At 41.5% G+C, this 72,089-nt stretch overlaps 1 protein-coding gene across 5 annotated transcripts; it reads left to right on the top strand.

Annotated features, from left to right (window-relative positions):
• Positions 1-27,085: 27,085 nt before the first annotated feature.
• Positions 27,086-71,407, top strand: klhdc8a (kelch domain containing 8A). 5 transcript variants are annotated; one of them, XM_069718746.1, is made up of 10 exons: positions 27,086-27,418; positions 31,992-32,043; positions 34,393-34,438; positions 50,251-50,687; positions 51,542-51,752; positions 56,169-56,333; positions 56,437-56,655; positions 67,240-67,341; positions 68,278-68,426; positions 70,177-71,407. In XM_069718746.1, the coding sequence occupies exons 4-10, from the start codon at positions 50,523-50,525 to the stop codon at positions 70,228-70,230; spliced, it is 1,065 nt and encodes a 354-aa protein (XP_069574847.1). In that variant the 5' UTR covers positions 27,086-27,418; positions 31,992-32,043; positions 34,393-34,438; positions 50,251-50,522; the 3' UTR covers positions 70,231-71,407. The 5 variants fall into 5 exon arrangements, with proteins under 5 accessions (XP_069574847.1, XP_069574846.1, XP_069574848.1 ...); XM_069718745.1 differs by lacking the exons at positions 31,992-32,043; positions 34,393-34,438 and having other exon boundaries at positions 50,251-50,338; positions 50,491-50,687; XM_069718747.1 differs by lacking the exon at positions 31,992-32,043.
• The last annotated feature ends 682 nt before the right edge of the window (positions 71,408-72,089 follow it).

The following is a 72,089-nucleotide window of genomic DNA, read 5'->3' as shown; positions in this document are numbered from 1 at the left end:
ATATTTGCTTTCTCCAAATTTCCCAGAGACAGCTGATAATTTAATGGCCCACATGAATGTTTTTGACTAAAATGCACATGAATCTGCCACAAATTCCACTTAGGACTTGCACACTAGTGTGAGGATTCCTGCCTGATCCTAGTGTGTTTCCCTCTATTTTGTCCCCGATCACCTCTCCTCATCTGTGCTGTCATTTCCCTGTCTGTTTGTGATTGTTTGCCATGTGCTTGTGTTTTGTTTTGTGTTCCTCCACAGTACCCTCCTCCGAGCTCCGCCCCCTGACACGCCTCGCTCAGTCAGCACAGCTGTACCTCATCTCCATTGATCACCTCCAGCTGGATTAAATAACCTGGTCTTCAGTCAACTCGCCGTCAGTCCGTCCGTCCACCTACCCGACATCACGTCCCGTAAGTCTGTTCTGTCGCTGTTCTCGAGAAACTCCAGTTCTGACTCCGGTCTGTTTCCTGTTCCGTTTCCTGTTCCTGCCGTTCAGCGTCGAGCCTCGGGCATTCACCTGAATGAAGAAGATACCAGATCGTTCCACGGAGATCATCTGCTGCAATCTTGGCAATCCTGTGTCGAGCTTCGAGTGTCACACAGTCGACCCTGCCTTTCCGTTCAGGGTCGAGCCTCGGTTATCACCTGTACGAAGAAGCCTTCCAGTTTGTTCCTCGGAGATCAGCTGTCGAAGGTTTGGCCATCCTGTGTAGATCCTTGGGTGTCACACAGTTGATCCTGCCAATCGGCTGGCTGGTGGAGAACCTCGGGATTCCCACCAAGCCAGTAAGCCTGCTGTGGAGAAGCCTCGGGATTCCCCAGCGAAGCTCCGCCCACCCTGCTACGATCTGGCTCGGATCGGAGTAGCTCATAAATGCGCATTTGGACTTCAGAGACTGGTTGTGTTGGGGGTCACAGAAGTCCACATTGTGGATGAAGTTTCTCCTCTGTGCCAGAGAGGAGATCAGAGGAGGAGGAGTTTTCTTCCTCTCTATTTGACTCAGACTTTTGGTGTGTTTTCCTGTTTGCTCTCACTGCCTGGGAGAAATAAATACCTGGTTCCAAAGAGACTTTGCTGTGTGTCTGCATTTGGGTCCGTTTATCAACACGCCACATAACAACTAGGATGCTGGCTCATTAAAGAAACAAATTAAATCAGTGAGGTTCGTCCTATAAATTGCCTATAAGGTAACGTGAGGTTTGTAAATGAGGGGCACATAAACGATAATTAAATAAATATTTAATTTATTGACCCACAGTCCAATCATTTAGCTTCAAGGTGTTTATGGAACTTTGATTCACCATTTGCCTTGATTGGAACTTCAAAAATACAGAACAGCTGTTTTGGAAGAAACCGAATCACTGAGACTGCACCATATCACTCACTCATCTGATACTCATATTTTACCAGTGGTTTGATTTAATGATATCTTTGTACTTTTTTTTTTTTTTTTAGACTGTCCTGCTGCACTACAACAGGCTTGGACATTTGTTTAACCCTTTATAACCTTGGGGTCCCTGTACCAGGACCAGGTTATTAAAATGCCACCTGTCGCATTTCAAAGCTTATTGAACGGGGAATGTTCACCAAAGAGGCAGCCTAGTACCAGTTTCACAGTACACAAAATAATGCAGAATAACACCGCAAGGGTCAACTGACTCAACATCTGGAAAACATCTCATTACTTCACAGGATTCCATCCTTACACTATACATGCACTGTACTTTGGCAACATCATAAGATTAGATATGACTGGAATGGATGCAGTATTGCTTCACTTCTGTTTCATTAAAAATGTAGAGTTTGCATGTTCTTTACCATCAGTTTTTTACTGACTTCTTGTTATAAAACTGTTATTTATACTCTATTTTACAGTTTAATTGGTCTGAAGTAAAAAATGTCAGCTTTTCAGATGTCACTGGTGATGGAGACGAGGAGACTTATTGATTTTCAAAACTCTCCCACGTGTCTTTTATCCATGGAGCACTAAGTTTGCAGTTGTGGAGCTGTCACAGACTGAATTGTGTTTTTTTTTTCTCCGGTGGAAATTTTAGAAAATAGTAAAGGGTTTAAGGGATTAAATAATGACAACATATTTTGTCCTGACAGGCAACCTTGCGTAGTCTTGTTAACATTGACTGTCAAAGGTAAACGTTATGGGATGGGGGTTGGTTAAAGGGCATCACATCACATCAGGCTGTGGTCTGCATTTTGTGTTTGACCAAAAGTAGTGTTGTTTTCTTTAACTCACAAACCTCAATTAGTCATCTGGGGGCAGCAGAAACAAACCTTAGACACAATTTTAACATAATATTATCCCCTTATAATGTTGAAATTTATCACGTGTTAGTGAGCAACAGACCAACAGATATGGAGCACCATTATCATTCATTTGGACTCATGTTACTGTCCACCTGATAAATTCTGAAGGAAAAATCTGCCTAAATGCTGCACTATGTTCACTTGCTAATTGCAAACTTTGCCGAAATTCAAAGCATGAGCTGAGGGAATCTGCAGAGTTGGGTAATAGTACTCTGGTTTAAAGCTACATTAATCACCTTTCACTTGCATAAATCAAAGTTAGTTAAAGCTGCTATTATCAATATTTATATATATATCTGTATTAATAACCGACTAAATGAGTTATTTCATGTGCATGTGTTCAACGGAGCGAACGGTGCCACACATACAGAAGCCCACTGTTCAAAACTTTTGGCCAGTAAAACTAAATTGAAGAATGAGGTGGAAAACAATCAGATCCCTCCCTAATGGTGAAGCATGATGAATACGAATTTATAGTAATTAACATTTTTGCACCATACTACACACTTACAGAGGAGAGAAGAATAAATCCAACAGAGACCTGCTGGATTTAATTTGGAATTCCAGTTTATTCACCTGTTCTGCCAGTATACTGGGAGCAGATTGAAGAAAACCTCATCCACTGAGTCCACAGACATTTTTGATGTTATTGGTGAAGCAGGGACACCAAATGGTAGCTTGCAGTACTACAACTGCATCAGTCATCAGATCTTCACTTTGACATCGATGCAGTTGGGCTGATTTAAATTCTTGGTGGCTCAGGTCAGATAAATCAACCACAAACCAAACCTATCTGTCTTGACACAATCAACCAGCTTTGATCATTCTGATGAATTGTGTGCATGTGTATGTGTGTTAGACTGTTATCAGAAGTTTGATTCCTGCCCTGGCTGTCTCTGTTACCTACGGGCTGTAGGTAACAGAGACAGCCAGTTAACTGCTTTGGATTTTGAGCAGACAGTGTTGCTACGTAGATATCCAGACATCAGGGCAGAGGGTGTTCCCTTGACAGAAAAGGGAGCTAGATGGGGGACTATATCGCAGCATGGCACGGGGCCGGTTTCTAGCCGAGGATAAGGCGTCAGGCTGCAAATCGTTCTTCATTTGTGAAGGTGAAGGTCAAAAGCTAAATTTGTATAAACTCATGGAGAAAGATTTTATCAAAACGTGACTGACATGCACAAATTAAAACCGTTTGTGCTCACATTATCGCAGCCTTTTATTTAAAAAGACAAACACAAAGTCATGTTCATATACATTGTATCTTTTTAGAAACATATATTAATTCATTCATATAGTCAGCATACTAAACTCTTTTGGTGATTACTTTTGTTGAAGAATAACTTACATTACCTTTATGGAATTACATAATTGAATTACAAAATAAATAAATGGGAAATGGTTTGCACTTATATAGCACTTTATCACCTTAGCAGTCTCAAAGTGCTTTGCACTGTTTCCCATTCAACCACTAATGGAGCTGAGCTGCCATGCTTCAGGAATACATTCACACACCAATGGTAGGCCATCGGGAGCAACTTGGAGCTTAGCCTTGCCCATGGACATTTCGGAATATGGATACGAGGAGCAGGTGATTGAACCCCCAACCTTTCAATTAGTGGGCAATCCGCTCTACCATCTGAGCCGCAGCCCTGTACAACTGCTACAGTTACTGTGTAAAAATATGTAATTGAATTACAGTTACTATCCAAAAAGTTGGTGATACAAAGCACACCGAGGTGGTTGGCCATGTCATCAGAGAAGACAAAGACGTTTTTGAAAAGATTCATTCAGGAGCCAGGGTCAAAAACCTGAGAACAGTCCTGTAGATAGTTCTATCATCACTTAGCATGGGGTCAACGTGAATGTAGACCATAGACTGCATATAAAAATGAACATGGCTCTGAGCCCGATGCGGAAGTGCCTTAACCTGTAATTTCACCGGGTGCCGCTAGAGGTTGGCTCCAAAAAGCCTCCGGCTCCATAGACTGCCATTTAACTTCTTTCATAAATTCTCAGTCAATAATATTTCTCCACAAGTTTTCTGTATGTCATTCGCTAAATTCACTCTTCCAGATTATTGTTCTGGCACAGGTGCTAAACTGGCCTGCCTCCAGACCCATTTAAAGAATTTGGCACATCATGAAATAAAAAACAAGACAAAGGATACCCTGAACTGGGGAGCAGCTGAAATCCTTTATTAGGCAAGAAAGGGACATTTAACCCCTGAAACTCCAGCAACTGGTCTCCTCTGTCCTCAGACAGTCTTGTAAAATGAAGAGATGATGCAAAACAGTGGTAAAAAATGACCCTTTCCAAACTTTTTTGAGACATTTTGCTGGCATCAAATTAAAATAAGCACATATTTTTCATAAAACAATAATATTTTAAAAATGTTCCATTTTATATGTTGTCTTTTGTCTATTTGCAATTAATATATGGGTTTACAGGATTTGCAAATCATTGGATTCTGTTTTTATTTCAAATTTACACAGCGTCCCAACCTTTTTGGAAATGGGATTGTATTTAGTCTTTATCAAATTTCACAATTTTTGCTATGCTCATGCCATGTATGTTCCAGAAACGTAATATAAACTTTGATGCAAATCGACCACATGGTGGCACCTCAGCAAAGCTGTAAATATCCATGTTTGTTATTGCGCCAAAATGTATTTGTGTTTTTAATATATGTGTTTGAATAAAAAATGTTTCGTAAATATCAGAGGCCTTTAAACTTTTCAATTACTCAGGTGACCCAGGAGGGGGCACTATATTAAATACAAATGCATTTTGTAAAATAATTCATTAACCGTACACATTACTCTCTCTATACTATATATATATATATATATATGCAAGTGTTTGTTTTATTGAGCTACATTTGCTTATAAAGCCTGCGCCCACTTTCACTTGGGTTTTATCTGAAAAATTACAATATATGCTAAAACACCCTTTTTCAAAGTAGTCTGCGTTTTCTTTTTTTCTTCACTCAGAGTAACAAAATCAGTGTTCAAAAGATTCTCTGAAAAATGATAAGAGCATTTGCAGTGGTTAGCACTGTCGCTTCACCGTGACAGGTGTTCAATCCTGGGCCTGTTTGGGCCTTTCTGTGTGGAGTTTGCATGTTCTCCCTGCACCTGTGCCTATTCTCTCCGGCCATCCAAACACATGCTTGTCAGGTTAATTGGTGATTCTACAAATTGCCCTTAGGTGTGAATGAGAGCGTGAATTGTTTCTGTGTGTCTATATGTGTTGGCCCTGTGATGGACTGACGACCTGCCCAGGGTGTACCTCGCATTCGCCCAAATTGAGCTGGGATAGGCTCCAGCACCCCCTGTGACCCTGTTCAGCATAAAGCGGGTGTAGATAATGGATGGATTGAAGACTGTAGCCTCCCTAGACAATCCCCAATTTGCGTGAGATTTGAAACATCTTTCAAGTGGAGATGAAGTACATTTCTGAGTCAATAAACTATTTTTGGTGTGTATACACATCGAGGGAGTTCCCTAACGAGCTTTGGCTCCAGGTTTAGCTCACTGCGACAAGCATTGGGTTGCTACACAGATGACCTGAGTTCATATCTAGATTTTCCAAAGACAGAAGAATAAAATCTCAAAGTGTTCTTTCTAGATGCAGCCAATAATGTCACCGTGTAACAATCGACTGGTTAAAATCCTACTGGAAGATGCTCTTGACCTTTTTTTTTTTTTTTACTGTGTTTGGAGAAGTTGGAATTTAAAAAAAACAAAAACAGGTTGCTTCCCAAGGGGGTGGGGGTTAGTTTCAGGTCTTATTTACGTGAGGATGCTTGGCTTAGGTCAATGTGGCTTCTGGTCCAAGTTGCATGGGGGTGCTTGTTTTCAATTCAAGTTTATGTTTATAATTAAAAAAAAATTATTGAAAAGGTGTGTGACAACTGGAATTTATCCAAAGGCTGAATTAAAATGGAATGAGGTGTGAACTATATTTAAACATTTTGTATGTAAACTTTTTTATTGTTCTGTTTTGTAACCAGTGCGAAACATCAGATCCCCAGTGAGCCCTGAACTTCAGGACACAGCTGATTCTCTCAGCACAGTGACTTGCTAGATTTTTTTTTTAGGAATGTTTCACCACTCGTTGCACTGTGATTCACACTTCCAAGGACATAAAAAGACAGACTTTGTAGTCGCATATCCATCGTCTTACAACAAACAGACAAGCAAGAGATTTCACTATCTTTCCAATTCTGATGCAATGTCTTATTCATTACAAGTCTTCGTAAAGTTTATCATTTCTTTTAATTTCTTTGACCTTCAGGGAAAAGGACAGCAGATATCAACTGAAATTGGAATTATTATTAGGTTTTTTTTTTCACTTCTCGAGCTGTCCTGCATGTTGGTGTGCCGCCTTTCATGCCTTAAAACGGTAAAGCTCCCTATGGAAGAAGGCGTGCGCCATTAGAAATTCCCCAGTGTTTCCCTCATGCCTGGTGTTTGACTTTCTCTTGTTTTTCAGTCTTTCATCCTCCCTCTCTGGTACATGGTGTGTACCCTATTCTTCCAGCGTCATCTCTGTTTGTTCTGATAACGAGCATGAGGCGCACACGGCCTGCCCACAGAGAGAGCGACGGAGGCACAGAGAGTGGAATAGAGAGAGAGAGAGCACTCTGTTTTCATAGGAGACTCCTTGTGTTCCACTTTTACCATAATGGCCTATTTGTGTACGGCAATCACGCTCCAACACCTCGCCTCTGATGCCTGGTTTATTTTAAACAATGCAGCGTATGCTTCCCCAGATGAAATTATGTGTGTACGTGTGCATTTGTTTTCATGTGTGTGTATGCGTGCCTGCGTGTGTGTGTGTGTGTGTGTGTGTGTGTGTGTGTGTGTGTGTGTGTGTGTGTGTGTGTGTGTGTGTGTGTGTGTGTGTGTGTGTGTGTGTGTGTGTGTGTGTGTGTGTGTGTTTTTCCAACTATGTGGGAGGTTGACTACCGCACCTCTCATCTGTCGGCTCAGCAGGGTTGCTATGGGAACAACAGAGGGCCGACAGAAGTAATGGAGAGGCTTTGAATTGTTGCGAGGTGACCTTGAATAAGCCACAGCAGCCTTGTTTGCAGGTGAGACGCAGGAGATGCAAAACTGTTGATCATTCCAATTATTTAAAAAAGTTACTGCTCTGAGCCATCCATCCCACAATGCACTGCAGCAAATATGCCTCAAGCTTGTCAGCTCACCCAGTTTAGATCTTTGAACTGCTTTAAAACAAAAAATTAATGCTTTCCAAAAATTCTAAATCTGTCTTCCATCTCAATCCAAGAAACTATTTTACACATAGGAGCACGGCAGATAACCAGAGTGCTGCATTAACACTCAGCTTTTAATTAGAGGCTGATGAAATGGCATGGAAGCCAGGTGGAGGTTCTTTCTGGGAAATTAGTGTCATTAACTGATCAAGTAAAGTAGCCAAAATGCATGGCGGCAGCAGCTGTGCTCCCAAATGAAGAGAAACTGCTAATAGTGGTGTGTGTGTGTGTGTGTGTGTGTGTGTGTGTGTGTGTGTGTGTGTGTGTGTGTGTGTGTGTGTGTGTGTGTGTGTGTGTGTGTGTGTGTGTGTGTGTGTGTGTGTGTGTGTGTGTGTGTGTCTGTGTGTTCACATGGGAGAGTGTGTGTTAAACAGCGTGTATGTGTATTCAGGTCTGTGTTCATGTGTGTGTGCTGACAGGGGAAATGAGGAATTTAGGTCAGAGGAGGTGCAGACCTACTTTGAGAGATTCCCGTTTGTTAACGTTAGGCAACCACCATTTAACACTGATGACTCCTCATCATCATCTTGCTAAGCTTAACCTCTATGACCTTGAGACTGTGACTATGTGTGTGTGTGTGTGTGTGTGTGTGTGTGTGTGTGTGTGTGTTTGTGTGCATGTGTGTGTGTATGAATGATCTCGCTACTGCCACACCAATCAACCACAGCATTGTTATTGATTACACTACACTCTGCTTACCTTTCCTCTTGTATATTTCTTGTTTTACTAATTAGTCTGACCCCAAACACATTTTCAATGGAAATGGGTGGGGCGGAAATCACTCTGGAGCAGGATGGTCAGGAGAAATCTGAGTGAAAGAGAGGGGCGAGGAAAGGAGAAGGTGAATGAATGAGGAGCTGAGGGAAGGAGGCGTGAAATCCCATGATGGGTTTTGCTCAGCATCCTGAGGATTACAGCAGCATCCACATCCAGCAGTGCAGTGGAAGGCAGTGTTCGTGATGTACACACCAGCGGTTTTCAAAATGTAATATCCAGCACTGGAAAGAAAAGAAAAGCCTACTTTTATAAGATGATTATGGTATAAATGTAAACAAAGGTTATGGAGGTTTTATTTCACAGAAGGAATAAAAGAAAGCATGCAGGAGGGAAAATGGTACAAAACTGATAGAAAGAGGGTACTCAGTATAGATTTAGGAATACTGAGGAAACCTGGTTCTTTTTACCAATACATTTGGTACAGAAGCTATTTTGGGGAGCCCTGGTTCTGGAAGTAAAAATATAAAAATGTTTATCTCCCTCAACAAATGTTAGGTGACTCAGTGGGAGCTGTTATATGGCTGCATCAACAATTCTCCCAGTTCAATAATCAGTCCAAATAATAAACAGTTGTGTTGAAAAAGATCTGGTTCTTTGCTACAAGTTACAAGATACAAGTTAACTGAAACTCCCAAGGTGCAGGAAACATCCAATCACTGGACTTCAAATTCTGTCACATGAATGGCTTAAATCAGTTCACTTTTTTGAAGTTTGTGTCAGGTTTGGTAGAATGGAGGAACCAAACAATTCAATAATTCCCATGTAAATAAACTCCCTTTTAACAGAAAGGAACCGCCGACAGAAACAGGCTCAGAGGTGGGCAGCCATCTGCCTCTAAGAGGGGAAAGCAGAGAGAGAAAATGACAGCATAGAGATCCAAAACATGAGCTGCTGGTGGGGCCAACAATCACAGAGCAGAGACATGCAGCTCCATGGCCGGAGACATCTGCAAAAGAAATAGAAACTACACGAGCAGCAACAAAACAATAAGCAAAAAATTATGGGAAAGAAAAAGCATGAAGTTAATGAGATGTCATCATCAAAAAGGAAAGTTTTGAGTCTAATCTTAAAGCTAGAGAGGGTTTCTGCCCCTCAAACACAAACTGGGAGCTGGTTCCACAGGAGAGGAGCCTGAAAACTGAAGGCTCTGCCTCCCATTCTACTTCTGTAAACTCTAGGAACCACAAGCAGACCAGCGTACTGAGAGGGAAGAGCTCTGTCGGGATGATATGGTTCTATAAGATCTCTGATATAAGATGGAGCCTGGTCATGAAGCACTTTGTAAGTCAGCAGGAGAATTTTAAATTATATTCTTGATTTAACAGGAAGCCAATGAAGAGAAGCTAAAACAGGGGAAATATGATCTCTCTGGCTAAATCCCATCAGTGCTCTTGCTGCGGCTCTTGTTTTCTCTGTTTGTATTTCAACTTCAACTCCTGGGGGAAATATGTTGCTGTTTAGCTGCTAAATTGTCCATTATGGTCCCTAGTCATTTACTGAATTCATCTATTGTTTTATACTGGTCAGGTAGTGTACAATAGATAAACCTATTGTGCCTTTTTTTTTTTTTGCTGAAACAGCAGCCTGCTGTGGCTGAAAATATCGGAATAAGAGAAGTGAGACTGAACCAAAACAAATAAAATGCAGACCGCAAAAAACAAATTAATGACTTTGAACAATGCAAAAATGCTTAAAAAAAAAAGGACAACTGCACAGCAATCCTGTGTTGCAGCCCAATCCATTTTTCTATTGTTAAGATGAAAATATTATTAATGTAGCTTTAACGTATCTATATTTTTACAATGAAAATGTATCAAAATTTAGGTAGTAGGTGTGGATGGATCGATCTCTAACAATACAACTTGTTCTGTGGTTGGATTCTAGCATCAATAGGACTAAAATAGCCTATTAATAATGCATTTACCTAAACCATGGCATATTTCTCTCTCTGGCATGATAAATCATTAGCTGCTTTTAACAATCAAAAGCACGTTGGTGATCCTGGCCTTGTGAAAGTTGATATTTATTTACAACCAAATTGTGTGTTATTACCCATTTACTCTATGAAGCTTCATAGTGAATTTCAGGGCATCATTTAACCTTCTGGCCAACAACTTTACTTCTTAAGTGTGTTCTCCCTACTTATTATGTCACTTTTGGCAGATAAAGTTAGAGATTAGCTGGCGAACACAGTGGAGCATTTAGGAGTTAAAAAGACTGATATTTCCCTCCGGAGTTTGTAATAAGCTAAATGGGAGGGAATATTGCACTTAAATTCATCAGGTGGGCACAAAGGGGCAGCAGAAACAAAATTTTTAATTCATATTGTAAATTTGCTGGTTAATTTACAAATCCAGCAGACACTAAGCAATATTGTCATTCATTCAGTTGTGGCAGCTTAAAATCTGCAGTATGGAACTTTTGCCACCCTGTCTAAATAACAAAATCATTGTGGACATGAGTTTGCGTCATGGTTGGTGTTAGATTGGATCCACGGGAGGGATGCTCTGCCTGTGATTTGTTTTTACATTATTGGAGGGTTTGGTTGGGCATAGGGTTAGTGACCAGTTGACTGCAATGAAACAACCAACCAACAGTGTACACTTTACTACCAATCACAGCAGCATAGAGTTTCAATTATGCATCCCTCCAGCAGATCCAATTTAGCACCAACCTTATGGCACAGGCTCCATTATAGCCACAGGTGTGGCTGTAAAATGGTGGATAAATTGATTTGAGCATTGCAACTGCCGCAACATAATTGTTTCACCATTCAGTGCATTAACATTTTGAAAGGTTTTATCCCCATTTAACTTAGCATTGCGCTAAACTGGAAGTTAGCCAGTTTGACTGGTGAAAGTCTACCCATGGAGCATGCTCTGTATTCATTTTACCAGGTGTTGCGTACATACTTTGAAGTACCCTTCTCCAAGTGCCAGAACCACATGTCCTCCCCAGTTATCTCATTTGACCCTAGGATGGAGCCCTTTCCACTCAACCCCCACATCTTGATGGAAGATGTGAACTTTTGTTAAACTGCTTTGGCCCCTACCCTTTTACCTCATAAAAACCCAAACCTTCTGTCACAAGTGACGATGTCCAATATCCAATATTTTATTCCATGAATAAAACATGTCAATTGGAGACAACATCCTGCCATCCATGAACCCATTCGGAGACCACAAGATCCCCTTTGGTTGCAATACACACATTCCAAAGGTGAGACACTCCAGACCAAGATGGTCCCACACTCTTGACCATTTCAAGAACGATGTCCCCCTCCGGTGGTCATAGGTCACCCAAAAACTCACAAACAATACGATGAAAAGATGGACTTTGTGAGTTCTAATTATAGCCATTGCTATAATGTATTCTATGATATTATTTTGCTAACAGTGTGATATTGGTAGAAAGTGTTCTGTATCACAAACTATGTCCTTATGTTAAAAATGTGGACACTTTATACTCCTCTATGTCTCTCACCTCTCTTTCTCACTCTTTTCCACCCTCTTTCATCTCTCTGTCTGATTAATTAGGTATAATGACCTTATTGTTTAAAATGTGATCTGTGTTATGATGATCTATTTCATCTTACATTCTGTTCATGGTGGAGTGAAATAAGGGACTTCTTTTATATATAGTTCGAATCAAATCATGCCAAATGGGGGCCCTCATGACACCTCCTCTTAACCTGAGACTGCGGGTATCGATAGGTGTGAAAATCGACACCCGATCTGGCACATCCCTGAGTGTTAATGCAGTGTTTCCTGATGATATCTCCTAATGGAAGCATGTACAAAGTAAAAAGTATTGGGCCTAAAACTGAGCCTTGTGGAACTCCATAACTAACTCTTGTTTGTCTGGAAGACTCAATGTTTACATGAACAAACTGAAATATAGCTGATAAGTAGGATTTGAACCAGTCTAATGCAGTTCCTTTAATCCTCGTAACATCAAAAGCAGCACTGAGGTCCAGAAGAACGAGTACAGAGATGAGTCCATTATCTGAGGCAATTAGAAGATCTTTAGTAACTTTCATCAGTAGTATTTCTGTGCGATGATGTACTGTAAAGCCTGATTGAAAATGTTCAAACTGACCATTCCTTTAAAAATGATCGCAAAGTTGATTTGCAACAACTTTTTCAAGGATTTTAGAAATAAAAGTTAGGTTGGAAATGGGTCTGTAGTTTCCTAAAACAGCTGGATCAAGAGTAGGCTTTTTAAATAAAGGTTTAATTACAGCCACTTTAAAAGCCTGCGGTACATAGCCGGTTGGAATAGATAGGTTGATCTGATCTAATATGGAAGTACTATTAAAGGGAAGACTTCCTTGAGGAGTTTAGTTGGGATGGAATCCAGGAGACAGATAGATGATCCAGATGAGGATATAATTGTAGTTAGCTCCGACAGCTAAACAGGAGAGAAATGTTCAAAGTATAAATCTGGTCCCACGGTTGCTTTCGGGGCTGTTGTGCTTAACAACACAGCAGTAACAGTGGCAGGAAGGGTCTGCCTGATTCTCTCCCTAATAGTGAGAATTTTATTGGTGAAGAAGTTAATGAAGTCATTACTGCTGAGATCTGCAGGAATAGACAGCTCAACAGAGCTGTGACTCTTTGTCAGCCTGGCTACAGTGCTGAAAAGAAACCTGGGGCTGTTCTTGTTTTCCTCTATTAATGAAGAATAATATGTCGTCCTGGCCTTACAGGAGCTTTCTTATATGATATTAGACTATCCTTCCAGGCTAAGTGAAATTCTTCTAAATTAGTGGGACGCCACTTCCTTTCCAGCTTTCTAGTCGCCTGCTTAGCAGAGCGTAATTGTGAGTTCTACCATGGAGACAGCCTCCTTTGGTTCATTACTCTCTTCTTCAGAGGGGCGACATCATCTAGAGTTGTGCGCAGAGATGCTGCAGTGTTTTCTACCAGATGATCCACTTGTGTGGGACTAAAGTCAACGTAGCTGCCTTCCACTGCTTTAGCACATGGCATAGAAGAGGATAAACATGTAACTGCTTCCTTAAACTTGGACACAGCATTATCTGACAAGCATCTACTGTAATGGCATTTATTATTGTAACTTCAAATGTTCATAAAAAGTGGTCCGACAGAACAGGGTTTTGAGGAAATACAATTTAATTTTCAGTTTCCATGAAATACGACGGATCATGGTGGTAACTTTCTGAGTATATCAAAGGATGAGAATTCCGATACGAGAATTCATGTTTTAGATTATGATTGACTGATTTTACATTGATTTGAATTGATAATTTGTCCAATATTGGACTGGTGCCCCTTCTAATAACGAGAGCGAGATTTAATCCCTCACGAATTAAATTGACATCACGCTACACAGGCATCTTGAGAATGTCTCACCAGACACCAGATTTAAAAACTCTGTATATTGTGAAATACTGAGCGATTTAGCTAGTATCATTGTGTGAAGTCCCCTGTCAATGGGTTAAATGTAACAGATGTTCATTTCAAAGTCCCACACTAAAGGTTTTAAGTTTTTGAACCTATGGTTTGAATTATGTGTATATGTTTCTATAGATATGAAAAAAAGCCTCATAAAATATCGGAACTCTCCACATAAAATAGCTGAAATAAGTGTCAGCCCCTAAGCTGCTGTGTACATGAGGACATGGGATCCCAGCCTGCTGCTGAGTCTGTAAAGCCCCACAGGGGAGGCCAGCGCAATCTCAACTGTCAAATTACTGTCTTAAATGAGATATGAACAAAAGCTGTTTGACTCAAATTTGAAGGTCATAACTGAGCAATTTATTCGTTGTTTCATCTCTGCTTGGGCCAGAACAATTACTCCTGTATATTCTAATCTTGCCATGCATCCATGTACACTTCTGGCAAACTTCAAAGGGATTCTTCAACCTCCCCAACCCCTAACCCCCATAACAAATTACCATACAAAAGTCTCCCAGCACACGATGCCACACTACACTGAATTTCTTCACAGACAGAGCTCTGCTGGATGATTGAAGTTGAGCTCTCCTGAATTTCTTCAGCTGCTTCCATGATCAAAGTAGATTGAGGCAGGCAATTAGCATGATGGCCCCAGAAGTGTAGCTCTGCCTGGGGCTCATTCTGGTCTTTGTATGGAGAAATATTTCTCTGCCTTGCAGCCTCTTCTCTGTAGAATATGTATTGTCTTGTGTCGCTCACACAGGGCATGGCTTCATCTACTAACATTTCCTATTAGCAGTGCTGAGATCAGTTTATTAATATTTTAATACATAAAAATGGAACTAGTCTCAGAAAAGTCAAATTAAGCAGTACCGCTAAGAGCCACTAAGGGGTGGCTCCAATATAAATCCATGCTAAAAGTGTGAAATTTTGGCTCCAAAATAAGATGTAATTGGCCGAAATGCAAGATTCAAGGCTTCAAAACAGCAGTTCACAAACCAGTAGGTGACGTCAGGGTGGGATGCTGCTTGGTTAAAAGTCATTTGACACTAACCTTTGACATTTGACCACATTAGTGGTATAACCTTGTATCACCAGCAGGGTGTGCTGAAGCACCACTGCGTCACAAATCAATCAGGTGTGATGTTGTTGCCAGTTTAGCAACTGTGCCAACCTGAAAATCACTGGTTCCATTTAAAATAATAAGAGGCTGAGTGCGAGAGTCAGTTCATGGTGTGGATGAGCGAGACAGTATAGACTAGAGGATTGACCAATCACAGGAGGTCAGTAAAACAAAAATAGTACCAATATATTACGAATGAAAGTGGGAGCCGCCTCCCATCGACAATCTGAAACAACCAGTAAGAGAGCAGCCTCAGCTCTTCTGCTTACCAAATATTGAAGGACCTCCTATACATACAAGTATATGTATTAATACAAAAATTAACCAAATACAATCTGGCATTTAAATAATGCAGACATAGGTTTTAGGTGCACAGGACTAAAACATATGTTTCCCTAATTATTGTGCTATATGACTGATTTATGCCTAATATGCTTTAGCCTTTTTTTCTCTCAGGATAATTGCAAGTGGACTGGCATTATCAGGCCTCTACTGGTCCTTTGGCAATGTTTAGTGCCAATTTAGAGTCAGAAAGTGTGTGGTTGTTGGATTGGACATGCGTGGACCATGTCTGCACTTCATGTAACCCCTTACTGACTTGCAATTGATGTTTGCCATTTTATTTTACTGTGATGACACTTTTTCAGTAAACTTTGCCAAATGGAAGCTGCCATTTAATGATACAATGTAATATTGAAAAAACAGAAACATTGGCTTTGGAAAGACAAATAATTGATGTACATGATCAAGAATTTCCGTTAATCATCCAGTCTCACCTTTAATATCTGATTTTAATCATAGTTTCCATGTTAACTGGTGATTGTGCCTATCGTGTGTGTGGAAAGACCTGAACAACTTCCTCTTTGTGTGGGAAAGTGCTTTCAATCCTATAAATATCTGCTTGTGTGCACTGTGTACACTGTGGCCACGAGTTGGTCTAAATGTATTATTTACACAATTCTAAATGATCAGGCTAAACTGAGTCTGTATAAAAATACACTGTTCCAAAGACACATTCCTGCTTGATAAAATGGATTCTGTGCTGAACTGTACATCTCATCTTTTAACATGTACATTTAACAATAGGGAATCTGCTATAAAACACTTTTTAAAATATATTTATTTGCTCATGTTTTGCAGTCTTAAATACAGTGGGTACGGAAAGTATTCAGACCCCTTTAAATTTTCCACTCTTTGTTTCATTGAAGCCATTTGCTAAAATCAAAAAAGTTCATTTTATTTCTCATTAATGTACACTCAGCACCCCATCTTGACAGAAAAAAACAGAAATGTAGAAATTTATTAAAGAAGAAAAACTGAAATATCACATGGTCATGAGTATTCAGACCCTTTGCTCAGTATTGAGTAGAAGCACCCTTTTGAGCTAGTACAGCCATGAGTCTTCTTGGGAATGATGCAACAAGCTTTTCACACCTGGATTTGGGGATCCTCTCCAGTTCCGTCAGGTTGGATGGTGAACGTTGGTGGACAGCCATTTTCAGGTCTCTCCAGAGATGCTCAATTGGGTTTAGGTCAGGGCTCTGGCTGGGCCAGTCAAGAATGGTCACAGAGTTGTTCCGAAGCCACTCCTTTGTTATTTTAGCTGTGTGCTTAGGGTCAATGTCTTGTTGGAAGGTGAACCTTCGGCCCAGTCTGAGGTCCAGAGCACTCTGGAAGAGGTTTTCTTCCAGGATATCTCTGTACTTGGCTGCATTCATCTTTCCTTCAATTGCAACCAGTCGTCCTGTCCCTGCAGCTGAAAAACACCCCCATAGCATGATGCTGCCACCACCATGTTTCACTGTTGGGATTGTATTGGGCAGGTGATGAGCAGTGCCTGGTTTTCTCCACACATACCGCTTAGAATTAACGCCAAAAAGTTCAATCTTGGTCTCATCAGACCAGAGAATCTTATTTCTCATAGTCTGGGAGTCCTTCATGTGTTTTTTGGCAAACTCTATGCGGGCTTTCATATGTCTTGCACTGAGGAGAGGCTTCCGTCGGGCCACTCTGCCGTAAAGCCCCGACTGGTGGAGGGCTGCATTGATAGTTGACTTTGTGGAACTTTCTCCCATCTCCCTACTGCATCTCTGGAGCTCAGCCACAGTGATCTTTGGGTTCTTCTTTACCTCTCTCACCAAGGCTCTTCTCCCACGATTGCTCAGTTTGGCTGGACGGCCAGGTCTAGGAAGAGTTCTGGTCGTCCCAAACTTCTTCCATTTAAGGATTATGGAGGCCACTGTGCTCTTAGGAACCTTGAGTGCTGCAGAAATTATTTTGTAACCATGGCCAGATCTGTGCCTTGCCACAATTCTGTCTCTGAGCTCCTTGGACAGTTCCTTCAACCTCATGATTCTCATTTGCTCTGACATGCACTGTGAGCTGTAAGGTCTTATATAGACAGGTGTGTGCCTTTCCTAATCAAGTCCAATCAGTTTAATTAAACACAGCTGGACTCCAATGAAGGAGTAGAACTATCTCAAGGAGGATCAGAAGAAATGGACAGTATGTGAGTTAAATATGAGTGTCACAGCAAAGGGTCTGAATACTCATAACCATGTGATATTTCAGTTTTTCTTTTTTTAATAAATTTGCACAAATTTCTACATTTCTGTTTTTTTCTGTCAAGATGGGGTGCTGAGTGTACATTAATGAGAAATAAAATGAACTTTTTTGATTTTAGCAAATGGCTGCAATGAAACAAAGAGTGAAAAATTTAAAGGGGTCTGAATACTTTCCGTACCCACTGTAAACAAGTTAGCTCCCAATTTACTGCAACTGTTGACCTAGTATGAAACAAACCCTGTAGTGACAGTTCCTGGTAAACCTCATACATGTGCCAAGTACTCTGCACATTTTTCCAAGTAAAAACTGCTGGCAGTAGACAGTTTGAGCCTCAGTTGAATTATAGATGGAGCTGAGGATTCCTTTTGGCCAACCAGTGTTCTGCTCTGATGGAAACATCAGTAAAAGGGAGTGACATGTCGACAAGCCAATTATGTGACTGGCCAGCTGTCATCAGCAACAATATATCCACAGTCATCTCGGTCTCACAGTCTGAGGCTTCAGAGAGCCTGAATATAATAGTGACAGGAGACCACACGAATGCAAGGTATTTGGAAAATAATAATGTAGTTTAAAGAGCATATTCAATGAGCTGCAAAGTGCAGCTGTGCATTGAGAGATCAGTGCCCCAACTGTGTGTGTGTGTATATATGTGTGTCCGGAACTATGTGAAAGAAAATGATGGTGCTGTAATCAGGCTAGGTCCCTGGAGGGTGTACAGCAGTGCTGACAGCAAATTGGTACCCATCTTCAGTGCTGGATTTCTAGGCCACAGTCCTTCTGCCTGGCTTTTAAAAAATAGCAAGAGGGCCAGAGGATTTGAATGCACAGATGGCAAAAAAAACAAAACAAAAACTGAGAAGAGAAAATAAAGGGGCTTGATATTCTAGAGGCACTGACAGTAACAGAAAAGCTAGACTTTCTACCAGCTTAAATCACATGGCCAAATTGACTGCAATTGAATAGATTGTTGAGTGAGGAATGGGGATGATTGTACTCAGACAGTAGTACCTACAGAAAAAAGGTCACAAGTGTTACATCTTTAAACTATGTAACCGTATGACCTTTAAGCTAACTGTTAAAATGCATGGGTAATTTTTCCAACACTGTTACATTTTAGCACTTCTATGAGGCAGATTAAACAGTATATCAACAAATTGTATTGCTTGTAACGTTTCAGAGCGTAGTAACAGTAACAAACACACCAAAAATGTGTTTGTCGTCTATAAAATTACTAATTAACTTTTTAAAAATAAATTTTCCTGACATCACTCAATATTCTCAAAGGGCAAACGAAGCTGGCAACCAGTCTGGCATTTTGGCCTTCGCCACCTTGATGTTTCTGAACCAGAAACAATCATATTTTGACAAACTAGGGAGGAGCAAGCAATTGATCAGACTTGATCTGACTGACAACCTGAATACACTATGCCTTCCAACTTATATGGGTAACCAGACTGTACCCCAGGCATGTCAGTCAAACCAGACATGCCCCCCACACATACCACTCTTTGAGGCCTAATATTTAATTAATTATTGAATTATTTTCAGAGATCCTTAAGAGATCATTAGGAGTGAATTTAGCAAATGACACCATTATGACTTGTGGAAAAAATTATTGATCTGTATTAACTCTGGTTGCAAAATATGTCACCAGTGCAAGATACAGTAACATTGGTAGAGTAGGCAATTTGAAGGTTTCCTTAAAAGTGCAATACCACAGAGGGCCACTAGAAGCTTTCTCCAAAAAGGCTTTGGCCCCAATATCTTGGTGGCTGTAAAAAAAAAAGCATTATCTGTTCTGCTGGTTGGGGTGGTTGGATTGGATTGTTTTTTTTTATATTGATTTTATTCCAAATGAGCGATTTGATTTGAAGGTACAGGAGAAAGTTTCCCCCTCTGTCCCCATGATTCTGGATCATGTCTTTATATGATATCAGTGAGTTATTTTGAAATAGATGGTGGATGTGTGATCTCTTTTTGTTCCCAAGTGCTAAAGTGAAGGGGAGTTTTGTTCAACTGAAAATCTGTTGTACCAGAGAGAAGTGTACATGCAGGGAGTTAGTTGTGACTTGTAAAGTTAGATTGTTTTCCACCAGGCTGACATAAATGAGAAAATGAGTGGGTTCTTATAGCAACTGTGAGGTTTGATGTTAAAGCCAATAAAAGCTAAGTCCGAGATGTATATGTTTTTGCATTCTGCTGGTTCTAATTTTATCCAATAATTGTGAGCCTGGTTAGAGTGAATCCATTTGACAATATATTGTAGTTGATTCCCTGGATAGTAATAAAAGTGGCTGAAATCACTTTAAAAGATGTAAACCCCTTATTTAAATTGAGCGATTTGCACCTGATATCAATGATGCAATTACTCTTAATAAATCACCCGCAAAACGGGTGGAATATAGATGTGCAAACTTTTGGAATGAACACGCAATTTAGTACCCTTTATTTTAGATCCAAGCAAATTAGAAAAATATGAAAAAGTTAAACACATAATTCAAAGTGACTGCAGCAAAGCCACAGCTGCCAAATGCACAATGGTTGTGCAAAAAAATAATCACAGACTGCGTGAATGAGTAACCCATATTGAAAGGCAATATCACCTAACATAGCGCAGGTGAATATCTGACTCTAATTACGTGTATATTTGATGAAATTTATTTATTTTACATGTGTAACGTTGTGTTGTTTTAAATCACCACAGACCAGGAATCCCAATTGAGTTGATCTTTATTCTGGCGAAGGACAGAACACAGTCAATGGTACTCTGGAACACGTATCCTCACAAACTCATCACACTAGAAATATAAACACACTCGTGCCACTACACAGTTCAGTAGTTAGCTAACTTGGTTAACAACGTAGCTTTCATGTCGTTGCTCATAGAACACACACGACGAGGATACGAAACTACAGTTACAGAAGTCCTTGTTCATGTTCAAATTCTTGTAGGTACATATGCATTAACATTGTAAATAAAATACGAACAAAATTGAACAAACTGTGTTATAAACGTGACGTACCGCATTCATATAGAGGTTGAACTGGAAAGAGCGCACGGAGCATCCTTCCCTTAAGGCAGCAACTAATGACTTAAGTGACAGAAAACGATTTCAGAATACACATGCACCACTAGCCAAAAGTTTTGAGAATGACACAAATATTGATTTTCACAAAGTCTGCTGCCTCAGTTTTTAGGATGGCAATTTGCATATAGTCCAGAATGTTATAATGATTGATCAGATGAATTGCAATTAATTGCAAAGTCCCTCTTTGCCATGAAAATGAACTTAATCCCCCCCAAAAACATTTCCACTGCATTTCAGCCCTGCCACAAAAGGACCAGCTGAGCAAGTTAACACAGGTGAGAGTGTTGAGGAGGACAAGGCTGGAGATCACTCTGTCATGCTGATTGAGTTAGAATAACTGAAGCTTTAAAAGGAGGGTGGTACTTGAAATCATTGTTCTTCCTCTGTTAACCATGGTTACCTGCAAGGAAACACGTGCAGTCATCATTGCTTTGCAAAAAAAAAGGGCTTCACAGGCAAGGATATTGCTGCTAGTAAGATTGCACCTAAATCAACCATTTATCGGATCATCAAGAACTTCAAGGAGAGAGGTTCAATTATTGTGAAGAAGGCTTCAGGGCGCCCAAGAAAGCGCCAGGACCATCTCCTAAAGTTGATTCAGCTGCGGGATCGGGGCACCACCAGTGCAGCTTGCTCAGGAACGGCAGCAGGCAGGTGTGAATGCGTCTGCACGCACAGTGAGGCAAAGACATTTGGAGGAAGGCCTGGTGTCAGGAAGGGCAGCAAAGAAGCCACTTATCTCCAGGAAAAACATCAGGGACAGACTGATATTGTGCAAAAGGTACAGGGATTGGACTGCTGAGGACTGGGGTAAAGTCATTTTCTCTGATGAATCCCCTTTCCGATGTTTGGGGCATCCGGAAAAAAGCTTGTCTGGAGAAGAAAAGGTGAGCGCTACCATCAGTCCTGTGTCATGCCAATAGTAAAGCATCCTGAGACCATTCATGTGTGGGGTTGCTTCTCAGCCAAGGGAGTGGGCTCACTCACAATTTTGCCAAAGAACACAGCCATGAATAAAGAATGGTACCAAAACATCCTCCCAGAGCAACTTCTCCCAACCATCCAAGAACAGTTTGGTGACGAACAATGCCTTTTCCAGCATGATGGAGCACCTTGCCATAAGGCAAAAGTGATAACTAAGTGGCTTGGGAAACAAAACACTGAAATTTTGGGTCCATGGCCAGGAAACTCCCCAGACCTTAATCCCATTGAGAATTTGTGGTCAATCCTCAAGAGGCGGGTGGACAAACAAAAACCCACAAATTCTGACAAACTCCAAGCATTGATTTTGCAAGAATGGGCTGCCATCAGTCAGGATGTGGCCCAGAAGTTAATTGACAGCATGCCAGGGTGAATTGCAGAGGTTTTGGAAAATAAGGGTCAACACTGCAAATATTAACTCTTTGCATAAACTTAATGCAATTGTCAATAAAAGCCTTTGACATTTATGAAATGCTTGTAATTATACTTCAATATACCATAGTACCATCAGACAAAAAGATCTAAAAACACTGAAGCAGCAAACTTTGTGAAAACCAATACTTGTGTCATTCTCAAAACTTTTGGCCAAGGCTGTATATACACCTCTTAATACAGTAACAAGTGGAAGCATTATTGACCATGTTACAGCTTCCCCTTCTGAATTCCACTTGCCCTCACAAAATAAAATGGGAGACCTGCTAAACCTTGCAATTACTGTAAATGTCCCCAAACATTCCTGTCTTTAAGACCATTCAACACCAGAAAGGGGGAATATAACATAATCCCCTGGCAAACATGCTGATTAAAGATTGGCCCAAATAAATTAGGCCAGCCAGTAGGCCAACTAATATTCACTCTGAAACATAAAATCAACGAGTCGCACCAATACATCCACTGGCCTGAACTCATCACCCAAGAGTATCCGTGTCTGCATTGTTTTGATGAGTCTCTTAACAGGTTTTGCATAACGCCCAAGCCCTTGTCCTGGTACGTCCATCAGTCTCCAGAACCTGCCAGTCAGGAACAAGTTTCGCAGAGTCAGTGATGGCAGAGTTCTAATCGGGCTGTACGGGGTCACAGGTCACAGTCAGGTGGTGGACAGGACCTGAATCACAGTGTGTCTTGTCAGAGTCCATGGTTGCAAAGTCGTTGTTCACGGTTTCCTCCACAGTAGCATCAGTCGTCATGTCAGAATAGACTGTCGACCCATGATCCTCAATTGACCTGCACCCTTCCATGTGGTCTGGTCTCTACTCATCTGACACGTCACTCAACTCGGACACCCACACACTTGGTCTGGTCTCTACTCATCTGACACGTCACTCAACTCGGACACCCACACACTTGGTCTCTCCTCCGACTAGCACCACATCCACTGGTTTGAGTGCGTCGCTTGATAACACTCCGGCCTCCTGCAGGCGTGATACCTCGGCTTTGCTCAGTGTGCAGGCCATGGACCCACTGTCGACCATTGCTCTGATCTTCATCACGTCATTTACAACAACACATGTAGAATAGATTGTCATTAGAAGTCACTATCTGAATGTTCTGATAGATTTTCAGATTTTAGATTGCCGTGGCCGGGGCCCAGGATTACTCACTGTCTGTAGTGGGCGCTGCTCCAGCACATGCTCCAGCACATGCTCCAGAAAAGAAACGGGCCAAGGATTCAGATGAACTCGGCGGGGTGTTGGCGATAAAGCAGTCGCACGTTCAATGGCCGACTCTGGTTTAACTGCTGGCGAAGGCGGAGAGGACACCTCCTGCCTTGGAGTGGAGAATGTCACGGGTGGGCGTGAGAGACGTTTGGCTTTGCTCTCCCTCCGATGCTCCTCCAACCTCTCATAGTCAAATGGGTCCTCACCAGTTAGTGGCACAGTCGCAGAGGAATCTGCTAACGGCATGTCAGAGTACACTGTCAGTACTCCAATCAATGTATGAGTCACTGCGTAAGCCAGCGGTTCTCAAACTTTTTCTGTCATGCCCACCTTTGGAAAAAAAAACAAATTTCATGCCCCTCTCGTCCCAACAAAATGGTCACAAAATGGGCAAACTTGATCTTTTATTGGACTAAAGTCAGATCATAAACATTCCTTTGTCCTTGCTCTCAGTAATATATGTTGTGCCAATGTGCAAAAAGCAACTTTCACTTCAACAAATCACTTTTTGTAATATTTGTCCCGAGACTGCTCCATCAATCCATTTTTCAATAATAGAGAAAAATGAAATAAAAACAAAAAAAGGTTTCCAAAGATATCGCCGAGATAGGCCAGTTTCATAAAAAATGGTTCATCTCTCTTCATCCTAAAACACCTGAATCTCTTCTCTGAGCTCAAAAACTCCCGACAACAATTTGTTACACATGCTGCAAAAAACAATCCGTGAGCACATTTGTACTATACTGATCATAGCAAAACCACAGTGTAGGCTCGAATTATATCATGATGGTACTTCATCAGGTACGGGGCGGGTTTGTCTTCGCTGCTCTTTCTCTCCTTCTCGCTCTGTATCGCTGAGTACTTGTGTGTGTCTGTGTCTCTCCTCGGGGCGAGGGTAAATATAAAACCACCTGGCTGCTTTTTGGTTACAACTCATCACTTGTCAGACCTCAAAACTTCTATGCTTATGGCCATTATCAAAGACAAACTCATCGATTTTAATTGTAGGACCTGCCGCTGCGGAAACGCAGCTGACAGGCTGGTGACACGCTACAATTCAGTCAGGACCACTTTGTCAAAGAAGGCTTTTACTGCATCAACAGTAATTTACATTTGGTGGTATGGTACTGTTCTGGGAACTCCCCGTCCTTCCACGTGCTTACGTGGAGAGCCTGAGATGGGGAGAGCACACTGAGGCAGGGAGAGCAGCGGCAAAAACAGAACAGAGCAGGCATCAATGACAACAGAAATTACTTTGATTAAATCAGACAGTATTAAGGAAGGGCTGGAGTGGTGGCGGGTGGCAAAGTGGCTAGCAGAGGAAGCAGGAAGAGTAGGCAGGCTGAAGCAGCTTTCAATATGGCGCCCTGTTTGAGATTTGCAAATGAGTGCATCAGATAATGGTACATTCAGGCTGTACGCAGTCTGATTCACCAGAGCCTGGTTCGGCCCGGGGCATTGGTGGAGGCATTGTGGGTGAAGATCAGGTGTGTGCATGGGAATGTTCATGATTATCCCATAGTGTGGTGGGATTTAGATACATGGGAAAAAAGCAGAGAGTAAAGGTTGAGGTTAGCTCCCGCCTTAGCACCCCCTAACCTTGAAAACAGATTGGCCGGGGTTTCATAAACTAATGGGGCAGTGTGTGTGTGTGTGGGGGGTGCGTTTACAACAGACAGGGTCATGCGATATGTGTGCTGTGCTCAGCGGTGACGCGAGGTTGTCCGACACTGCAGACGGGGAGAGGGAACCAGCGGAGCCTCCCGTGGAGACTCCACCCGGCTCCCGAATTACACTCCATGGAGGATTTTCCACTTGAGCAGTCTCGTGCCTTGCTTTGCAATGTGTAGGCCTGATCATTTGGACTGCTACTTAAATAGCTAACTTTGACCATGTTTTGTTGTGTGTGCTAGTTTCTCTCTGTCCGCAATTCTGGCTCAAGGTTGTTCATATTTAAGCTCAACACTCAATCAAATTGCACTTCTCCTTTCCGCTCTCCTGAAGCAAAAGGTTGATTTTGGCTGGAATTAATGACTTGGGCTGAGCCACCATGTTTGTTTCCTATTTCCTATTTATTTCTGTCCTCATATCTGACATTTACGATGGTTTTTTTTTCTTCTATGTTTTCTTTTTTAAATTCCCTCACTCAACAAAAGGGGACAGGAATCACAGAATTCCTCTTTGCACAGGCGGTACAAAAGTGGCTCCATGACACTCCAGACCGGGTTGGTGGGGCTGGACGCCAGACACAGGAGTAATGGAAACGGATGAAATCAAACTGAATGAAATTAATAAATATGTTTTTTTCTTTAAATTACATAGTCATCCATTGTCATTAATATTATATAAAGCCATCTATATAGGGCACAGACATAGATTTCATAACATTTATCCTGGCTGTAGATAAAGCAGGGAAATATATTATTTTTTTACAATATTTTGAAGTATTAATAGTAATTTACTATGGTTTAATAACGGTTGAAGTACCACTGAAGTACTGTTGTTGTTTAGTTATGATTTCAATCTTGTTTCAATTTTAACTGAGGGTGCAAAAGTGATTAGGAATCAACGTTAAAGCTCAACGTTGATTCTATTAAATGAATGTTAACAGAATAACGTTGATTTAACACAGTTTCAATGATTGTTTGCTATGTGCGATGCGACTTACGTGTAGGAGTTATTCAACAAAACACGTTGACCTTTATTAACGGCCCCTAATGTTTGACCTGTCAAATCTTTTCAGAAGAGAACTTTCGAGGCTCGCTATCTTGTTAACTTGTTAACTTTGCACCACCTATGGTGTGGCAGCAGTACAGTCACTGTTAGTGTTTTTTTTTTTTTTTTTTCAAATCCAGGAAGCATCTTGTTGAAGTGCATTTGCAAGGCATTTTGGGAAACACAGTTTTTCTAACTTTTGAAGAAAACCTTTTGGCCGATTTGCATAAAATTTTATATTCTGGTTCGAGAACATACACCGCATGATCCAAGCAATAATAAGTTCGAGCAAGGGTATAACTTGAAAACGTTTGATGGCGCCACTTCAGGTGTATTTACACAATTTATTTTTATAGTGAATCAAAAACTCATCCTTGACAAGTGTGTCCAATTCCATGCAATTTGGGATGCATCTTGAGAAGCTAAAATATATTTTTCAAGATCCAGAAATATCAGCACCAGTAAAATACTGTAAAAAAAACAAAAGAAAAAAAACCCTCTCACCTATGTAATGTTATTTCCCGTGGCTTGGTTTTGGCATATCTTTCTTTTGAATATCAAAAAGCAGTACAAACGTCTGGCATTTTCGAGGCTGTGAACTGGCCAGAGTCAGCAACAGAGATGCATCTCACAACAAAGTATGTAATATCTACCGACAGTGGAACTGCCTCAATGGAATACAGCCCTTGTTTATTATATTACTTACACCTGTGCCTCCTGCTTTGACGCGTCAAAATGTCTGTTGTGACAGTTGATCTATCGACTGTTTACATTGAATAGACTTGACCTCATTACAATAATCATAAAATATTACAATAAAGACAAATCCTTTGCCAAAAATAATTTCCACTCTGGCTGTATATTGAACAGTAGAGGAGATCAAACACATGAACTGGGTTAGTGTAATTTAAAACATTTTTTTTTTTTATAAAGTAACCTAGAATGAACTGAAAGACCAGTAATCATCCACTTCAGTATATAACATCACGATACCTCTGGCAAATCCTTAAAATAGTATCAGTGGGCTCCCCTGTACCAAATTCAGGTTATCTCAACACACAAGCTCCCCCCCCCCCATCCCCCTTTCTCCCTCTCCCTCTCTCTCTCTCTCTCTCTTCGGATTGTACCATCGTAGAGAATGAGTGTGAACTTGTGCAACGAAAGCTGAAGATGAATACTTCATCTCTGACCCACATTATGGCGACGTGTCTGGCTCGGTGAGCGCAGCTCTGCCGTGTAACAGCCCGTTCCTCCGCTGCGTGCTCCCCGATGCGGAGGGAGCTTTTAACGGCGCACCTCGCCTCGTCTCCTCATCTTCCTCCTTCCGCCTGGACCCGACTCGCCTCCTCTTTCTCTCTCTCTCTCTCTCTCTCTCTCTCTCTCTCTCTCTCCATCTCGCTTCCTGAAGGAGAAGAGGAGGGAGAAGAGGAGGGAGAAGCCTCAGCTACACACGCCGAGAAAAGTGGCGACGAAAACGGGACAAGTAAGTGGCTTGGGAGGGGGACACGAATGGAAATGTAGTCGCTCTTCCTCGTGAAGACAGGACTCCTAGCTCAGCTGTGAAGTAATGCCTGTGCCCAAGCAAGCGGCATATGCCTTTACGCGTTACAATATTTAGGCGACACGGTGGAAACTTCGAGAAGTTGCCGTTATCTCCTCTAAACTTGGGCTGTTTGATGAGACTAATGCGGAGCGAAGCTCGTAAGGGCTTTGAGGTTGCCGCAGTCCAATGTTAAAACAGGTGGCACTTTTATTTTTGCCTCGTTGCTCGCTCGTGTTTTACTTGGAAGTACTGTTCATTTCTCACACTAAGCCTTCTTGCTACATCGAGGTCAAGAGATATTGACCAATGTGTGCCACGGCACCTAAAATCAACCATTACAACTGGTAAAACAACAACAACAACAACAACAACAACATCAACTTCCCAGGGGCCTGCTGTTCCAAAACAACAAATGGCAGAGATGAATTAATTACAGAGTAAAATGATACCAAAGGTTTCAATTGATTGATTAGTTTTATTGTTTTGTCATGTTATGCCCAGCTCAAAACAGGTTAAGACGCCATTAATAACAAAAGACCAGGTTCTGAACAAATAATCCATCCTCGTGTTTCCCCCCCCCCCCCCCAGTCTTAAGCAAACAAATGAAGCCAACTTAAAAATATTAAAGCTAAACATTAGGCTACTCCGTTCAGTCGTCATTAGTGCATCAGAATTTTTCTGCATCTTGAAATACATTTAATTTATAATTCATCATAATAAGGAGGAAACAAAATCAAATGTGATTCATTCTTAAATTCTCGTAAATCACATAATTCAACTTGTACTTCTGGATGTTTTTAAATCCACCAACTTCAAGGGCTAAAGGAAGGATTCCTGTTCTTAGCTGTGCAACCAAAGATCTTTTGTTTTTCAAAAACCAGACTTGATTTGAACACAAGTTTAAAATGTTGGTTCTAAAAGGATATCGCTTGACCATTTGTCTTCAAATTGATCAGGTGACATCCTGTTTTGTGTTTTGTTCTTTTTTAAAAAAAATGTATTGCTACACATGTATAATAATTCTGTTTCCTTAAAAAAACAAAAAAACAAAAAAACAAAAAAAAAACAGCATGAAACCGTGCAGCTCATAGAGAGCTCTGCAATTTACTCCAGACAAAACTGTCTTTGTCACTCTTTTTTTGGGGATATTTAAAGAAAACGATTCCAAAGTCTTATCATTTTCCCTTACAGATCCAGGAATCCAACGCATATCATCCTGTACAATCAGAGTAAGAGCAAACTTATGAACACCTAAAAAAAAAACAAAAACAACGTGCAGCTGTATTTTGTATAAAGTCAACAATTTTGCAATCTTTAAAAGAAAGAATACCATAAAGTGGCAGTGAACGACACATCACATGATATACCATACCATTTAAGCAGTAATGGGGAGAAAACATACGAAGCAATGGTTAAAAGCTAGTGCTTTAAGGTCCCTGCATTTTCATAACTCCGGGGCCTAAATTTTACTTTTCAAACTGGGGGGAAATTCCCCCCTTTATACACTTTTTTTTTTTGGGGGGGGGGGGGGGACGACACTCTGCTTGTGCGCTTAACTACAGGTCTTACTCATCCTACTCTTACCTGAGATTGCATTTTGTTGCTCTCCTCCAATTACAGTCCTCTAAACTATATACGTTGGTGTAATGTGTCTCTTTCTCCTTTCTTAGTGCTTATCTTTTTGAGATGCATCAGTGTCTTTATTCTTTATGAAATGAGTCACTTACTGTTACTTGTGTCTGCGGACTCATCCAGTCATAAGAAAAACACAAGGACTTTTTGTCATTATGCACAAGAGTACTTGCAATAGCTAATGCATATCTGACAGACCTTTTCCATTAAGGTAGCTTACGTAACCTGATGTGTCTGTGTTTAGCTTTCTAAACAAAGGACACTCCATATCTGTCATGAATTTAACCAGATGACCAAATTTTGAATTGGCCATTTCGTTTTCTGCTATAAAGGAGGCGGTTTTGAGAAGCCCCTTCATTCCCTATGCTCACTGCAACCAAGTCACTTCAAAAGCACTAGCCATCCCATTCGTTGCTGATTATGCCTCACGTTTCCTTTTAAAGGCCGCTGTATGAGAAACGCCATCTGAGCGGCGACTTAAAGTTGACTTTTTTTTTTTTAAACATCGGCTGGCGAAAGGCGCACCACCGTACATTTTACAACTTAAGCAGCTCATCTCACAGTTGAGTTCAAGCCGCGGATATATTTTAAACCAGTTAGCCTGAAACTTACCTTTGAACTGCTGCTTCTTAGCAACCTGACAGTTACCTGTCTTGAGTATCCAAAGGATTAACGTAAACATCACTGGATGGTTCAGCATTATGTTTTAGCCAGCGGTTCATGTCGGCATGCTTTAAAATTTACATTATTGAAACTTGTGTGTGTGTGTGTGTGTGTGTGTGTGTGTGTGTGTGTGTGTGTGTGTGTGTGTGTGTGTGTGTGTGTGTGTGTGTGTGTGTGTGTGTACGCAAGCCACAAATACTACAACAGCAGAGGGTGCTCGTTGCCTTTTAGGTAAGGACACACAGCACGCTAAGTACAGGTCGGAAGTGGGCCGTCCTGCTGCAGCGCCCCGGGCCGTCACCTCTCGTTCTGCACTTTTAATGAGCTGAATTTAGCTGAACCTAACGTGACATCGCTGCAGATGAATGCTAGATTTGCGGGAATCTATGAAATTATGCGCAGCACCTGCAATGCCGCAGCTAAATTCAGGACCCGTAATACAATATAGATTTGGTTGCAAGTTTTTAGGTACACATAGTGGAAGTCTGTTGTGGTCTAACAGCGTTCTTGTGAAAAATCCCATCTAAAAGTTAGTAGTAACATGGATATAAATGGGGTGGACAAAATATTAAAAACATACTTTTCCCGTAGGAATAGCACAAGTTTTACGTTGAATCCTCACTTCACCAAAACAGTCTCAACAAAGAAATATTATAACCTCCACGAGGGTAGAATTTATTCCAGGGTAGATTGTATTAGTCCTGTAAATGACGTTTGAAAGATTTTAGATCATTTTGTCATAGTTGACTTTTTAAATTTTTTAAACTCCTTCCCTGTCCCATAAAACGATGATTGATGATGATGGATCTATTGTTACAGCATCATGACAGTGACGACAGCAGATATAAAGACCTTCCGGTCCTTATCTGAAAGGTCACTCACTCAATATTCACCAGGCTTCTCTGTCTTCACTCTGTTTAGGTTCAAGCTCGGCACTGATGCAAAAGAGGGGAAATTACATTTCTTTCTCTTTCCCTGTCTTGTTGCCCACTGGGAGGCAGATTAACACCCAAACAAGCTAAAAGACAAACCCACAGTTATTACGCCTAATATGTTACGCAAATTTACACAAGTATGAAAACAATTGCATACTTACACATACAGCAGACAGGCAACATCATTCACTTGGAGTCCTATTTCTGGGCAACTCAAAATCGAAGTCCAATATTCACTTTGTTTTGTCTGATAATGATGTCTGTCTTTAGTTAGCGAGTTGCTAAGATTGTTTGCTGTTAAATAATTTTGTTTTAAATGGAATAGAATTGCTTTGCGCTGTGCGGGGACCACAAATGTTTTATCAGGGATTTTTTTTTTTTTTTCCTCCTGAAAATAGCGGTTTGCTGCTTCTGGAAATAGGGACAATGTGGCATGCTAATCAAGCACTTGAGATTAATTTAGGTCTTACCATTATTAATATTATTTTTTATAGAATCACTTTTGTCATTGTTGACTAAATAGTAACAGCTGGACAAGGAACTGTTTTAACAAGTGATTAATGCCAAAAAAGAAAAGTAACTAGTTAGTTTTTAATTGACAGATTTCCATACTCAGTGCTTTGGACACATTTTGTTTAAAAAACAGTATTGAGGTTTGATAATCAGCCCAATGACCAAAACAAGGCACTAAAAGAGGCTACAGAAATAACCTTAGTTGGGTGGTATTTGTCACTACAAGACCCCGCTGCCAAAACACAGTGGTTTCAGTCAGTCTTAATTAGAGTCCAAATTATTTTTGGGGCCAATACTGATACCAATATAAGTGAGTAAAAAACTTAAGATGAAGACAAACGGAGAGTATAGATAGACACATTTTTTTGCAATGATCTGTCAATTGTGGTTGTAAGATATTTTACAGTTTATTGTCCCCACTGACATCAGAGAACTGCAACAATAAACTCAGAATTTAGGATTTATAAATAACTCTTTAAAAAAAAACACAAAAAGAATAATCTCTAAATTACCCCAAACATGTTTTTTCTCCATTAAGTTATATATAAAAAAAGTCTTCATATTGATGCATAATGACCAACATACAGTAAATGCTGATTCTGATATGTCTGTGATAGGGCATTATCAGCCACTAAAATTGGCTGGCTGATGTATCGGTTGGGTTCGATTGTTAATGGAGGAATAATACAGCTTTGACCAATTTGTTTGGCTATGTTGAAGTCTGAGGATTACATGGTGTAGTTTAAAGTAACAACTTCTTGACTTCACAGGTAAAAGTTGGGAAATTATCCAGGGTTTCCTGCGTGGGATTCCAACCTGAAGGTATAGTTGTATCATTGTTTTGTTTTAATGTTGAAGAGCCAACAAGAGTGAGATGCTGCTAACGGGGTTGGCATGCTGACAGCATTGACAACGTGAAATATAACTAATTCAAAGCATTTCAATATAAATGAGCAATATAAAGTAAATAGGCCGCTACGTAACTGAACACACGGTGCTCTGCTGTGTGGTGGGAGCAAGGGGCGTGTGTGTTTACAGACATGCTGTGTGGATCTTAAGTCAAACCACACTCCATGAGTGTGCGTCCACCATAACCTCCCATTCAATTTGCCTAATGAAATACGAAGTGAATAATTTTTTTTTCCCCATCAGTACGGTGTCATCTGCTAAAGTCACTCCATCTTTTCCGTTTTCTGGCGGCTCATCTGAAAATAATTATTTAATCAATAATTAGATATTCGTCTTAAAAAAAAGCGGCGTGTTTGGGGGCGTGTCTGCTTGATTGACAAGCCTGTGGTGCAGTCAGGTCGCTTAGTGTCCTCAGCTTCCCAATTTGATCAAGTCAGATCCACTGCTCGCTCGCTCCTCCTCAGTTTGTCCAATATGGTCAATTCTGGCTTCAAATCGCTCTAAGCACTCGAGATGGCAACAGCCAAAATGGGGAAACTCAGGGCTTTAACAGCAGTTCACAAGCCAATGGGTGATGTCCCTGTTGGTTGCCACTTGCTCTGCTCCCGTGTCTGCCTGTGTTTCTCCAAGATGGTTGGTGCTAAATCGGATCAACCGAAGGGATGCATGGCCTAAACTCTACGCTGAAGTGACTGGATGTTTCACTGTCAAATCAACTGGTCCGTAACCCTAACCATGACCTTCACACAACGTAACAATCAATCACAGGCAGGGCGTCCCTCCCGTAGATCCAGTCTAGCACCAGCCAACCAACACGCTTCTTGTCGCTGTCCTCATTTACCCTTTAGTTGAGTTACATAAGTTAAAACTGCTAGCTGCTTGCCGGGATTGCATCTGCTATTTTGGATCTCATGTGGGTTTGAACATAAAGATCACACACAGACGGAGCTTGGTAGTTTCTTTCAGGTGAGCTTTGATTTGTTGTAGGCAAGTTAAGCCATCTTTAGAGTATTAAGGGTGTGCTGACTGCCCATGTAAAATCATGTATTTATCAAACATGCACACGAGTAAAACTATTAGAAAGTGATATGGTGATTAATTAATTAATTTGCCCAGCCCTAACAGAATATTTAAAAAGTTCCACCGCTTTAAAAAATTGTGTAGGCCACTGTTAAGTGGGCGGTCAGAACAAAATTAGTCCTGTGTTTAAACAACATAAGGGGCTGCGAAGATGGGGATGTGTTACCTCAGATACTGGTGGCAATAAAATGTGATGCAGGAGGTGCAGCCAGAGTAAAAGACACATTAGTTTACAGTTTCTCTGGAGAGTAACCACGTCCTTTAGATTGCAACAGCAGCGGGGGAAACATTAGAGATATGACATCTAGAGGTATCCAGGAATGTGTGCTTGCAGGTATGTAATGTATCAATAAGCGCTTTTTCACGTTGCGAAATTCAGTCACGTTCAACAAATCTGCATTGTCTTGTCCTCTGCACTGGCACCGCTGGACCAGCTCCGTTCAGATGAGGGCTGCTAGTTTGGACACAGGGCTACTGTCACTATGAAGTACGTTGCTTGTCTCACCTCGATGGGCAACGCAAAGTATGCATTCACGCCTTTTTTGTTGTTGTTGTTGTTGTTATTTTGCAAATGAGCTTTAAGTCAAAGGGCTGTAACTCTGCCCTCAGATGTTACATGAATTCCAAAATGTTATGCTTCTATGTATTTAAATGGAGAAATGTAAACAATGCACCTCCCAATATATTGTGTAATCAATAAAGAAAGATAAAAAAAAAGGGGGCCCATGGGTAGACCTGATGTTATGAACTATAGTGTAAAATTAGGACACAACTTGTGCTTAACTAAAAAACATAAACTATCTTAAGTGACAACAGGCGGTATGCTGTAAGGTTTCAATTATTGTTCTATTATTGTTATGTTCTACAAGTTTTTGGTGACGCGGTAATATACTGTATAGCCATTAGTATTACGGCAAACTTTCGACAGGTGGTAAATATTCTGAAGTGATACAAGGTGATATTTGAAACAGCTGTTTATTGTATTTATTCCTGATGGCTTATTTGCAGAAGGCAATCAACTGAAGCAGTTTTCTATTAGTGATAAAGAAAGACATTACGGATAATGTAATGTTTTGGAGCAGTGACTACTTTTCACGTTTGCACAGAGAGTTTCAATGGAGGCGGGGAGGCCTTGTGCAGCTAAAACTAATGCATGGCTTATACATTTTGTTTGCTTGACAGGTCCAAAAATCGATCAGCTGCCGTAAAAACTCTGCACTCGCACACGGTTAGTGTTTATCTTCCTCTGTTAAACAAGATGCATGTAATTAATACACTGGAGGTGAGCAGTCTGCCTGGTCACTTTGTGTCAGTCAGATGGAAACCAGCTTGCTCATTGTGTTAAGATCCGGAATACACTGTCCAGACCTCCTGCTGTTTTGAAATCCATACACGCAGGAGGTGAAACACATACTGTGTGTGTGCTATAGATTCTTGAAAACACACCTCTAAAACCAACTCACTCTGTATGGAAGTGTAGCCTGAGCAAAATACCCTCAATAAGCACAAATGTTCTCACTCTGAAAGTCAACCAACCGAATCTTTAGAGGCTAGAAGTACTGCCAACACACACACACACACGCACGCACGCACACACGCGCACGCGCACACACACACACACACGCACACGCACACACACAGAATCAAACACATAAAAGCATGGTGCAGTAAAGGAACCGATAGGGAGTTAATTCCATTTCTGCTGACAGTAGATAGGTTTTACTATTCTCTCTCACATAGTAATTACTTATAAGGCCACAGGGATTAATATGTCCCCAACTCCCCTCTGTAATAGAGCTTGTGCTCCATATAACCCTTTAGCTTTCCCTACCCAGACTCCCATCACCCCCCTTATTAAGTCGTCCCTCCCCCCTATTATCCCTCCATGTGATATCCTTCATCAATTAACTTAGCCCATTTCTCCCACTCCTCACTCTTACTCCTCCCTCCTCTTTCTACCGCTTCTCAATCTTTAGTGTCTTTCCTCTGAGCTTCTCCTTTGCTCTTTTCACCACTCAAGCCGTTCACAGCACCGCCACATAGGATCAGCTCTCTCTAATTTGACTCCTACACAGCAGCCAGTGAAAGGGAGCAGAACGACTATGTCCTGAATATGAGAGTGTTTAAGGCGAAAGGGTGGGGGGGGGGTGAGGGGGCACGCTTCAGGGACACAATTTATTACAGTGGTAATTTAATATACATTGACCTTACGTGACCAGGCATGTTCTTGGGTGCAGGCATGTCATCTCCAAGCATACAACAAGCTTCATTTTCTCAGCCCTTGCTAATGTTTGCCATTTCCTGAGAGCCTGCATCTATTTCTGTCTAGTCTCCATGGCTCGGTGCAGCAGCATCTTTTGATTAGCCTCTCCAGCTTCAACTGAATCCAACTCTCAGATGAAAACTATTTTTGTGCATCTGAGCATCAAAGAGCAAAGTGTGTGCTGTGTTGTGTTGATGTGTTTGCGATGGTATAACCTATATGGCGTGTAGTTAGTTTTGAAAAAGCTGGGTAAACTCTGACCTCCAGTCAGTGAACATCATGAGGACCTTCATCAGTAATCCCATCAAAGGCCATTTACATGTTTCTGAAGCATCTTTTGAGTTGAGTGTCTTTATATCTGAATTATTCATTAAAAAAAACTCATTCTTGAAGTGCTAGTTGCTTCAGTGCAAGTAGATGTAAATATAAAAAACTATCCACTTGCATTTGGCAGCGTGTTCTTGTCTTTCTTAGCAGATGGATTTTTAATTTGTTTACATGGTGATGGTTGAGTTGTCCTCACTTGAGATAAGTATGGATAAATGGTACAGGTAAATTTCAACGTCCTCCTGGATCTATCTCCAGTCGTGCAATGACTGCTGTTTGATGACCTTTGACCCCCTTTCAGAGTGTCCCACTGTCCTTGAGTGGAGGGGGGGTAAGGGGAGGTGTTGTCTAGCCAATTAAAAAATTCCTTACAAGATCAAAAGACTGTTTTTTTTTGTAAGGAATGTCAAGCTGAGGCAATGTCCATTATTGGATTATTGTGCTCCACAGTTGAACATGTTTTACAAGACATCAGAAAACAGGCTCTACACTTCCCAGCAGTTTACCCTAGGGTTGCAGCGGTATACCGATATCACCGGTATCACCGGTATCATTCAACTTGTCTGATGAAATCCGAAGTCAATCAATTTTTTCCACTAGTCCTTTTGGTGTTGTTATCTAAAGTCACTCCTTCTTATGAGTTTTCTGGTAGTTTATCTAAAAATAATCCTGCTATTAATGAGAAAATGATCCTCAAAAAGCCCTGTTTTTGGGGGTTGTGTCTGTTTGATTGACAGGCCTGTGGTGCAGTCAGGTTTCTGCTGTCGGAGGCCGGGGCGTAGTATGGTCAGGTTTCCACTGTGATCGAGTATGATCCACCACTCGGCCCCTCTCAGCTTGTCCAAATATGCTCACTGTTGACACCCACTGTCTGGGTGTGACAAGTCTGTTTGGAGGAGCTTACTTAACCCTGCAAGGTATTTGCTTAGCTTATGATTATAAATCACAAAAGTCCATAATTTTTTTCCTTGTATTTTAATGGTTTACTTCATGAAAATCAGGAAAATACAATAGTGTTTAGGTTGAATGTGGCAGAATGTGGTCTAAACACGATTTACATGATCCAGTTTAATTTATTGTTGGTGTTGCTGGTAACGGCACTGGTGTTTAAAAAAAAAAAATATTATTATTATTATTATTATATTATTTATGTTAATGAGTTTTGATTTAATTTGGTCTTGTAACTTGCTGGCCCTGGGATGGAATGACCGCTGGGTGTTTTTGTTGACATAAAAGGTTGGAGAGCTTCAAACTAAGAACAGCAAATTGACAAAAGTCCAAACGACGTTTAAATGGTACAGTTTCTGAATACAGGCTGTGTGTTTTGACACTTTCTCAGTCATTTTAAAGCACCTAAACCTGCTTTATAATCAACAAAGAATCTGAATTTATATTCAGCCTTTAACACGTGAATGTGGGTTTACATTTGGGGTGCCAGTGCAGTAATGGTGACTACCCTTTCTGTTTTGCACCACCCAAAGCAAGATGGGAACTGTGGACAAATTCATTCCAAATTGAGTAAAAGGAAAAAAAAAATCTAACTCAGTAGATTTTGTGACATTACTTAAGTCACCAAATGTCAGATCAGCATGGTTCTTAGATCCAGAGAAAACATTCATTTTCCTCACCCATTAATATAAACATAATGTCTGAGCTGAATTCCTGTTGATGACCTGTACAAATTTCACTATTGTTGCTATTGTTTAGAATATATATTTTTTTTCATCATAAAAACAGAACAGTTGTTGATGTATCGTGCCACTAAATTAGTATTTCTGAGGAGCTGAGCTTATACTGTAAATAGTAATGTGTGGCTTGCCCAACTGATCTGTAAATGACTAATCATCACTCAGCCTAAGGATGCTAAATACAGGTGGTGGATTCAGAGGGTTGCATATGATGTCACACTCTCAGATGGCATGTGTGAAAAACGTCCATTTATGCAACTTTGATAGACTGTCCTTACATACAGTAACTTGTTGATTATACATGAAGTTCACCACAGAGGGATTTATGTTGGCTTAAACATTAACGATCGGTTGTCATCTCCCTCCATCACAATACAACTTCTTTTTCTACTCCGATGGATGCTCAGCCTGTTCAGCTTCAATGAACTGAGAGAGTTACACAAAAGTCACAGCAGGGGAAAGAAGTAGGCGCTCTATTCTCCACTTTAACATGACAGCACACTGGAGTTGCTACAGCGACAGTGTTTATACATTTACAGCATCTGCCAGCAGAACAAACAGACGTGTGCCCAAACACACTTAAATAAAAGACAGACAAAAAGGCATGAGGATGGGGTGGTGGGGTGGAGTACAGAGTTATCCTCTGGCAGACAAGAAGAACACCAACTGCTCCACAACAGCCTCAGCCAGCAATCAGCCACAACTAATTTTGTCTGAGCGCTCTCATTATAGGACCTGGAGTTTATGCTGCCAGATTTAGTCCGCTAATTCACTTCATCAGAACCAATAGAGACAGAGAAACAGCTGGGCTCGAGCATTTTGCCATGTCAGTCTTGTGTAAAATATGTAAATGACAACATTCACAGACAGGTGGCCAACAACAGCAGCAGCAGCAGCAAAGAAGCTCTGGTGACAGAATCAGGTAATATTGCTTCTCCTGAGGTTGTGGCAACATGTTTACGCCGCATTGTTTTTACTCACCACAGAGTCTCTTTGTCTTTTGAGGGCGTTATATTAATGTACATCTGTGGGCTGCTAACATTAGCATGCTTACTACTTTCTGTAGATACATGTTTTTGCTTTTATAAATGCTGGTTTGGTTAGTTAGTCAGTCCAGTCTGGTTTTCAGCAACTTGAGGTCGAGGTTTGTCCATTGACAGCTTCACTTTAGGCTTCTACTGCGCGTAAAAAAGAAACTACACTGCAGTGTAGTTGATCAACTCGAGTAACGTTCACCTGCTGCACAGCTGCACTGCCTGTCTGTGTGAGCTGAGGCACAGCACACCGCCCCTTCATGAAACACGCAGCAGAGCAGATAAACAGACAAATAAGCGCAACTGTCAGTGACAGAAAAATGCAACTCTCATACTGAGTTGAAATGAAATGGTTGCACAGGAAATAAGAACATAAAGAGTAGTTACTGTACAAAACTGCGGTTCTACGAGTACGTTCGTTTTGGTGTTTTTTTCTCTCCCGGGAGGGCGGTAGGTCCCTGCAATGGAGATATGATGAGCACAGAGAGCAGCCCTTCGCTCTCTCTCTCTCTAGAGGCTGAGGGATTCTTCTCTCCTACTCGCCTATTGATCCAGAGGTCAGCTTCGACTCAGTGGAGAGTGTTGGTTGAGCGACTCTCTGTAGCCCACAAACCCTCAGATTTGTGCTTTATGCCCCGCTCCGTTACCACAGCCCATTTTCCTAATCCTGTATGGACCATTAGATCAGCTGGCGCTGGGCAGTCAGGTAACCCTCGGTTTATCTTCAGGCAGACTGGTGGCAGGATGTCTGCAGCTGTGGCTGTGAACAAGGTGGTGATTCAGCTGGCTCAGCTGTTGATTTGTAAGCCAGAGAGGCTAAATTTACCCACGCTGGAATGTGCCCTATATTCATGTAGTGAAGAAGAGCTCTTGCATCTCGAGCTATTGTGGCTAAGAGGCAGTTTACATATCATGTACTGCACACTTTTTTGGGCTAAACAAAGTAGACAAAAGGGCCTGCTGTCCCGAAAATCCGATCCAAAAGCAATTCACAAGTTTCTCTTTTGCTTTGGCTCCATCCTCAGCGCTCACCTTTTTTTTTTTTTTTATGGGTTTTTGCACTGCGCTCCCCAGACATCACTTGTCAGTGAAACAATGTGGGTAGTACTTCTTTCTACTATTTCTTTGCATTTTCTTTAGGTGAACTCTTGAGCTTCTTTATTCGTCTTTACCGTGTCAGTTCAGCTACTGTAGCTCTCACTGCCAGGAGTCAGAAACATAAACCAAATCCTTGGACTAAAGCTTGATGTGCAGAAGCTGTTAAATATTGACTATTGAAGTGCTGCAGTTGAAAGACATGGGATATGTTGCATTGATGACTTCATCAAGCTGCCAAAGTGAGAACCCGGCGTCTGTTAATGCATGTACATCTTCCTTATGGCTTCATCCAGGCATGACAGGGAATTTACAGCCTGCGCACCCTGTGTGTGAGAGGGAGCAGAGCAATGCTCTGTGCTGGATGTTCTTCTTCAGTGATTAATATGCAAAATTATTTTGCTGTTGAAGCACCATGAGGGACACTCCTGCTTGTCACAACAATTCCCAAACTTAGTTATCGCATGAATTTAAATTATGCTGCTTTATAAGATTTATATAATCAGACAGTTGAACAGCATAACATTAAAAGATGGTAATTGCAAAAATTTTCTATGTGAAGTATTTTGCTTTGGCCTCGTCTTGGCTGCTAATGTGATTGAAAGTTTGAGAAAGGAAGCTGTGCTGGTACAAGGGTAGTGTTTTCAATAATGATAACGAGCCAGTAGACTTACCGCATAGCTGGACCTCCCCTTCGTATGACGCAGCCATTCATTATTGTTGTGGAAACACCTGTGCTCTTCTTGTTTAGAAGTGTCAAAAAGTCTTTGTCTTTTGTTGACCAAGTTGAGTTTCCAGGTTGCGTGCGGATCCATGATAGTATATTTTTGTAATCAGCTACACTGTGAAAACACAAGCATGACCTACATGCATTTTTTATTTAATCCTGCATCTCTTTAGCTCTTTGGAGAACAGGTGAGCTAAATGCAGCTCCTTAACAGGCTATCCCTGAGCTGCATCAGTGAAGAAAGGAAAGCAATGAGATATAGTTTTTTACATAATAGTGTTCCAGATTATTTACTCACATGCCTGCATTGATAAACAGGAATGGTATATGGTCTTCACTTGTATAGCGCTTTATCACCTTTATGGTCTCAAAGTGCTCTGATGTGTTTTTTTTCCATTCACCCATTCACACACTAATGAGACTGAGCTGTCATGCAAGGTGCCCGCCATCAGGAGTACATTCACACACCGATGGTACACCATCGGAGGCAACTTGGGGTTCAGTGTCTTGCCCAAGGACGCTTCTGCATGTGGACAGGAGGAAGAGGAGCTGGGGATTGAACCACCAACCTTCTAATTGGTGGGCAACCCACTCTGCCATCTGATCCACAGCCGCCCCCAAACTGCTGTGTCATCAATTTCCTTTATATCCTGACATTTTTTTGATCCCGACGTTAAACAGATCTTTATCGATACCAGTTTGTTGCAATGAAGCAACTGGCCTGTGCTGAACTTTACCAGGTAACGCTTGTCTGCCAAAACAGAGGTGATTGTATCATACTGTGGATGGGGGAACTTCTCGTGATCAAATTCAGCATGGTTAAATCCAAGCTGGTGGGAAAAATTGTTAGTGTAATAAAGCTTTGCAAGCATTTTTATACACCTCCACACACATATCCATATCGAGTATACAAACACACATGCGTGACCTGAGGTCAGCTACAGACTTGCAGCACAGATTGCTATTTGAATACTGCAAACTAATTAAATACAAGTCAATAAATGATCCGTTGCCGAACTGGCTGCACCCACAGAAGGAGAGAGAGAGCACCCAGATGGTCAGTTGTAGACCAGAATAAAGCACACCGGCCGTTTTATCTGACCTCCAAAACTTATAACTAGGCAACAGTGCTAAAAACAACCTGATGTGGGATGTTATTAAAGCCCTTTCCCAAATCACAGCCCAACCTGAAAAAAAATATTTGAAAGGAGGATTAAGGGAGATATTGGTGCTTTTTAAAACACTCAAACGGCGGGTTAAAGATCGCCGCTCTATTCCAAGCTGTAATGCGGTTGTTGGTGCGGAAGCCAAGACGATGGCCATTTTCATCCTTAACTTCAAACTCTGTATTTTTGAACAGCACGCATGCAGTTTTTTTGTTTGTCCTTTTACATGATTTTCCCTTGGATATAATCCTGGAAAAACAAGTTGAAACGAACATGTTCATGCAGATGAAAGGAGCAGTGTATTATTGGCACCTGTTTAGTCATCCAATTGGGTTTTCACATATTGTGAATACATAAAATCACAAATAAAAGAAACACCCTTTAAAACAAACTCCAATTTGGTGGTAGTATATTCATAGACCTTTTCAAAATAATCTAAAAAACGGGGGATTCACAAGCGACAGATTACAAAAATCTAAATTGAACCAGCAGAGGTGGAAAAATATTAACTTTGAGAACAATTTTCTTGACAAACAAGCCAAGGAGTGCAAATTGCTGGCAAACACTGTTTTGCTTTGAAATAATTCAAAATCAATATTTTGGCTGTGGGCTGGAAATGGTATTATTACATAAGAAACTTTATTGTCATTGCACGGCTGTGCAAGACCACAGCCAAGTGAAATTATGAAGGGATTCCTTCATAACCGAAACAATAAAGTCAAAATAGACAGAATGACTGGTGGTCACGACTGTGGTGGTTGGGGTGTACTGTCCTCGTCGGATGGTGCAGGTCTAAGATTGACTGCTAGCTATTCCTTAGCATCCCTACTACTTTCATTACATACAGGTAGGGTGCATAAAATGCTGATATTCTGCTCTGGTTTTCAGTACTGAGGTCGAGGTTTGTCCATTAATAGCTTACCCCCTCCTCTCCCCCTCCCTCCCACCCCCCCAACACTGGACTATCATCTGGATTGGTATGTATGTGGATCTGTGATGTCAGTCGGTGATCCGATGAGTCAGTTATGCCAGTATCGGCACCCGATATTGGATCAGATTTGTTCCAACTCCACTTTCTGCTATAAATATGTCGTCTCAAAGCTCATGTTAACATCGTGCTAATCACACCCCCCATGCAATTTGATGCATATAACTGTGATTACACTTACAATAGATAGTTTTAGAAAATTCCAGACCTCAGACATAACAACTCTGAAAATAGATAGATAAGAAAAAATGTCTGTCTTTCCAGATCATAGTGTGTGATCACGTCAGATTTAATTGTTCAGGCATCATGTATCTATTTTAATCGGTCGCTGTGGTAACAACCCAGATACATGCATATGCTTGCTGAGGTTGTGATTTTTCAATACAGAATGAAACAACAAGCTGCTGCCTATATGGAAATGTGTCCTCTTTGTCTGTGCTCTAGCAGAATTATTTCACAATGGAAGTGTTACAGTAAAACAGACATCGGTGACAGAGGAGATTGATGTGCTGTATTTAGCTACATGTGAGGGGTAGTTATAATGACTAAATGCTCTCTGGATGCCAACGTTACTGTTTTTATGATGCATGGAGATTTAGTAACCAGGCTTTTACATCTAACCTTTCAGTTTCGGTTAAAACAAACTCTGGTGCGCTTGCTTTAAAGTCTGTTCTGTGTGAACTTGGTGCATAATCTGTCGATCAAACCCTGGTGTGGACCAAAATCGGCAGAGAAGCAGAGACCCTTCACTTCAGAACGGACTTAGGTATGGTTGGTTTTTGTTGTGAAGGCAAATGGAACAACCACCGGGTCTTATAATAGTAGTGTAACATATTTCTGTTACCTTAGTTAATGTTACTCTTAGCACATAGTGTTACTCTTACCACATAGACACACACAACCGCTTAGATGCTGGTAAAACGTGTTTATTTTTAAGGACACACACAATCCCTCAAGGTCCAATGTTCTCTCCAGCCCTGCCCTCAAACACACATCAAGTCCTTCTGCAACCACCCTGCTGCTCTGCGTCCCCAGGTGAAAGAGAGCTGTCCGGCGTGCTACAGCTGTCAGGATCCCTGTCTGACCCTAGTGTGTCTCCCTCTATTTTGTTCCCAATCACCTTTCTTCATGTGTGCTGTCATTCCCCTGTATGTTTGTTAATTGTTTTCCCATGTGTTCTGTGTCCTCCTCTCCCCCGCCTCCAGTCACCTCCCATGGCCACACCTCTCACCGGTCTGAACAGCTGCCACCACTCCCACTGATCACCACCTGCAGGTTGCTCATTTCATTAATCACTTCCCTGGACTATATCAACCCTGGCCCTGCAGTCATTAGGTGTTGGTCCATACTGCCGGTTAGAGCCTGTCATCCACAACCTGTCACCAGTGCTACCAGCCGCCCGTACCCGTTCCCGCACCCGTTCCTGTTCCTGTTCCGTTCTGTGCTGGCGACGTGTCGTGGACCTCACTCATTCCATCCTGCCTGCTACCCTGTCACGCCAGTATCCAGTCTGCTGCCACCTGGTGTCGGACCGCGGGAAACCACGCCAGTGGCTCCAGTCTGCTGCCTGCCTGCCTTCCTGCCAGCCTGACTGCGGGCCTGTCTACGGCTCTCAGACATTGCCCGGACCAGAGCTCTGTGCTGGCTTCGCCCCCCCCGGTGACAGTTTGGTAGAGTTTCCCTCCCGACTCCAGGAAGAGGAAAGAGAGCGGGTGAAAAGACTTTAGGCATGTGACCACCTGTGTACAAAATAAAGACTGTTTTTGAGCTTTGACCCGAGTCTTTGTCTGCATTTAGGTCCAGGCCAACTCCACCTCACAACAACAGCTGGTATATGTCTAGAGAGAGCAATCAGTAACACCAAACACCTGCGCTAATGAACTTCCTCCCTGGCACCATTCCCTGAACCACTCCAATCAGTCCTTCCTGCAGCTGACCCACTACCACATACCCCCACTGCCCAATTTAGACCCGGGAGGCATCCGGCCTAACCTACTCCCCCTCCGCCCGACAGTGGGAGAGGAAGTCAGCCATGGCCACCACGGCCTATGGACCACCTTGAATTTAAAAGGCTATAAAACCAGATACCAACAACTTATCCGAATGTTGGTATCCTTCATTTGGTGGAACCAGTGGAGCAGACCATGGTCCGAACAGAGGGTGTACGGGCGTCCCAGGAGGTAGTAGCACAGGTAGTCGACTGCCCACTGGATGGCCAGGCACTCCTTCTCTACCGTGCTGTACCTGGCCTCCCCTCTCCCTAGGTTTTTGGCTTATGTACAGAACCGGGTGGTCAACCCCCCGTACCTGCTGTTACAAAATGGCCCCCAGCCCTCTGTTCGATGCGTCAGTCTGCAGGATAAAGGTAAGAGAGAAGTTAGGTGTGTGGAGGAGTGGCTCCCCACACAGAGCCTGTTTCACCCCCTCAAACGGCAACTGGCACTGCTCCATCCACTGGATCGAATCTGAGGCCCCTTTTCGGGTCAGGTCAGTCAAGGGGCAGGTCAGAATAGCGAAGCTCGGCATGAACAATCGGTAATAACCTGCCAGCAAGAAAAAAAACATCTCACTTCTTTTTTTGTCTTGGGCCTGTGATAGCAGCAGTCTTGTCCACTTGAGGGTACACCTGCCCGCCACCCAAGTGGTATCCCAAATAGCGTACTTCCCTCCATCCAACCGCAAACTTCTTTGGGTTGGCGGTGAGCCCAGCCCGTCTCAGGGACTCCAGCACCTCACCCACTCATTGCACATGCTCCCGCATAACATCATCCAGGTAGGCGGTGCAACTTGGATCCCAACTCTCTCGGATACCACGGACACCAGAAAAACAGACTTAGCCTCTCTCCATGCTTTCAGGAGGTTGAGTTGGTAGATCTGTGTAGCTCCGCCCCTGTCAGAATGCAGCACCTAATAGTCGAAGTCCCCCACTCGCCGTGTGACCACAAAGGGCCCTTGACACTTGGCGAGGAGTTTCGAGCTGGAAGAAGGAGGCAATACAGGTTCTTTTTTTCCCAGTGTTCATTGCCTCAGCCTGGCCTCTCTGTTGTACAGCCGGTTTTCCTTAAGCAGGTCAAGCTCTCCTCCTGGTTTTCTGCCCGAAGAGCAGCTCAAAGGGAGAAAATCTCTTTGAGGCCTGGGGAACCTTATGCACAGCAAACAACAGAGGATCAAAGCCATTTATCCCAATTGCGTTCATCGTTGTGAATAAATTTACGGATCATGGACTTTAAAGTCTTATTCAGACGCTCCACGAGACCGTCGGCCTGTGGGTGATACACACTGGTCCGAATAGACTTAATGCCCAGTAATCCATAAAGTTCCCTCAGCGTTCGTGATGTGAACGAAGTGCTCTGGTAAGTCAGAATCTCTTTCAGGATCCCGACTCGGGACATGACCTGACACAGCCTGCGTGATACTCTTTGCAGAAGTGCTCCGCAATGGCACTGCCACTTGATATCGCGTTGCATAATCCTCCAGGACTAACATAAAGCGATATCCGCATGCACTCTGGTGAAATGGCCCGATGAGGTCCATGCCAATGCTTTCAAATGAGACCTCTATCAAAGGCAGAGGATGCAGGGGTCGAGAATCATCATGAGACTGCTCAAGTGGAAATTCCTCCGTGGAGTGTAATTTGGGAACCAGCGGCTCCACAGGAGGCTCCGTGGGTTCCCTCTCCCCGTCTGTAGTGTTGGACAACCTTGCGTCACCGTTGAGCACAGCACACATGTTGTGTCCCTGTCTGTCGTGAACGCACCCCGCACACTGCTCCACTAACTTATGAAACCCAGTCTAATCGGTTCCCAAGATAAGGGGGTGCGTAAAGCGGGAACTAACCGCAACCTCAACTCTATGCCTTTTCCCCATGTATCTAATTTCTTCTGACACAATGGGATATTTGTGAACATCCCCATGCACACGCCTGATTTTCACCCACAATACCGCCACCAATGCCACAGGCCGAACCGGGCTCCGGTGAATCATAGACTGTGTACAGCCAGAATCCACCATTGCCTGATGTACACCCCCCTGGATCCTCACTAGAACACGGTACGTCGCCCCTGGACCAGGGGAGGGTGTTGGAGTGCCGGCAACCCGGATCACCTGGCCCACCTCCATTGAGCGAACACTCCTTCTGGAATGCCCGGCTGCTCTAACCTCCAACGTACTAACCCTAACGTCTGAGGGGCCCCCTGTAGTTTGGGGAGGGCGCCTGTAACAGCTGAGACGACTTGTGGGTGCAAGAGATGAGGAAGAGGGTTAGACCGTGGAGAAGGTAGTGGCCAGGCTGGGAGCTGTTTCTGAGAAGCCATCTCGGCCAGGGACCTCCTCCGGGGGGCGGGCATAAGCCAAGCCGGATTCAGCGGGTGACCGCCGTCATCCTGACCACTGGGGTGGACAGTGAGGTGGTCCTCAGCCAGAGTGATGGCGGACTCCAGCGACATAGGACGGTGGCAGCAGCAGTGTTGATTGGCAGTCACTCCACAAACTGCTCGAGCACTACCTTCTCCACCAGTGTCTGCTCCCTCACCGAGCTTCCCAATTGCAGCCACCTGGTTGCAGTGTCTCTCAGCTGCTGGGCATAAGCAAAGGGGCTGGTCCTTGGGCCCCAGTCCGGCAGGAACTGCCTATTGGACTCGGTGTGATCCCTCTGCATGGCCACAATCTCACCCAGCATCTGACCCAGAACGACGACCGGTTGCGCCGGCGTTTCCTTTTGCTGCGCGTCTACCTCCACATGCTAAGGTACACTGGGCTACTACACTACCACAAGTAGATATTAAGGATGTCACGAGAACTGATACTTCGGTACAAGTCGATAACAAAATTATGATGATAACATGTGGAATGGCAGCAGCAAGTGTAATTGCAGCAAACCTTCACATATAAAAACCTGTCTCTCTGTTTAAACTGATATGTTTCAGCTATTTTAAGGCCTCAACATCATCATGGCTGCCATCAGGAATGCATAGAACCATAGTCACATGTGTAACTCTCATTTGAATGTATACTGGCTGGTAATAGCTGACACTTACCTTGCGCAACACTCACTCTGAGACAGTGATTTAGGGCCATTTGAGCTACAGGGCTGAGGATGCAGCATTGGTACAGAGGCAGTGGAGACTAATGTAACGGTTTGCACAATGAATGTAAGGGGGGTGTAAATTTGCCACAAGCACTAGCCCTGATTAGCATAGTAATTTGTACGTAGATACAAAGTGTGACGAATGTGATGGCTGACAAATTTCCTCACACAAAAAGCTTTATACAACTTTTTTCCCATAATGGAGCAGTACTCAACAACGCCTGGAAACAGATATTAATGTGTAAAATCACACAAAGCCGGGCTTATTTCTGATGGACATCTATTGTTTGAATTTATCTTCAAATTCTTTATAAACAACTATTTAAAAAAAAATAATCTAGAGTATTTATGTGGAAAATGTCATTTACAATATATTTGAAAACAACAACGTGACAAATGAATTAAGTGCGGCTATAAACGCTTGAGTTATTTCAATCAGATTCCCTTGGGTGTGCCCGTCTTTAGGAAGAGTAATGGTGAATTTCTTCCTTGTGGGTTTGATTAATAAGGGATTAACTCACATGGCAGTGCATTCAGATATTCCAATTTGTTGTATCAAATGTTATTACTGGCTAGATCTGTGCTGTGGCTTCAGGTTAGCTTTTGCAATCTCAGTATTTGCATATTCATGTGTCTGCGGCCTTTGAGCAGAACAACCACCAGACTCAGTTCAGATGTTTCTTCTCCACTATGACCTGTTTATCATAAAATATGTTTATTGTAACTGAAACTTGGATGGAAGGTTGATCAGGCATTATTCAATGAGAATACACGATATGACATTAACATGCACTTCATTATGCTTCATTTAACTCACAATGGCTTCATATTTAGAGACGGTCCCTGCACAGAGAAAGCACAGTAACTACGCAACCTAATTAAAAGTTTCAAGTTGGAGGCATGCTGATTGTAAATGACTTCAGATGATGCTGGTGGGCTTACTGTTGATCTCAAGCTGTTCAAGCAGTTAATTAAAAAAAAAAACCGATGTGCGAACCAAATTAGTTACAGATTGCAATTAATGCACTCTGTGAGCCAGGCTGGGCGAGAACTACCCCGCCTCGTTAGCAAGCACATGCTTGCTAGGGTCAGCCTATATTTTTTTTATTTGTTTTTCATCCTTTTTCATAAAGCCATTATTAACAGCTAAACCAAGCGATAAGCAATCATGTGCAAAAGAAGAAAAAAACAAAAGCTTTGCCTCTTGAGAAAAGCTGAGCTGTTGCTATGGCAACCTATCCTTGCACACTAAAATGGGGGAGATTTTATTTTGAAGGACAGTCCTCTTTATCTTTACCCTCCATCCTTTATTCCTCCAACTGTGAGATATTCAAAGGTGTGACAGGTAAATAAAATGTGGTAGTAAAATGGACAGAGAAGGGTGGAGAGGGCGAGGAAAGGGGAAGGTATGGAGGTGTCCGAGGGGAGGGGACATGGTGTTTGAAAAGGGATGTGAAGCTTTAAAGAATTAAGTGTTGAGAGAGTATGTTAAATCACTGGATAATTTAACAGCAGTCACAGTTTCACTTAAATTGCCTTCTTGTGACCTCAAATCTCACCTGTTTTGGACTATTGTTATTCCCCTTAGACACAGAAGGTCGTGATACAATTGTCAATTAAGGTGATGTCGTCTGTGATTTTGTCAGAATTAGCCCTGCAGTGCGTCGTGGGCTTATTTTGGATCTTTCCTCCCACGTCAGTGACAGACTTCTTCCCCATTTACACGCTGATACCATATGTAGGCAGGAGAAGTGGATTACAGAAAGGAAACAGAAAGCTCCTGAGGGATGACACAGGAAAAAATCAACAGGAACTGACATCACAACAACAATAAGGAAACATAAACATAAGAAACGTTGCATCAGTTCAAATCCTCTGGATTACAGCTGATACTAATCTAAGGAAAGATTCACAGTTACAGGCGAAGTGATGTGGTGTGAAAGGGAAATGTGGGCGATGGGAACTTCTAATCAGTGATTACCATGCTGCAAAAGTCTTTGATAAGAAGCACGGCATTTTGTGTCATGGACTTGCACATTATGTGATTTAACAATCCAGCAGTTAACATCACTCTGCTATGCCAGAAGATAAGAACAGATGGATGGTTCATTTCAATGAGACACATTTAAACTTGCCAGACCTGTTAAATACTGTAGTTAAACAAATGTGACCAAACAAATGAACTGTCACTGACTAGGGATGGGCATTTCAAGCAAAACTACTATTCAAAACTTGAACTATTTGATTATTAATTGAATAACCCCCCCCTCCTCCCCACCACACACACACACACACATTCTAATGAGTGTGCTTGGTGGCGGAAGGCTTGTATGCCAGCTTTACCTGCATGGTTTGCGCTGCGTCTCATCATAATTTCTGTTTTGAAGGAGTTCCACACAGACGGCTGTAGTTGTCTTTGCATGTTTCCCCACTGGGACATCTAATACCGGAGTAGCTTCACCTGCAAAGCTCCGGACATCTGAAAGCAGCGTGTTCTTCATCCCAATCTTTGTTTACTGTCGATGTTACTGAGTGTTAACATCTTGTATGCTACTGGAAAAGTCCATTTCTGTAACTCAGCAGAAAATGTACTGCATCCTGAAATTGATTCACATGTTTATGCTTTGCTCTGCTGTACTCCTAAATCCATGTTGTATACTCTCCAGGGCCCAGTGTAAGGTGGCGACCATCCACAGAAGAGGGGACCTCAGGCTGGCCTTTAACTGATCTGACACTCCCAGTGCTTACCTAGAGGTAACCTTCCAAATACACAACCTCCTCAACTTGGGGCCCTGACTCTACTTCCCCAGCTCTCCCACACCTCCATATTCTCCGCTTCCACTGATCAATTCAACCCCTAAAACTTCGCTGGCTCTGGACCTCTGCCTGCCTATTTCCCTCCACAGCCGTGGCGAGTTCACCCTGGGGTGCTGAGGTCATGGCGGTGCCCAGCGCCCAAGAGTTTCACTGGCAGAGCCTGGCACGACTGCCCAGCGGCCGCGTCTATCACACACTGTCTGAAGTGGGGGGGCAGATGTACGTGCTAGGGGGCTGCGATGCTGCAGGAATGCCCTGTCCAGGTCTGGAGCTTTATTCCCCTGAGGTATGAAACAAACGAAACCTGGATGCCGGAGCTGATGTTTAATGTTTCATGTAGGAACAGACCGTATAAAGCTGACACAATACTGTTACTGGTGAATTTGGTAACACATGAATTGTATTCAGGTAATTGATAATGCATTGAAGGCAACGCAAGGGGAAATCTAGGGAGAACATTTCATCTTAATTAGAATTTTTATGTTACACATTTAACCCATTTAAAAGTGTTAAACACACACACACACACACACACACACACACACACACACACACACACACACACACACACACACACACACACACACACACACACACACACACACACACACACACACACACACACACAGGGAGCAGCGAGAAGATGCCTTGCTCAAGGACACGTCAGCCTTGAATGTTGAAAGGAAAACACTGTTCATTCACTCCCACTCATGTTTTTCCATTTTCATTGCCTGGATAGCTTCTGCCAAAAGCTAAGAGTGAACCAGGGACCTTTATGTCTTAAGTTGAACACTCCCAAATGAGCTATTTCCCAGGCACATTAACAGTAATGTATAGAAAACAACTGCGTAAGTAGAAAGCAAACCCAGCATTTAGAGGTTCACCAAATAAGAAGGTGGAAATTCAGAAAAGATCTTACTCTAAAATAAAGAAAAGTTTGGTAACTGCTGCAACTGCTGCCAAATGCTGCCTGATACACACACAGAAAATAATTCACCTTCATCTATTATGTGTGTCACTAAGGAGCTGCACACTGTGCTTGTTCCTGTTAATATAATTTGATACAGTTTGAAGTTAGTTGATTTCTGAAACATAACCAGAAGCTTTGACAGCTGACCTATCTTTCACCTCTGTTCGCAGGTGGACCGGTGGATAAGCCTGCCCCCCATGACCACCCCTCGTGCCGGGGCAGCCGTGGTAGTGCTGGGAAAGCAGATCCTTGTGGTGGGAGGAGTGGGAGAGGACCAGAGCCCTCTGAAGGTAGTGGAGATGTACAACACAGAGGAAGGGAGGTGGCGGAAGAGGAGTGCTCTGCGAGAGGCACTGATGGGTGTATCCATCACTGCAAAAGGTATGAATTATACCATATTGGTGGTGCTGCAAAAAAAGAACAACAACAAAAATAACAGACCAGTTTAGGACATAAATTATGTCCTCGCTGCACGCTACTACTTTGGAAAGCAGGCCTCCAGTTTAAGAGCAGAGACATTAATTAGACTAAAAAGGTGTGGTTAATTTAAACCGAAAGGGTTTAGGCTAAATCTTACTTACTTTTATTTCAACAGAGTTTAAGTGAAAAAAGTCAGCATCCAGACAACCATTTTATGTGCAGCTTGTGACAGATATACCTCCTCAATCATCTTAAAATAGGGAAAAAACTCCACAACCCACTCAGTGTCTCATTAAGTAGCTTCCAATTTCCCGTGTCTAAAAATATCAAACCTAAACAGTTGTGGATTGTGCCAAGTTTTCCATATGTGTTATATTATTCATCAAGACAGAATGAAAAATGATGTAGGAGGGAAACACTATCAAGAAGCACTAAACAAAAAAGTTAATGATGATTTTAAACCTCTCAATACTACAATCTGCCAGAGGCAGTAATTATCACAGCACGTAACTGTAGAAATAGAAATTATGGTCAGATTTTCACATTTCAGACTCCTTTCCTCTCCTTGAACTCATCATATGTACCAAACTTTTCCATTGGGTAAAATAACAAAATCTGAGCTTAAAATAGTGATTTTTAATCAGAACGATCTTATTCTACATGTCATTTCAATTTTTTTCAAAAATAAACTGGTTTGCCCAATCTAGATTCTGTAAAAAAAACTAACTGCTGAATGACACAGTTGAGACCAATGTTCACGTGACATAAATTCTGTGAATTTTTGACTGAACTGCAGGCCTGAGGATTGAGGGAACAAAGAGAGGTTTGTAGAGCCTCTAAGAGTGTAAATAGTTCAATATGTATAGCAAGTAAAGCATTGGTCACACTTGTGGGCACTTGGAAAAATGTATATTCAGATTTTATCTTTATTTGTAAAATAAATTATTAGAGAAATTCAACTTATGTTTTTTTCTTCTTTTATGATTCATGACATTGTAACTATGTTGTACTGCACAAAAGACACTTTGGGGTTTTCCCTACTTTTGGCCATGATTGTGCTGCTAAAAAAATGCATAGGAACTGTTTATGGTTCAAAAGGTGAAGTGTTATTCAATTTTGATATCATGTCTGATGGACCCTACACATATACATTGATGTGAAAAAAACACCAAAAATACATCCTATAGAAATTGTTGTCAATGTACTGTATTTGAAAAAGCAAACAGCTTATCCCATTTATACACTCCCCACCGATAATGGTGATACTCACATTAAACAGATATTTTGTTGTCGTTTTCATGATTATAATACAAACCTGTTTCCCCAAAATTTTACACGCTCTGTAAAATGTAAATAAAAACATAATGCAATGATTTGCAATTCCTGTAAAGCCATATTTCATTGCAAATAGACCAATTACAACATGTCAAGTGTTGAAATTGAGAAACTTTATTGCTTTATGGAAAATATGTGCTTTTTTGAGTTTGATCCCAGCAACATGTCTCAAAAAAGTTGGGACAGAGGCATCTTTACCACTGTGTGGCATCACTTCTTTTTACAACAATTTGTAAATGTTTGGGAACTAAGGAGACCAGTTGGTGGAGTTTTGGAAGTAAAATATTGTCTCATTCTTGCCTGATACAGGTTGTTTTTAGTTGCTCAACAGTTCAGGGTCTGCTTTGTTGTATTTTTCATGTCATGATGCGACAATTTTTTTAAAACTGGAGACAGGTCTGCACTGCAGGCAGGCCAGTTTACCACCCGGACTCTTTTACAATAGAGCCATGCAGTTGAAATACATGCAGAAAGCGGTTTGGCGTTGTTTTGCTGAAATAAGCAAGCCCTTCCCTGAAAGAGACGTTGTCTGGGTGGCAGCATATGTTGCTCCAAAACCTGTATAAGTTATAAAACCTGTATAATATAATGTATTCAGCATTCATGGTTCCTTCCCTGATGTGAAGCTTAACCTCTGGCCCAGAGAAGGCGTCAGCTTTTCTGAATCATGTTGACATATGGTTTCTTCTTTGCATGGTACAGATTCAACCAGCATTTGTGGAAGCAGTGATGAGCTGTCTTAACAGACAATGGTATTTCTTAGCACAGACAGTGTTTTCCACTACAGATTTGAGTCTGTTTTTGTATGCAGTGTCACCTGAGGGCCCGAAGATCACGGCCATCCAATATTGGTTTTCATCCTTGTCCCTTGCGAAGAGATTTTTTTTTTTTTACAATTTTACACTGAGGAACGTCATTCTTAGATTGTTGCACTATTTTCCCGCACAATCTTTCAGTCATAACTCTTCACTTTTGACCTTGTCCCAACTTTTTTGAGACACGTTGCTAGCATTGAATTCAAAATAAGCATATATATTTTTCATAAAACAATAAAATGTCTCCATTTCAACCTTTGATGATCTCTTTGGTCTGTTGCTGCATGTCCTTCAAAGAGTCACCCTTAGCTTCTCTTAAGCTGCTGCGGGGAGAGTAGGGGCTGAACTAGTCCGGCTTGCATTATTCTCTGGGTCTGGGCTGCTGCCCTCGCTATCCCTCGGGGGATAAAGGAGCTGCACTGTTTGGCTCTGCTAACTATCCGGCTTCTCGAGGTTGAGAGGGCAGCAACACCGCTACTAGCAACACAGACACCACGGAAACCGGAAATGAGACGATATGCTTACCGCAACACGTCTCTGTTTAATGTTGAAAACAACTGAAGAGAGACACCTATTTAAAAAAAAAAAAAATCTAATTTAGGCTTCTTTTTATTTTTTTAATTTTTACTTTTATATATTTTGCAGCTGTATATTTTCAAACAGGGAAGAAAACACTCTGTTTTTGTTTGCATTTTAATCACAATCTGTGATCTGCCAACATGTGGCTTTGACTTACAAATAAACACTCAACCCACTGAGTTGTAAATATATACAGTATATCGCCATATATGTATATCGCCATTCAGCCAAAATATAACACTCAGCCTTACTTTCACATCCATCCAACTAGGATCAGGGTTTACAGATTAATGACCAGACCCTCCTTAGGCAATGACAGGAAGAACCGGTCTCATTTTAACCTCTGACATTTAAGGTTTGCCGTTCTCTTTGCTACTGAACTGCCACTTTCAAGTCCTGTTCATCCAAAGCCCAGACAGGTCAAACAAATATAGATACAAAGTATTTTATAGGATTTGACAATGCAGGTGTACAGTAAATGTGACAGTCATGAACATTAGGTAACAATCTAAAGAATAATATTGCAGAGTAGCATTACATAACTGTAGTTATAACTGCCAACATGCCACAAAAGGACTTGGAAATTTGTTGGATTTCACATTTATACAACAATTTAGCATTTGTTTTGCTGTAAATAAGAATTTCATATTCATCAATTATTACTTTTTTGTAAATTGTAGAGAAGATAGTCAGAGTAGCTGCACTCCACTGTGAACTTCAGATCAACACTTTAGTACACTTAAATTCTAATAAACAGAAACCAGGGAAATTTTTCTGTCTGATGTCAATGGAGTAAATTTCTGGCTGATTTATCCTCAAGTTTTACAGTCTGTATAAGCAGTCTTTTCAGAGATCTTCTCTCCACAGCCTCAGATGAGTTTGTGCTCAGTGGTGCATCTGTCAGTGTCTGCTGGAACATAGATAGATGTTGTACACAGACTTATTGGCTGAATATAGGCTTTATCACGCTGGACTCTCCATCTCTCTGACCAGTCTTCGATCCTCGGCCCTTTGCTTTCAGTTTCATCCCAAAACTCATCCCCAGCAACCGAAAAAGAGACAAATTGTCTGACAAAATGATCGATAGAGCCAAATTAAAACAAATATGGTCTTTCTGAATGGATAGTCAGTCACTGAATTGACCAGATGTCATTTTTATTGGCATTTGTTGGATCCTTATTTTCCAAATATTAGATAATGAACATCAGGTAATGAGCTACTCTTTTTCCCAAAATGTAATGTAGATGCAGTAATATTTGAAAAATTAATAAGTTAAAAATATAATAAAAATGCATATTTTTTTCCCCTGACCCTCTTCCTCTTGACTCTGATGATTAATGTGGCTTTTTTCTTTTTTCTATACACTCCCCCACTTCCATTCTCATGCTCGAGGTGTCATTCCAAAGTACCAGACTGTTGCATTTTTATTCTGCTGCTGTACTCCCTGTCCATCCCATGTCTGTCACAGACTCTTGCCTTGTCACAAGCTAACTTCTCATCCGGCTCTGCATGTAGCCATCAGATTTTTTTGCACTTCATAAATTAAAATGCCAGGGAAGTGTTCCCATCGGCTAGACTGAGAAAAAGTTTGGCCTTACTTTACTCATCATGTATTATGATATGGCTGAAAACTCTGTCTTGTGTGTAGATGGCCGGGCTCTGGCTGTAGGGGGAATGGGTGCTGACCTGCTCCCTCGTAGCATCCTGCAGCAGTATGACATTAGAAAGGACGTGTGGGCGCTACTTCCTCCAATGCCTACCCCACGCTATGATGCCAACACGCATCTGCTGGGCAACAAGCTCTATGTGGCAGGTATACACAGACTAGGGAGGCTGGGTTCACTATACTTAAAAAAAATATATACAATGATGTCTTTAATAAAAATGATAATAAACAGGGACATTTTTACTTACAGGTGGCCGTCAGTGTAAGCGGCCATTGAAAGCCTTTGAGGTGTATGACACAGAGACACGCTCTTGGACTACGCTACCCATGATGCTGTGTAAACGTTCGTATGGGGGTGTGATTTGGGACTCAGCTGGGAAGCTTTATCTGCTAGGAGGACTGCGGCAGGGTGGAGGACACCAGAGCTCCAAGTTCACCAAGAACGTCAACATTTTTGACACCAGCCAAGGTATAGAAGCATATCCCAATTATACATTAATACCTTATAATAGTTCCTTTTTTTGGTCTGTTACTTGTATTTAAAGCACTTACAAAAGTCTTCACCCTGCTACTGCCACTATTATTACAGTAAATAACTCCGCATATGCACAAACACTGTTAACGCCTGTTTCTGAGTCCAAGGCAAATGAGGATAACATGCGTTTCTTCAACAAAAGATGACTTTCATTTGACAAAATGTAACAAAAAAGTCCAACTTTACAAATGGGACTGGTATTTCATTGTAAAATAGCGGTACAAAACCAAACTATTCGAAAACCTCTAGAGTTAAATTAGTTGTCAATGACGAAAAAGACACCATGTCAAGTCAATTTATGTCCACTCTACCCTCAATGGAACACAGTAGATAGATTTAAAAGTTTGATTTGATCCCTTCAGTCTCTCGGCCGGTATGAAGCTAGTGCCTTAACTCCAAACATCTATTTTCACATTACTGAGTTTCCAGGCAAGCAAAGGTTGGTCAAAAATGGCTAAATTTATTATTTATTAGCAAACTATTTACAGAACAGTCCCAGAATTGAGCTTCAGAGCAATGTTTTTATCCCAAGAGTAAGAGAACTATTTACGGAACAAGTTTGTTGCTTTATTTATTGTTATTGTTGAGCTATAGTGAGAACAAATGTCTGGCTAGCCATATCAAAAATAAAATTAAAATAATAATATACTTTACTTTGATCAGCAAATTGTGTGTGTCTGTCTGTGTCTGTGTGTGTGTGTGTGTGTGGGGGGGGTGATCGTTAGCCTGGTTTTATTGTTTCATCAAATAAACTGACGGCGGGAATCGCAATATGCATTCAGCCTTACACTATATTCTCACTGAAAGTGGTCAGCTGAGTGAATATATCTTAACAAGGAAGGAGCGAGCCGATGGAAAAAAGGAAACAACCGGCAGAAGCAGAAAGCAGTGAGTCACAAGCTGTACTTTGCGACTCGTCCGGTAAGAGCAAAGTTTTCCGAGTAACTCGGCGAAAGGTATTTTACACAAACCTAATTGAAACGAGCAGATGCCAGAAATTAACCAGAAAAGTTGTGAGTTGCGACACAATTACTCGGATGATACCCGTAACCGTCCAAAGTACATTATCCGTACCGGATACTCGTTTCAACCGAGTACTCGTCTCATCCCTTATTACAACCTATTGCATCCTGTCTTTCCTTTGACTAAAGCCCTTTGATCTTTTTTAGGACGTCAGGGGGAAAAATTGGAGTTAAGCATTTTTACATTATTGTTGGTGCAATTGTTTTGGAACATCTTGTCTTCTTTTAGGCATCCCCACACCTGTCGATCCTTAAACTGATTGTCATTATCCAAAGGAAACTCAATGTTCAATGTAGCAATGCCGCAGCAGACCCACTGGCAATGGAGACACGTGTGTGAGCCAGAATCATAGTTATTTGCTTCCCTTCTGCAAGTCTGACCTTATGTTAAAATGCCCGAACATAAACCACAAATCTCAGATCCAATCTGGCCGGAGTTCCTTATCCCATATGTTCCCACCTCATTTGCTGTCGTCATTCCACTATCTCTACCTGATGAAGGGATAAAAAGCCCAAAAACAATTCAATCAAAAGCTCACTATCAGGCTAACATGTGCGAGGGGTATTAAGCTGGAGCTCAGACATGGTTACCCAGGGTTAGCATGAACAATGAAAAGAGTAGCATCTCAATGTGACAGTTTAACATATTGTATCTCACTTCTCACATCATTATCAACTTGTACATCATGTACAAATAACAATGTCCTTTTTGAGGAAATTGTTTCTTGACAAACAACTGATTATAAGGCTAGCCAGCACTACTATTCTGTAGTACAGGTTGCTAGGCACAGAAATATTTCAACCTCACTGTTCACAAGACTGCACACAGTCACTGTGACCAGCTGATGTTTGCCAGGAAGTACTACCAGCATTTTATTGTTGTTGGGTAGTACAGCTGCACATGTGAACAATGTCACCCAACATTTTTTGTGTCTCCAGAGGAAGTTTCATCACTTGAAGCTTCTTATAAATTGATTTAGGTGATGACACTTAAATGGTAAATAAAATTAATTTATATAGTGTGCTTTTAGACTCTTACAAAGCACTTTACAGTTTTTGCCTCTCATTTACACATAAACTCGCCTACCATCGGGAGAAACTTGGTGGTTCAGTGTCTTGCCCAAGGATACTTCGGCATGTGGACAGCAGGAGCGAGGGATTAAAACTGCCGAACCTTCAATGAGTGGACAACCCGCTCTACAATCTGAGCCACGTAGGTTGAGTAACTAAGTTTCTGAGGTGTTTAGGACCAAGTACAATAACTTCCATTTTGTGTGAATTTAGAAATAGGGAATTGTTGGTCATCCAGGCCTTTATGTCTTTCAGACATTCTTCAAGTTTTACCAGCTGATTTGTTTTGTCTGGTTTTATAGAAAGATATAGCTGCATGTCATCTGCATAACAATGGAAGTTTATGCAGTGCTTCCTGATGACATCTCCTAATGGAAGCATGTACAAAGTGAAAAGTATTGGGCCTAACACTGAGCCTAAATAGCTAACTAAAATTAGCTAATTCTTGTTTGTCTTGAAGACTCATTGTTTACATGAATAAACTGAAATCTATCTGATAAGTACGATTTAAACCAGTCTAATGCGGTTCCTTTGATCCTCGTAACATGTCCCAATCTCTGTTATAAAACAATGCGATCAATTGTATCAAAGGTCATGGTGCCAAGAGACTTTTTTGTAGATCTAGGTATGATACACGTCCACCAAATTTCGTGCATGTAGGTGAAAGTAGCCGTTGGGGCTGCAGTTTAGGGGGCGCAGTTAGAGAAACCAGTAGATGTAATCTACCAGTATGGTGTTGAGAGATTTGGGATGTTGATGAAAAGGAAGGAACAGGGCAAAGAGGTAGTTAAAACCAGAAGACAGAAAGAAATAGAGAGATTAGTAAAGGAAAGAAGGCAACTAAAGAAGCAATTAAGGAAGGCGAATGAGGAGTAAAGACAGGGCATTGAGGTGTTGCAGCAGGAACTTAGAAATCGATTAGCAATACTTTGGAGGGCAGAACAGCTGAGAAGGAAAAGGGGGAGGAAGGAACGAGTTAGGGCTTCCTTTTTAAGGGACCCATTTAACTTTGTTAAGAGGCTGTTTAGTAGGGAAAGAAGTGGACAGCTTGAAGCATCAGGGGAAGAGCTTGAAGAATACTTAAGAAAATCATGGCCTAACTTGACAAAACACTGGTGAAGGGAGGTGCCCGCTTGATAACCCCAGTGAGATACTGCACATTCTCACCGTGTTTCTCAGGCTTTGTTGTGTTGTTCTTGCTTTTTGTTTTAAGCATAGCAGGCATAGTGTTAGTTAGTGAGATGCTTGACAGATATTGAGTCAGTTGACCCTTGCAGTGTTATTCTGCATCAATTTGGCACTTTGTGTATTGTAAATTCACTATGAATATAAGCCTATTTTTTTTCTCTTGACTATAGAAAAGGTTATGTCTAAACTGCATCTAAATAAAAGCTATGAGGCCCAGAAGAATGTAAGTTGGTGTCTTAGTGTCAACGTAAAATGCATTTGTTGTTCTGTATCAAACCCTCAACCAGACTAATGAACTCCGATGTTTTTACTGCATCTAACAAAGCAACACTTTCATGTCCTGCTGAAGCACATATGACTCAGTCAAAATTAACAGAATAAATAATGCAGCAAGTTTATGCCTTTCCTTAGATGGTAAAAAGACCAAAACACAACAAAACAGATGGAATGAAGCAGAAGGAAGAAGAGCGGCCTGCCTTCTTAGGCCAATATGTAATTATCAGGACTGCCACAACATTGTGGTGAGATGCATTCTGTTTAAAAGGATCATCTTTGCGGTCGCCAGTGTCAAAGATTTAATGTGACGGATGCAATTCATCAAACACCGAGAACCAAGGACCATCCTTTTCTAGTTTTAATCATGAAGGGCAATTACAGAGGCGAGCTATGGACGAAATTACCACCACACAGACTACAAAGCCCCGTCTTCAGAGAATCCTTGTCCATTGTCTCCCCCTCTCTCTGTCTGTATTGCCTCTGTCTGTATTTTCTCTCTGTCATTTTATTGTCCTCTGACATCTCCCACCAGAGTAGAATAATGCATGCTGGTGTTTTCCCTGCACCCAACAAAGGAAATCTGGGTTTGAAGACTTGCGTAATCCTTCCAAAGCAAAAAGGAATCAGTCCTGCAGTGGCAACTCAGTCTCAGAGGACTGGTCCTTAAGTCTGTAGCGTGATGTGTTGACATAACTGCAATTCCAGCCTGTAACACTGTAAGCACAATTTGCATTCTTTGTAGATCGGTGTATTCAATTCAACTTTATTTATATAGCACCAAATCACAAAAGAGGTTATTTCATGGCACTTAACACAATAAAGTCCTTACAGCAGAACTTTACAGCATTATACAGCGAAATCCAACAATTCTCACAAGCTAGGAGGGAAAAAACCTCCAGAGTGAAGGAAAAACTCCCTCTTAACAGGAGTAAACCTCCGATAGAACCAGGCTCAGAGGTGGGTGACCATCTGTCTCGACCAGTCGGGGTGAGAGGAGAGCAGAGAGAGAAAAGGACAGCATAGAGATAACAAAACATGAAACTGTTGGTGGGGCCGGCAATCACAGAGCAGAGACATGCAGCTGTATGTTTCCAGTATGTACAATGAATTAATGTATAAGAAAGGATCAAAGACTTCTTCTTTTTCTTTTTTTTAATAGAACAACCATTTTGTATCCATTTTGAGTCCAACAATAACACGTCACCCATTGCAATACTGAAAGATATTTAAATGTGTGGCGCCCTTCCATTTCTTGTTGTTAATAATTTTTTATTTTTTTTCTGTTTTTCTACTTGCATGCTAAAACACGAGTTTGGTCTCTATAGCTAGTTTCCCTGTTCATGACAACTGTACTGGGAGTGAATCTTAATTTAACTTACCCATTCAAATTGTATTGGTTTAAATTGGTGCAGAATTAAGGATTGGGCCGCTTTAACAGGTGACAGGTGGGTGCCGTTACAGTAGCTCGCCTCCTGCACGTTTCAGCAACCAGGCTTCATTCGGTCCACCTCTGCACCCGCAGCCACACAAGGAATCTAAGTTGGGAACCCGCCCCCAGTCCCACACCTTCAGTTGAGTGTGCATTTGCAGTTCATTAGTGTTATTCTGGTTTATTTATGTTTGGTCACAGTACATCTCTCATTTAAATAAATCACACACACGGCTTTGTTTCATTTATCCTACTTACATTTTATTCAGCATTTTGGACAGTACCTTAGTTTCTATTTGTAGCGTGCACATTTAGTTAACTTTTGAACAGTCAACATGTCTGTCTTTAGTTAAGTTTTCTTAAGTTCTAACGTGTATCTCTTGAGTTACCAGTACTGGAGGTCCTGTTGTTGTTTGCTGCTGCAAGTTTTTTTTTTTTTTTTTTTTTTTTTTTAAAGCAAATGAAAATAACCTTTTAACCCAGTGACAATTTTGCATGGCTCACTTCAGTTTTCTTTTTTTTCTAAAGCTTGTTTCACCCAATTTGAGTTAATTCTCTTTTTTTGTCACAGTTGGGCCTATTTAGGAGTTTAGTTCACTTTTCTCTGCTGCATAACCAGTATTTTAAGAAGCTGATCTCAGATGTGTGAATCTGTGTCCTTAATGGTGAAGTGAGGGTAGATCCTGCAGAAACGTGTCCACCAAAGGTGATTTTTTTTTTCTATGGGTAGCTCGCCATCTCGACTCCAGGGTCTCGGGTGTGTAAACCCCAAAAGCTTCTCGTAAACAAAACAAAACCCTGCCTGTCGTATGACAGTGCAACATGAAATATTTTAGTTTCACATTACCATGCGCATAAATACAGGTCAGTTGTAAATTAAGTTTGCGCCGCACTCTGTAATGGCGGCGGCATTCAGCGGCAGCTTAATTAACGAGACTAATGTCAGCCAGCTAATTCCTGAGACATGTGTAGCGCCCCTAGTGTTCACCAAGTGACAGTGTAGGAGATGTTAACATAAAGCTAGGTTCGATAGCAGTATGCCTGAATAACTCAATGACAGAGTTACTATGAAGCAGTTGACAAATGTATTTGCTTTACAGCAACAATAACTATATATACAGCATTGACTTTTGTACAGAAAAATAAAATAAAAAAAATAAAATAGAGCTCTTTCAAAAGTACAAATAAAATAGTGCAAAAATAATATTGTCCTTTAAGTTGAAATCCTCAACTAGTGCTCCTTTAATTTAAGGAGTAGGTAATCCAAAAATAGAGTTTAGTCCTTGTCCTTGTGTGTGTATCAATCCAAAATCTTTGTTTCTGGTCCGTTGAATTTATCACTACGAGGTCCCTGAGTTGCAGGCTTGCAGTGTTAGCCACCAGCGTCAGCTAATTACTAATTCTAATAATCCTTTTTGAGCGAATCCAATTTCAGTTTCATACCAAGAACTGTCCGTTCTTTACGTAGAGATGATTACATTTATTTAATTGTTATTAAATATTGACTAACTCACCAAACCATCTCGCTTGCAACATAATCTTTTAAGAGTGAATAGACTCTTATAAAATGATGGAGAATGGATAATGGGCAACATATCTAACCAAAGCCTTGATCAGAATACTATTTAGTATACTTCAAAAAACAAAAAATGGCATGCAGACAAAATTACTAAATTATCACAGCAAGGCCAGCTTAAGCTGACATTTCTAAAGCTGTACCTTAAAAGCTGGCGATAGGAAGCATCAGTCTCAAAGCCCGCACCCTCTAAATTCACTCTTACATGGTAAAATTGTATATCTAAATCAAAAGTGAGTGTATCAAAGACTAAGTAGAGAAAGGTCAGTAATAAAACATTACTTCCAATCTGCTTTTGGTTCAGTTTTAAAGACTACAGACACATTTTGGCGGTATAGCCCCATTCAAAATAACTTCTGGAATTTATTGAACTGGACAGATTGATGATGCACAACGGTAGCATACACAAAAAAGAGGAGAGGATTTTGCTGAGTAGAGAACAGAGCAGAATGAATGGCTGGCTGTGATCTCTGTTCTGTTCTCTACGGTGTAACTTACCCAGGCTGAAAAAATGAAACACAGCCCTTCAATACACACTGCTACAACATGTAGGAGGACTGGCCATCTGGCTTCTTATCTCTTTTTCATTCTCTCTACTTCTGTTTTGTTTCTCTTGACCTCGTTGCCCTCAACCTCTTGTTTAACAAAGATTGAGAATAAATTAGAAAGAAAGGTAGAACGAGCAAAGAGAGCAAAAGGGAGAAATGATAAGTCAGTAAGAGACAGGCAATGAGGGAGAATTGGAAAAACGAGTACAAAAAGAGATAAGAACAAGAAACAGATCCAGAGGAAAGACGAGGTAGACGAAGATAAAGAGTAAGACATTCATTTTCCTTTCTTGTCCTGTCTCTACCATTCTAATTCTCTCTCGCTCTTCCTCGCTCCCAAATGAAATTATCTTTCGCCCTCTGTCACGATTTTCTCTTGTCTGGGTTTCCTTTAGATAAACAACACTTGGCAGCAACAAAGCCTCAATGTGAAAAAGAAAACTTCTGCAGAATCTGATGGGGAAAGAGAAACACCACTTTGATGGCTATGTTTTCATTTCCATCACTATCAAGTACACTTTTTTTATCATCTGGAGTGCTTCAGCTGTCACTTCAACTCCAACCACATCCGACAGGTTTGTGGAAAACCCGGTCACTCTCAAAGTGTCAGGTAATTAAGGAGATACATTCAAAAGGTAAAGTCTTTCCCACCTGTGACTTGAACGATTTTTTTTTTTTTATGCTGTTTCCAATATTTTGGGATTAAAGCTGACAGTAGCTATTTCGATGGTGGGTAAGAATTAGTCCTCACTCGTCACTGCACCTGCTTTCATTTCCCAGCAGTGAGGCTCAAGTTTTGGCTGCAGTAATGTTATGGTTGAGAAGCTGTTGAGGGATCATGTGTGCCTCACTGTACTAGCTGCTCCAACTGGTTGGTCAGGATATTTGTGGCAAATAAATGTGACTGTTGGCTGCCATCTGACTGAAAACAGACTGTAGCAGTCTGTGTTGGTGGGGGCATTTTATTTAAGGTACAGGTAAGGGACTGAAATATGACCCAGGAATTCCAGTTGGAGTAACAGATTAATATACTCACGTGATTATTTGATGGCAAAACACTACACAACCATTTGTAGCATTCAGGTTTTGATAACTCTGGAAAGTTATCACAGCTGCAAATTCTGTTTTTGTCATGATGGCCACGATGTAAACTGGTAAACTGGTACTGCTGTTTTGCCAGACAACCATTTTTTTTTTCTTTTTTTTTTTCTGAACTCTCTTGTATTGGCAGCCGTGCTGCACCGACGGACTGACTTTATTCAAAAAATAAGAGGGCTGCACTTTTTCAGGCACGGTTGAATGGTGGGAACACGGCTTCACATCCTCCTGTTAAAGTTCCCTGTCAATTGGTGTAGAGGTATTTCTGCCGACTCCGTGCATACAAAGTGCGATCAAAATGTTTTGAAAGTGCTCCTGTTGCGCAGGAACGAGGTGCAGCAAAGTGATGCGCACGGAGAATGCGTTCCTGACCTGACGCACGTTCTTCGGTCCTGGACAGTGACACTGTGCCCTCTTAAAACGCAAATGCCAATTAAAACACCCGGCCCAGCTCATTGCTTCATTGCTGTAGTAGGCTAGCATATCCAGGACCTCCAGCAGAGTTCCACAGTTTGACACAAAATTTGATGTGCGCTCTCCGCTCCCTCCCATTGAGGTCACAAAAAGGTGCGTAACGTATGCGCTGATGTTGATCGAGTCACCCTCACTTTGAATACAAAAGTTATTGCTTCTCTCTGTTCCATGCTTTATTGCTGCATTGCGCTCATATGTTACGTAACAAGAACTCTGAACTCTTTGGTCGCACCTCGCATGAGAGAAGTCTCTTCGACGTCTACACCATCCAGTGGCAACACCTACACCCGCTCCAAACTGAAATTGATGTTATGAATTTGAATTTGTCGTCTTTCTCACAGCATGTTGTTTTTTCTTTGGTTCTCAAGTACAAGATGTAGGCTAGCTTAAGCGACGCAGCTGTTATTCCCCTAAGATTCCTCATCCTCTGTGTAGTCTCTGTTTCTCTTGTATACAGAGTAGGATGTGTGGTCTACAGCCTGGAATTGGCTGTGCTGTTTGGTGCGCATTAAGTGAGAAGATGACAGCTAAGGACAAGTTGCACAAAGGCCAGGCTAAACACTCGGAAAAGGTGGTACTGACTTGTTGTATTTTTAAGTTGTCAGTAGGTTAACTAGGCTTTTTTTTTTTTTTTTTACTCATAGCCTTTACTTTTTAGCTCGATCTTTGTCAGTCTCATTCGGTGTTTTTTTTATTTTAGAAGCTCCCAGTTTGCCCTCTTTCCCCCTTTTAGTTCACCCTTATATTTGTGTTATAACTTTTGATTTAATAAATAACTTTTGGATAACAAATTAGAACTGGTTTTATGTTGCTTCCCTTTTACCAGAACGAGCCAGTGTGGTAACGAAAGCATCTCTGTACCACAGTAGCTGACATTCTGTAGTGTCTGGGGAGCAGCGTGTGCTGCTGCGCTTTCCGCATTGGAGAAAGAAAGAAAATGCGACCCTCCGGTCAGCACATTGCTCATGTGGAATGGATGGAGATTTCCTATGTGGAAGAAATTTTGAAAAAGTTCAGCTGGAGCTCCGTGGAAGTGAAGTGGTCAGCATGACCGGGTCCACTCAAACAAAAAGGGTCAGCTATCTCTCGTTGTTTCATGCCACAGCGACAGCCTCTTGAACTCAACAAGGCGTGAAATTGATCTTACTCTCCGAGCCGCAGGCTCAAATAAAAATCACTCTGACGCAGACTTTTAAACCATTAATTCTGCTCCGGGCGGTGGTGAACCACTGACCACTGGACCAGGGCAAGTCGGAACAAGTCGGAACACGGCTTATGGCGACGAACGAGGCCACCCACATTACAGCACAGAGTACTGTGCCGCCTACATCTTTGTCACATATTGGAAACATAAACAGGCAAACTGATGCTTAAAATACAGTACAATGAGCGACACATCGTTGAGAGCTGTTTGAGATTATCTTTACATCCACCAGCATTTATCCTTGTGTTGTTCTCCCACTATTTACTAATTCAGATATTTCAATGTCTTGATGTGCCAACGGGCTGACGACAACACTATCCCCCCTATCCTCTCCTGTCCCCTGCCTTTCGCACTGTTTAAAGTCTGGATTTGCTATAGCCTTTGTGTGTGTGTGTGTGTGTGTGTGTGTTCGTACGTACTGTCCGTGTCCTGGCTAGCTGCCTTATGGTTCACCTGTTTGTGCAGGTCATGCTCTGAAAATTTAGCAGCATCCTTTCCAGCTGAAGGTGGACACCAGTGCCCCCCCACCCCAATTTCAACTCAGCTTGTTTAGAAGCTTGTGCACACATATTTGCTCTCCCCAGCTGTCATATGTTATTCTTCTTCTTCTTCTTCTTCTTCTTCTTCTTCAGGTGCCTGGCTGAAGTCAGAGGACACAGTGGCAATGAAAACAAAGAGAGCTGACTTTGCTGCAGCCTTTCTGCGCGGTCGGATGGTTGTTGCAGGGGGACTTGGTAAGAGACAAAATAATCCCTGCTGCTGACCTCTACGGATTAAAGCCTCACACTTGATTTGTTTCTGTGAACCTTGTGTGTCACCCACTTTGTTCGTGCACGTCTACTTTGAAAAGCCTCATTAAATACAAACAAATTAATTTGCCGTGGCAAATTGAACATCTACAAAATAAAAGAAATCCAGCAGGAAGTGCCAAGAATAAGGCATGTGTTAGGCTCCTGATAATAACATGTTATCTTATCTTTTGTTTTATGATTAACTGCTGGTTTGATCATGGATTTATTTAATCACACTGGGTTTTCCCTTCAGGTTGCTGGAAGGTGTAGGTGCTCTGTTTTCAGTGGGTGGTGAGCAGTTATTTGACTGAAAATGATAAATTTTCACATAAATTGTGACTACTCTCATGACAATATTTATTTAGAAAATGCTGCGTGCCATTAAAACACTATTTACAAATCATTGGTAAAACGAGGCTCACAGTAAATAGATCGGAACTTTGATTTTCTCACCCTCCCATATAGGATTCGACTATTATTCAACGATTAAGCCCACCATCCACTCACTCCCAGCAGCTAACTTATTAAGAACTTGACTTGTTTTGATAAGTCCACCTTAAATGAGTCTGCTCAGTTTAGGCTAATATCAGTGCTAACCCGCTTTTCTTTAAACAGGCTTGGGTCTTGAGTTGTAGAATTTATTCACTGACAAATAGCTTAAACGCTACACACACACACGTGTGGCACTGCTGCATCCACACCACTCTACTCAAAATGTAGGTAGTCTGAGTAAAAAAAAAAAAAAAAAAAACTTCATGAAATCCTAATGCATTTCTGCACTTCTTGCTGAGAAATGTACTATTGTATCTGGTATAGTAAGACCTGAAGACTTGTTCGGAGCCTTTGATTCACATGTGTGTGTTTACATGTCCTCTTTAGGTCATGAGCCCTCTGCTCTGGACACAGTGGAGGCCTTTCATCCTCAGAGGAAAAAGTGGGAGGGGTTGGCTCCCATGACATTTCCCAGATGCTCTGCCTCTTTCATTGTCATTAGAGACCGCCTCCTGGTGGTGGGAGGAGTCAACCAGGTACTATCAGTATGACTGTAAAGGTGACACACAGTCTTTCCAGTTAAAAGGAGCACAATTACAGGAACTTCAAAACCTCTATTGGTATCCATGGTGACAGATGCTAACATTGCACTTACATCGGCAGCACTGTTAGACTCATATTGGATCGAAATCGATGCAGCAAAAACCAGAGGTACCGTCTTTTTCATCCGATGCCTTCCTCTTCCTTGTCAAGACCGAGCTCTTACATACATTGCCCACAATGCAACACAGCCACCAACACGGCATGTTATGGTAGTAGGGACTCGTATAGCCTGTAACCTCCAGCCACCAGGCAGAGGTGAGCAGAGGGTCACACAGGTCTGATGCGCTCACATCTTTCTAGCTCCGCACCCACAGATTTGTTTTATTTTCAAGCTTTTAAGCCCCATATTGACTCAAGTGACATCAGCTGAGGAAATTTATCAGGTTTCACAAAGCTCCCTCTGGAGCCGCAAAAGGCTTTGTACAATATTTGTTCACATATGCAGTCACAGTGCTTAACATCTGTAAACAGACTTTGATATGTAAAATCTGTGGAGTTCCCTGAAAATTGCTCATCATCTCTGTTCTGTGTTGTACATCTGGATTTAAAATCTACAGAGGAAATGTTTTTTTTTCTTCATTACAATTTCACATAAGATTCAATATCTAAAACATAACGCATAATGTATCGCGCATAGTGAACCCTGAATCCCGCAATGGGAAATTGTTTTTGCTACAGCAGCATCTGCAGGTTGCGAAAGCTTTCAAAATGACAGAATAAAAAATGTAGGTAGTAAAAAAAAATATATTAAATATGAAAAATGTTAAAATGCAAATTATATACAAATATAATAATATTAAATTAAACTAAACAGCAGTGCAATGAAGTAAACAAACGCGGTAAACAACAGTACAACAGTGTTATTGATGTAGGATGGATTTGGCCAGAGGTGAGTTATTTAACAGTCTGATTGCAAGCAATACAGGCATCTAGATGTAGTTTGAGTTTCGTTCTGGTTCGGCTGCCATGTGCCACCAGATATGGATCAGAAAACAATATTTGCTGAAATGTAAGCAAATGTACACTGTGTATCCCCATGGATTACAGAGAATCAGTTGAAACGGGAAAGTACCCAAAGAAATGGATGCCTGTGTAGACTGTGAACCAGTTCATTGGATCTTGTATGAAAGAAAAAGGACCTGGTCAGCACCGGTTTGTACACTTGGCTTGATGAGTGCGGCTGATACACAAGAAGCTGCCTTGTTAGGAGTGCATAAAGTAAAGTAAATTGTAGGACCTGGTGTCGCAAGATAAGCAACCAATGTCACACTGCGTCATTAAAGCCAACAGATAATATTTTTGTAGTCCTCGCAATCAGTTCCAGTCATTGGACCGACATGTCTTTTGGCGTTACTCCTTATACGATCGGCAGTGATTTTCCAACGCGAGACACCTCAGATAACATCATCAATCTTATGTCATGGTCCATTTGAATGGAAAGAAAGGGAGTCTGAATTGTTTTGTTCTTAGTCAGTTACAGAATGTACTATAAAGTACTCTCGCTTTGGTGTTTACCTGTTATAGTTCAAATATGATACAATAAATATGATAAAGATTTAAAATAGGGATTGAACTGTTGACAGGAACTATGTGTGTTTAATTTACTTGGGTATCAGTATTGAATCCGGTGTCTGTAGGGAAATATCTGCAGACTTTAACTGCCCATCCTTCTGACTCTTTCAGGTTCCCAGCTCGGCCCATGAGATCCTCTACGTCAAAGAAGAAGAGTATCTGTAGCCTGCAGTGACTGACGTGACTGACACCAGACAAATGCAGTGATTCCACTTCTCACCTCTCCTGAAACAGACTGGGGTACAATGTTTAGGAAGCATTGAAAACGCTGAGAGAGATGGCCGACAGACTGGCTTATCTCACGTAATGTAAGAGATAACACTGCCCCCTGCTGGATTTAACTGACACTTAGAACCAGTTAGCACACATGCACAATGGAGGAGCTGGCTCTTTCTTCACACTGAGTTGTTTCTTGATACGTTGAAGTATGTAACACCTCTGCATTTCAGAATTGGAGAAGAATTTTGTAGCTATTATGTCTAGTATTGTAGACAGAATATATATGGAAGACCTATTATATTGCATTTACGGTATTTATTTTTTGTTTGCTTTTGTGTCTATTTATGTGTTTATTTGTGTGCAGCTTTTTACAATTTAGCAGTTGTAGATTAAGTGAATTTCACACTATTCATTTTGTCTGGATTACTGCGCCACCTGTATATTATTTAATATCTAGCAGAACAAACTGTTTAATGTTTGGTAAATGAACCGTACTGTTACAAAATTTGTACTAAAGCAATTAACACCGCGTGGAGGTTTTTAATATCAATAATTTCTCGTGCAATATCTTGTAGTAATTACACTACGCTGTAATATCACTCTTCTGTGAAATAATAGAGCACATTTGTGGGTATGATCATAGTTATTGTGTAATACATTGCATACATGAAAGGAAACAGTGTATTAAGTGACACTATGTTTGTTGTTGAAATAATGACTAGAGTGCTGTTGTAGACGACAGACTTACAAGCTGATTGTGCCCATTTTATTCCTGCAGCAATACAATTTATGTTTGTAGTGTCTCATTTTGTGCAACATGTGCTGTGCAGCTTTAGTCATCACCTGATACTTCACTCAGGTTGTGATGTTAACGGATTGGTTGTTGTGACTCCATAAATATCCTGCTGACTCGTGTCCTGTTTGCTGTTCTTGCAGCAAAACCCTTTGACTAACCTGTATTTTTTTTAAATTATTTATTGTGCTCAAAATTTATCTTCTAGAATATTTTTATTTTAACTCTGCAACATAATGGTCAATCCTGTTTCTGTCCTGCACCCGACACGTAGTTTAGAGGATACGAGTGGTCACATTCAGTGAAATAAACTGAAGCTCTGGCTTGAAATTGCACTTGTTTCCCACGAGATGGCAGTGTTCACACGTACACACACTTTGTGAAGGCACCGGCTGACTCATTAAACAGATGAATGTCCTCCACAGTGAAGGAACATAAACTGACAGTATATCATTACATAATAAGTCAGTTAATGTCATGTAAATTCATTTTAATAGAAACCTTCTTAAGCTTATTAACTGCCTTACACTTACTGAGGAACACACGCGCAATCTAGTGCTATCCAATACAAGAGCCATATATTCCTAATGTTTTGTCCACCCCAGAATCCCCCCCCCCACACCCCAACCACACACACACACACACACACACACACACACACACACACACACACACACACACACACACACCCCTTCCACTACCACCATTACCAACTGGATTACTAGAGTTTTCTCAGTATGATTGAAGGTAGCCAGTAGCAGTGACGGCAGACTTACTGCTACCCATTCAAAATGCACAATAATGACATTGCTGGGCAGCAGCATTTAGAGCAAAATATACTTTTCTATGTTTGCAAGGAACAATTTAGGCTTTTATTTGATTATTACATTTACTGGAACCTGGTAGCAGCATGTTCTTCTCCTTGTACTGTTTAATGGCGGTTGGCAGACATCTTTTAGGTGCATTAATGCCATCTTCTGTTAATGCATTGCTGCCAGGCGCCAGAAAAAAA

Source organism: Brachyistius frenatus, unplaced genomic scaffold, assembly GCF_029030835.1.
Source record: "Brachyistius frenatus isolate BFR_SWC_R1_liver_20210118 unplaced genomic scaffold, ASM2903083v1 Contig_198, whole genome shotgun sequence".
Taxonomy (NCBI): Eukaryota; Metazoa; Chordata; class Actinopteri; family Embiotocidae; genus Brachyistius; species Brachyistius frenatus.
The sequence above is the reverse complement of the archived record's forward strand: the minus strand, read 5'-3'. Positions and strand labels throughout refer to the sequence as shown.

Coding starts and splice junctions, on each gene's coding strand:
- klhdc8a (XM_069718745.1), top strand. CDS start 50,523: ATGGCGGTGCCCAGCGCCCAAGAGTTTCACTGGCAGAGCCTGGCACGA. Junction 56,334..56,436: donor CAACAAGCTCTATGTGGCAG/GTATACACAGAC, acceptor TTTTACTTACAG/GTGGCCGTCAGTGTAAGCGG. Junction 68,427..70,176: donor TGGTGGGAGGAGTCAACCAG/GTACTATCAGTA, acceptor TGACTCTTTCAG/GTTCCCAGCTCGGCCCATGA.